This window comes from Zootoca vivipara, chromosome 3, assembly GCF_963506605.1.
Source record: "Zootoca vivipara chromosome 3, rZooViv1.1, whole genome shotgun sequence".
Taxonomy (NCBI): Eukaryota; Metazoa; Chordata; class Lepidosauria; order Squamata; family Lacertidae; genus Zootoca; species Zootoca vivipara.
The window spans coordinates 10667533-10739290 of NC_083278.1; the positions used below are offsets into that span (position 1 = coordinate 10667533).

Here is a 71758-nt window from a genome sequence, read left to right on the forward strand (position 1 = left end):
TAAAGCCTACCCGTTCCCACAGCAAGGAGAGTCTAGGCCAGGCATACCACCACCCAACACATACACACTTCCCAAAAACTGTCAGATCTCTGGATTTGGCTATTATTTCACTGAGGATTCACCCACTTCCCTCTTGCTATGCCCAAGAGTCAAGCACGGAGATGAGGCAATCACAATCTCTTATGTCACTTCTCAGGGGTGAGATAACGCAAAATACATTCCCTAAAATACCCCAGACCCAGAATTTTAAAGAGATTTACAGGTTAAAAACTGATGTCAAACAAGTCAAACTTGGCTTTAATGCTTTAGGCATTCCAGACATGACTTAAAGTTGTGAGAGATAAGCTGATAAGTTTGTTTATTTTTTCCAATGGATATAAAACAAATAAAACAGTTGTAACAGAGTATCAGAAACAGAGAAAAGACCAGACCAAACAAATATCTAGGAGTGTCAAACAAGGACATTTGTCCATGAAGGCAACAATTGTTCTTATGTAACTAAAATACATTGGTATTATGTGTAATTCGAAATTCATAGTTTTGAGAAATAGATGTTTTGTTTGCTGCTTGAAATAGAACATAAAAAGGTGGGGGTGGACTTGTATATGAAATTTGATAAAGAAGATAGCATAACTTTGAAAGTTTGGTCTCTGCATGCATACATACATACATACACGTTTGTGTCTTTCATGACACATACAAATAGTTATACATGCATACATGTGTGTGCCTTTCAAGGCACAAACAGTTCCACACAAACGCACAGGTGTCTTTCGAGGCACACACAAGTTATACACACATGCACATTGTCTTTCAAGACACACACAAAGAGTTATACAGTACATGCATACATGGCACAAAGAGTTATACAGTACACAAACACACATGTCTTTCAAGGCACACACAAGTAACCTATACACAAACACACGGGTGTCTTTCAAGACACACGCAAATAATTATACATCTACACACACGTGTGTCTTTCATGGCACACTGAAATAGTTGTACACAAGTGCACATGTAACTTTCCAAGACACACACCGGTATATACAAAATAAAATGAATTCCTTCCAGTAGCACCTTAGAAGCCAACTAAGTTTGTTATTGGTATGAGCTTTCGCGTGCATGCACACTTCTTCAGATGCACACTAAAGCTCATACCAATAACAAACTTAGTTGGTCTCTAACGTGCTACTGGAAGGATTTTTTTTTTACTGTATTTTGTTTCGACTGCGGCTGACCAACACAGCTACCTACCTGTAACTAGTGTTATATATATACACACACAGAAAAAGAGAGAGATGGATATATATTGTTGACATCCCTCTATCTTGAAAGGCATATAAACATAAACTCTTGTCAGGACACCCTTTTCCCTCTTACCTTTCCCCACCCCACATGATGCCCGCAGCGCCCCCCCCCCCGCGTCTCTTCCTGGCAGCATCCCCAACGGACGTGCGGCGGTGGGGCAGCCTCCCTCCCTCTCCCGCCCCCCACCCCTCCCTCCTGGGGCTGCGCTGCCCGGCGGCCTACCCGCCCCCCGCGGGGACGAGCCATCTCCCCGCCACGCAACGGTCAGGCTCCGGGTTCGACGACGACGATGCCGCCTCCGCCGCCGCCGCCCTAGGCGCCCACTGACCTGGCCGCTCAGCGCCATCTTCCAGCGGGGCGGGAGGGCAACGCCGAGAGCAGCCCGGGCGGGAGAGTCGGGGCCGGAGGAGGAGAGGGGCAGGCCCGGCGGGAGGAGGCGGAGCGACGGTGCCTCGGAGCAAACGAGAGAGAGAGAGGAATCCGGGTGGGGAAGGTGTTGAGGGGAGCACCGCGGAGGGAGGAGGGAGACCAGGCCCCTCGCGGCCCTCTGAAGTATTTTCGCGCGTGTTTTAAATCCACCCCTTATCTAGTCTAGTTTTAACTCGACGCGTGTCAGGGGCGCCGACCTGAACAGAATGATAGGCAGGCAGGTTAAGCCCCGCCCCCCGCAGGCTTGGTCACGTGCCACGGCACACGCGCGCCATTTGAATGGCAGCGTCCATCAACCTGGGGGCGGGGCGGGGCAGCCCCTTTAATTATTATTTTTTGGGGGGAGGAAGACGCCCTAGGAGTTGACCCCTATCAGTGTCGGATTTATGTATAAGCTAAGCAAGCTAGAGCTTAGGGCCCTACTCTCTTGGGGACGCCCCAAAAAAATGTAATTTCAGGTCTTCTCTCTTCCAAGTTAGGGAACCTTTCCAAATACATGTGTGTGGAAGGTTGTGTGAAAGGTCATGTATTTAAGCTCGGGGTAGCCGAACACAGACAGAAATTCAAATTCATGCGGATGTGCACAGGCGTATCCAAAAAAATTCCAGATACCTGGTCCTAGACTACCATAACTGCAACATGGCACTGACTTAAGTACAGTAATGCTCAGTTTGGGAGAATATGGAATACAGTATATGTGAGATAGCCTAGTGCCTTAGCTGGGGCGATCGGAACGGAAACTTCAACTTTCTGTATGCAACACACATGTCCTGCCAGCGATACCCTTAAATTAAAACGGAACAAACAGTAACAGGGGCTGTCGTGGTGTCTTTGATGGGCCCAGTGCCCTACAGTTCCTGCATGACTAAGGCCAGCCTTCACTCAATATTAAGCACTGTCTTTCTTGCAACACATTAGTGGTGGGCTTAGAATATTAATAGTCAAATTGGCACAACCACTCCTTAGTGTTAAGGAGGAAGCCAGACTCTGAATTCTTCTCCCTGGCACTGATTTAACCATCACAGCTCATTTATTGTATCTACAGTCAGTGATCCTGGTTGTGGGGTGGACTGAAATGGCAGCCAGGCAACCGGCCGTTCAATTTCCCTGAGATCTCACAGCTCAAGGCAGGAAGGTGTAGAAGGGACAGGCCCCATGGTCTCTCTGTCCAGGCTACAATTAACAACCCCAAACATGGTTAGTGAGAAGATTTGCTAAAACTTAGACTTTTGAGCCTCTGCCTGAGGGCTGCTCTGGACACTGAACAACAATTGCCCAAGAGACTCACGCCAGATACTTCTTGCAGTTTTAGAATCAGGTGGGGACATAGAAATGTGGATACCTTTCCTGAGAGGCGACTTGCAAAACTGCTGGAAAAAGTGCATTTGTGAATGGTTTTACCTGCCTGCCTCTTTTTTTAGTGCTTTCTGTGAGAACTAGGCCTCCAAAGGGCATGTTTCATTCTAATGCCAAAACAAGCAAATGTTGTGCTCTTTTAATCCTGAAAGAAAAGGAGGGGGAAAGTACACTAGAACAGTTGGGCAGCCAGCTTCTGAAATAAACTGGAGAGGTGAAATTCCTGAGTCAACCTGCTGGCAAACTAGTGATTTCTCTTGCTCCTTGATACGCTCTGAACAGAGTTGTTTGGAAGTAAAAGGAGGATTTAATTGCGCTAATTGTGATATTTTGTCACCAGCTTTAGTATTTTATGACCAGGTCTTACTTCCCGGCATTCAAAAGGCTTGTGAGCTAAAACTTCACACCTCCAAAGGAGGTTTACCCTTATAATGGATCTGAGATGTCCATGGAGTATAAAAAGAGGAACTTTATTACCAGTATTGCCTTATATATTATGTGCTTATTAATATTTAATTGTTGTCCTTAGACTTAAATACATTGATCTGCAAATAAGCAATCTGTAGTTTGTCAAATGTTTTCTGCTGCAGATTACCCTAAAATGTTAGATTGAATTATTTATGTGAAGCTGACCTTGAAATAAATCCATACTGTGATAGATGAAACACGAATGCTTCAGACATGGAAAATTGTTTGTTGAAACCATAGTGAAATTCACTTGCAATGGGACCACTTTGCTTGATTAACTTCCATGCCACAAAGATGTGGTATTCTAGTTTTAACAATGCCAATTTACAGGCCTTCAGCATAATGGGAATTCCCAGAATCTTTCAGCTTTTCAAAGAGAGAGAGAAAACTTGAAAAGTATTGCTTTTCACCCCTGCAGCATGTCACTGCTTTATAAAAATGGAAGTGACTCTGAATCAGCTGGTACCACTGGGTTTGGAAAGGGTTTTCTTCCCTTTTGCATGGGGACTAAATAATATGCAACTACCACCAATCAGGAAGCAGGTGGTGCTGTGCGTTAAACCACAGACCCTAGGGCTTGCCGATCAGAAGGTCTGCGGTTTGAATCCCTGCAACGGGGTGAGCTCCCGTTGCCCGGTCCCAGCTCCTGCCAACCTAGCAGTTCGAAAGCATGTCAAAGTGCAAGTAGATAAATAGGTACTGCTCCAGCGGGAAGGTACCGGTAAATGGCATTTCCGTGCGCTGCTCTGGTTTCGCCAGAAGCAGCTTAGTCATGCTGGCCACATGACCCGGAAAAACTGTCTGGGGACAAACGCTGGCTCCCTCGGCCAGTAAAGCGAGATGAGCGCTGCAACCCCAGAGTCGTCCGCGAGTGGACTTAATGGTCAGGGGTCCCTTTACCTTTACCACTGATCAAGGCAGTGAAAACATTTTGGGATGTTCACACTACTGCACTTCCAATCAGTGCACATCTTGTAACTTCCTGCTGAAATCCAGTAACTTTTTAACCCACAAATGTTCCAGGTTATTTTTGTCCCACTCTTGTTGCACTCTGGACAGCATTGGTTTTCAAAAACGTACTGTGGCTGTGAAGTCCTCCTGTGACTACAGCTGTATGACAGAGAGCTATATCTCAGACAAGGAATTGCAGAGGGATCTTGATAAGTGCAACGTTTATATATTTTGCCACAATGGTTTTTTCTCAGTGTGCAGTATTCTGAATATAATAAATATAGCAGAGGCTTAAAATTAGAAAAGTGTGATTGAAATGGCATGTATACTTGTAGGCACTGTGATAATTTCTAGAATTTGATACACATTTTTGTTGTGGTATGAGGATTCAGGACAGCACAAATCATATAAGCAAAACAGATGAACTTGAAAGCATCAGCACATAACACAATCCAAACTTGCTTCATTTTTCATAGTCTCCAGATTCATATTCTGCCTCTTCCTCGTCTTCAGCAGAATCAAAATCATCTCCATAATCTGTGCCATCGCTTGTGCTCCAGCTGCCAGGAATGTTCTGAAAACTTAATGATGAGCCTGCAGAATAAGGGACATATAGTGTTAACAATTAAGCTGGTGATTGGGGAGTAGCCATAGATTGCCCCTCTTTTGCCTAGGGCCACTTCATATTTGGGGAGAGGGAGAAAATGAGAGGGGGGGGAATTGCGCATCAAACAAAAATATTGTAAGTTAATCAGACATTGGAAATACATCAACTACATTAACATAGGAGTTCAGTTTTCAAATGTCGCGCTGCCACATCCTGCGGCAAAGCACCACATCTTAATTTCACGCCACTGACCAAAGATTACAAGAAGCCATTATGTCCACTGAGACATAGATTCCCTATCTAAAACATACTGGTTTGAAATGAACAATTTGGGTTACTATTAGCAAAATCAGGCAACCACCACTGAAAGTTTGATCTTTTTTTGTCCTTCCGCCAGCAGGCTTTTCGGGAACTTATTGTTTTTAATAAAAGGGCTGGTGCCATGCTGTTTATACTGTTATTAGATATACATTTCTATCAATGTTTAATTTTTTCTTAATAATTGGTTTTTTCCCTATGTTTTTAGTTTTTCTTATTTTTATCTGTGAACCACCCTGAGTCATGGAAAATGGACTAATAATAATAATAATAATAATAATAATAATAATACAGTGATTTACCATCAATAACTTTGAGCCTTGCAGATGAATAGGCAAGCCCATATTTGTTTTTTGTTTGGCATATGTAGAGACCTTCATCTGATTTCTTGATCCCTTGAATTTGTAACCATCCAGACACACTGTACTTCCGAGGTCCACCTCTTGCCTGAGAAAATGAAAGCCAAATCTATATAAATAAAAATGTAAAGATGACCATGGCTCTAATCGAAAAACTCCGATCGCTTTGAAACTCGGACACAACGTTGGCACACCGTACACGAGTGTTTTTATATACCTAGATTATATAGATGTCTCACCTGTGACAAGTTAGAACACGATTTCTAACTTAAAACATCACCTGGATAACATCTGCTGGATGTCAAAGCAGCACAGCTGAGGATGTCTCAGCTGCAGCCATTGGCTGCAGGCTGTCTGTGACATCACAATAACATGGCATTGCCCAGCCAGCTCAGCTCAGCATAGCCCAGCCAGGGGAGCAGGCCCACCGCAAGACGCACATGGGGTGTGAGGGTGGGAGAGAGAGAGGAGTTGGGGTGATGGGTGCTATCATGCGGGAGGAAGGTGACGTCATGCAGCGGGAGGACCAGAGAGAGGGGTGTCGGGACGTCATGCGGCTGGGGTGAGGAACGGGGGTCCTGAGTGGAGGTGGGCCGTGCCTTTGGAAATGCTGAATGGGTCGGGCCAGGGTTTCAGCATGGAGGTGGGTGATACGCATGGGTGGGGGAGTCTGAAGGTGGGGGGGGGACGGGGGCACTCTCCACTTTGTTTCCATTTAACAGACTGAGCCACAGCAATGCGTGCCCGGGAACAGCTAGTAACAAATAAATGAAGGCCAAATAATAGCATGAAATCTTCACCATGTATCTTCCACTGACGTCAGTGAAATGTACATCATTGAGATTTTGATTGCCACGTTATATATGTTCTACGGTCATGTATGGAGCAACTGCTTTTGCAATGTTCCTCAGCACGGCAAAGAGGAGAGCAAAGAGGACAAGCAAGTTGTTGGTTTGCTTTTTAAAAACCAACCTGAACAATTTGCTCATCCCAAACTCCAGGTCATTTATGGACAAGTTAAAAATCACTGCTCCCAAACCAATCCTCTGATGTCTTTTCCCAGCCTTGAAAGGTGAGGAATTCTAGATGTCTTCTTCAGCCGCCATTTTGTTGTAGGGAGAGGTCTGTGTCTCCTGATGAGTTTACCACAAAGAAAAGGTGATTATATCGCCTTACCTACTTTAAACTGTATACCTGTATTGAAATATGAGCATCATCTCCTGGCAGAAACATCTTATTTCCTTTCTTCTTCCACTCAAGGTGCGGCATGGGATATGCAGATACCTCACAACCGAAGATGACGTCATTCCCTGTGAAATTCTGGGTGTCTCGCGGTGGCAAAGAAATAACAGGAGCTGGAAGAGACACGATTGAGAGGATCATGCTCAAGAGTCACCTTAAACAGCTTTCACAACACACGCTAATTCTAGTCATCTGTTCATTGTATTTACTTGTTTAATAAAATTTATACACTGCTTGATTGTAACAAACAAACAACTCAAATAGGTTTTCTTACGGCAAGCATTATGTGTTAGGCCACCGCCCTATAGCAGCCAATTTGTGACAGGCACCCACAGCACTCACTCAGTGTACCCGATGGCCCCCAAAGGTTGGCAACTCCTGGCGACTCATTAGTGAAGTCACAAAGCTTTGCTGTTTTTCATAAAAGTTTAGATGAATCTCCACGTGAGCATGTCCCAACAGTGAAAGCAAGGAGGGGAGAAAGTGTGATTGGTCATAAAATTGCCTGTGTGCATGGTTTGGGAATTGTATCAGGTTTTTTTTTAATTTTTTTTTTTTTTGAGACCAGGGTTTACAGCTGTGTTGTTTGTAGACTGTGTCATCTCTGATGGTGAGAATTAGGAGTACACGTGTGACAGATGGAACTGTGCTAACCGAGAATGGTCTCATGTTTGCACTTCTGTAAAACCAAGGCCGGGTCAAAGTGCTGATCTATTAGGCCTAATAAGAGCCAGTTTTGGCCACTTACAGATTTTAATCCCAAAGGAGTTGGAGAAATAACTTTCCCTATGAATGGCTGAATGAAAACGGCTTAATATTTAAAAAAAAATAAAATCTCTATGCGGTGTGAAGACTAAAAACAAACAATATGTCAACAAAATCTTTATAAACAAGTACAAAAACACAACTGAAAACCAATTAAACACCAATATAACAAAGCACATATAACAAAGCAGTTTGAAAGCACATCAAAATGCAAGTAGATAAATAGAAACCGCTATAGCGGGAAGGTAAACGGCGTTTCCATGTGCTGCTCTGGTCTGCCAGAAACGGCTTTGTCATGCTGGCCACATGACCTGGAAGCTATACGTCGGCTCCCTCGGCCAATAATGCGAGATGAGCGCGCAACCCCAGAGTCGGTTACGACTGGACCTAATGGTCAGGGGTCCCTTTACCTTTACCTTTATAACAAAGCACATAAAAGCATTAAACAGAAAATCAGAGGATTCAAACATGTAAGACTGGGTCCTAGCATATGGGTCAGCAAACGCCTGGTCATCTCAAGGTGTCTGAAGCAACTGGTGGTTGCTGATTCATATTTGGCACAGGGAAAACCCTTCCACCGTGTTGGGGCAACAGCAGGAAATGACAATTTTCTGGGGACTGCATCCTATGATATTATGAAGGGTGCCAGGAGTATAATTTCCCCAGGTGTTATAGGGGGAAAGCAGTCGTTCAAGTAACCTGGTCCCAAGCTGATCAGGGCTTTTTAATTTTAACAGACAGACCTTGAGCAGGGCACCATAGCCAATCTGCAGCAAGTGCAGTTCCCACAGCATGGGGAATGAACAATAAATAATTGCCCTGTCCTTTTCTAAGCAACTCCTAAAAGCATTTCATCCTCACAATAACCTCTTGCAGAGGGAAAGTGACTTTCCCAAGTACTGAAGCTGGAGTTCTCCCTCCCACCTGTGGCCAAGAAGACTGCAATCCTGAGTACTGTAGATTTGGGCAGTTCAAATCCCATAGACTTCCACAAGATTAAAGCAGGTTGCTGCATTTAGGATTGCAGCTCAGCAGCTAGTCAGTGCTACACTGGCATTTTTTATTTTAAAAAAAACACATTTTAAGCATTGTTTTTGTTCTTGTTACCACTGCTGCACACAGTGAAGCCGAACACCGCATCTGCTTACAAGAATGCTTGGATTTACACCACCACCTCTTTTATTCCAAATGGAAGCTGTTAATTTTGAACCCAGCATGAAGGACAGTTATAACTGTGAACCATGTGAGTTGCTGCCAGTTCATTTGGGCACTAAATTCTGTTTTATAACTTTCATTTTGATCAAGCTATTAAAGTCATTTTGCTTTGGGGGGGGGGAGAGCACCTTTTAAAAATGTAATTACAATGCAGTTTTCCATTTCACATTCAGATTAAATTTGTGAAATACTAGACCACGTAGAATTTTTGTCATTTGTCTGAAGGATGTTGATGTGGTTTTCAATTGTGTGTTTTCAAAAATAAATAAATACCGTAGTATGTCATATATATATACACAGAGAGAGAGAGAGGGAGGGAGGGAGGGAGGGAGAGAGAGAGAGAGAGAGAGAGAGAGAGAGAGAGAGAGAGAGAGAGAGAGAGAGAGAGAGAGAGAGAGAGCGCTACTAGAGGGAGGGAGGGAGAGAGCCACTAGAGGGAGTAGGGAGTGGATCTAATCCTTTGAACACATTAAATGAGCAACCACTGTAATAAAGATTGGGGCTTTCAAAGATGCAGAATTGCAAAAGCATATCTGTTGTTGAAATCCTGTATTTCTCTACTCAGAAGTCCCCCAAATTGAGAACAAAATAGGGAACAGATTTGACTTTTGAGAAAGAGCTAGAAGTTCCATTCTCTTCATCTGGGGCATGAAGGGGTGCCTCTGTCTCTGGAGATCTTAAGTGGGTGCAGCGGATGTGATATTTGCAGAACCGCGGTGCTATTTGCTTCCACCTGTGCTCTCAATGGATCTCTCATTTCAGAGGAAATCAAGGCTAAGCCACGGAACCACTGCCCCAGGAATTCCTCACTAGTCGGGGAAGTGGGGAGAGCAGAGCAACACTATCTCGCCTGACTTCTAGGAATGTCAAACAGACTGCCTCTTAAAATCTTCAATAGCAATAGCCCCCTCCTTGCATTGTATGCATGAAGCAGGCTTGCACGATTAAAAGGAAGAGGGAGAATCCATTGTGGCCCCCCCTCCCTGCAGATCGTGTAAACATCATTGCGTGTAAACTTCAGAAGAGGGAGAGTCCACATCTGTAAAGCTCTGCACACACGGGCTTTGTCACAAAGTGGAACCCCAGTGTGGCACAAGATAGGGTGCAGGTAGCTTCCTCCAGTTGTTTGGGACTACAACTCCCATCTGGCCCAGCCTGCACAGTCAATCTTCAGGGATGATGGGAGTTGTATTCCACAACACCTGGAAGGTACCATGTCGGTTACTTCCAAACTAGGCCATATCAATCAGCAGTGATCATAGGAAGTAAGACCTATTGCAGATACTGTATTAAGATTTGCACAGATTGAAGAGGCTGGAAGCATGAGAACTTTGGTCCCAATTACCAACTGTTTTAACTACACACATTCATTACCTGCTGCCCTCGTCTCCCTCCCATTTCCCCTATGGTCTGTTACCTATGGACTTGTTCATAAATTACACGCAACACAAGTACAAGTAATTGTGCGACTGTGCACTTGTTGATTTGCACACACAGGCACACAAACTGTACACTCGTTGAATGTTACATGTGAATAATTATGAGAGCATGTTCCTTAATTATTTGTGTGCACAGGTTCACAGATTGCAAACTAGTTGAATGTGGCATGTGACCACCCCTTATTTTAGATCGGAAGCTCCCCGAGGACAGGGATCCAGGGGCGGAGGAAGGGGGGGAGGTCCGCCCCAGGTGTCACCACTGAGGGGGGTGACAAAATGCCAGGCGGCACTCACCATGGGGCCGCCTGGGAGTGATGCAGTAGCTTGGGCGCCTGCAGACTCCATGCGGCCCCAACTGTCTGCCCACCGCCTCTCCCTCAGCTGTAGGGTGGCTGAGAGGGAGGAGGCAGGCAGACTCCTCGGAGGCCCCACAGAGTGTCCTGCCCAGGATCACCCCATCCCGTGGGGATTGCCCCACCCCTGGGCACAGGGCACATGCGCCACCCCAGACGTGCCACCCCAGTGCTCTGCCACTGCAGCGATCTATTTTCCCTTTGAAATTCTCAGATTACATACATTGATGACATTCCTCTGAGCATGTGCATGCCCACGCTCAAACACACGCATGACCATACTTCAGATATTTACCCCTACATTTCTCTGTTTTATTGGCCCATGGAATCCTAAAAGTGTTTTCTGATATACATACAACATTGTCCTACACAGGTCAAGGAACAGGAGAAGATCAGTTCAACCCAGCAAGGGCCTGTGAAATTATACGAGGTTTTGGCAAATGCTGTCAAAATTCACTGCATCTGCAATACTACCACTTTAAAGAAAAAGGGACCCCTGACCATTAGGTCCAGTCGTGACCGACTCTGGGGTTGCGCGGTCATCTCACATTATTGGCCGAGGGAGCCGGCATATAGCTTCCAGGTCATGTGGCCAGCATGACAAAGCCGCTTCTGGCAAACCAGAGCAGCACATGGAAACGCCGTTTACCTTCCCGCTATAGCGGTTCCTATTTATCTACTTGCATTTTGATGTGCTTTCGAACTGTTAGGTTGGCAGGAGCTGGGACCAAGCAACGGGAGCTCACCCTGTCACAGGGATTCGAACCGCCGACCTTCTGATCAGCAAGCCCTAGGCTCAGTGGTTTAACCACAGCGCCACTTTACAGGCGCAATTTATGTCACCTCTAGGCTGGCCTGAGATCCCTGTGCTTTTCGTATGGAGAGCTCTGACCACTGCGCCTGCAGAATGGCACAGACGATGCCACTATTGCCAAAACATTTCGCTGACATTGCCCGTCAATACTCCTGGGTGCCTTTGTATGAACAGGGTGCCTGGGGGTTATCACTGTGTGCATAGTGTCACATGCGACTGCTATAGATCACTGGCACGTTTTGAAGAATGCAGAAAATCACATATGGGAAAAATCTTACATAAATTCAACTTGGCTCCATTTCGGAACTGCATGCCATTTGGACCTCACTGCAAAGGCTGTGCTAAATCTCTTGGAATCCTGTAAAGCGATGATGCTAATTGCAGAAGAATGAATCATTTACACATCAGGCTATAAAGCTGCCAGGAGGCTGAGAACTAATCTCTCCATTTGGTTATCTTTTTCCGTTAGGCTTTTTCACATGCAGTGAAGCTGCATGCAAAGGTTTGTTCTTCAGTATAAAAAGAAAGGTGACCTTGCATGTGATTTATTTAAATCTGCATAAGACTGCAAGGGATTGGGGGAATCTGAGGCTTTAAACATTATATATATTGTTTCAGCTTGACATAGAGTGGCTATTTAGATCTTTCATATCAATGTTGCTGTCTTGTTAGTTTCAACTTTATATACTAAGATTGGACTTAGCTGTTTTATGTTGATTTTTAGCTATTAAATAAAGAGCATCTTTTTCCATACTTTTACCCATATTCCTATAGTCTTCAATCCTGCCTTTCATTCATGTGTAGTGGTAAAAGGACTCTGTTATTGCCCACTTACAAATCTGCAAGCAATTTGTCTTCTTCAGCTTCACAGTTTCACACTCCCCTCTGATCAACAGGTTGTCAATTCCCATGTGAATTCTACAATGTTAATCTCACAGGCTACGTTGACAATCCCGGAGCACGTTCACATGCTTTAACAAAAGCTTTGTGGACTCTGCATCCAATGTTTTGTAGCCTCAGAAGAAACTTTGAATGGGACTTCTCATTGTTACTGTCTGTTATCTTAAGAGGAACTTTATCTGATGAAATGTGAATAAGGGGGGAACTGGATGCTAGGTGGGGTATATTTTCTCATTCTAGGGTCACATAATATCACATTTGTGCCTATGTCCTTAGGGAACCCAAATCTACAATTGAGTAAGTCCCAATAAAGTCAATAGGTTTTACTTCTTGCATTGTCAGGCTGCAATCCCATATATCCTTACCTGGACGTAAACACCACCGAACAAAGTGGGACTCACTTTAGCATAGGATTCCTCATCTAAACTCCAAAAAGATAACAAATTGCTCATCTGCTCACCTCCAAAAGAGTGGTTTCCGAGCCTCTCTGTTGCATCCCTAGACTCTGCTGCCAAATATCATCACCACTAGTAAATCTCATCTTCCCTCAGGTACGTACTTTAGACTCTGCTTTGCCTTTCCTTACCTGATTTGCATGGTCCTTTGTGCTTTATGCTAGCATTTATCCCCTTTCCTGCATAAGCCGCATGGAACTGGCAAATGTTCTCATAGGTCTTCCCTTCAGGTCCACATACAGTCTCCTGCAGCTTGCAGACACATTGTGGCTCAGGGATTTCTCCAGACTTGATGTCACGGACATCCAGTCGGCACTCCAGGTTGTCCCCGCATTGCCCATAAAAATGGCTGCCTTCGTCCAAGTCACAGATCTGCCCCTCCACATTCCCGCATTCGGGGCAGCAGCCGCATGAGTCCGACACGGTCCCTGCTTGGCAGGCTGTAGGCACGGGGCAGAGTTCCAGGTTGCATATTCCACAGCTGTCCCCTTCCCTTAGCAATCTCAGCCATCCTCTGTGGTACCAGGCGGGGAAGGACTGAGAAAGTTGCATCAGGGCTACCAGGAAAACTGTAGCCACCAGGGGTTTCATCTTGAGAATGTAATCAACAAGAAGCAAAGACCTTTTGGAGGGAAGCCAGAAGAACGGGGGGAGAAGAGGAGGAGGTGGAGGAGAGAGAGAGAGAGAGAGAGAGAGAGGGAAAGAAAGCATGTCACAGTCACATTCCACTTTTCGGTTTGGAATATGAATCTGGAGCGAAGGCTAGAGGCTTTAAAAGAGAAATTAGCACCAGATCACAGCTTCCCCATATCAATAACAGTCGAGAGTAAATGCCAAGTTTCTTTAGCACAGTTTTGGAAAGCAGTTACTGCTACCCCACAAGAAAAACGACAACAACCCTCTTCTCCTTTACTCGTGAACCTGACGTGTGCTTTTTACATTGTCGCTGTATGCATTTCTTTCACCATGCCTCAATCCCCCAGCAAAAGGTGACATAAATTAGTAACTGCGTTGCAAACACATTAAGTCATAAAAACCAAACAAGGATATGCACAGCACTTGTTCATTTCTATAACTTCAGCCAAAAAGAAACCAGAAAAGGAGAATTCTGCCCTCGCCGACAGGTTTTGATCAAATCTGTTGCTCCACAATAGCAAAAAATAAATTGGAAGTATTTATAAAAGCGTTCCTCCTTTCTTCACCTCTCTTAAATTTTATCATGCGAGTGACACTCGCTACCACTGTATTTTCCTTATAATCGTCTTCGCCAACCTTCAGTGTATACATTTGCCGCTTGGAGCAGTTGCTGTTCTCTTGCCTTTATCAACATATTATCCACCAAGTCTATTATTTCCCCGTCTTACAACTTGTTCTGTCTCTTATTTGTAGATATGTGTGCACTGACTCGGGCCCCCTTTTGCAGCTCACCCCATGAAGTTGGAGAGAGTTAAACTGGGATCTGTTGCTGGGCTTTTTTATATACATATATGACCAAGATCCTGCTTAGTCCCAGAAAGTAAAGACACTTGTCTAAGCCCAGCTGTATGCTATGAACTTTGCTGCATATGTCGGGGCTCCTCCAGAGGTCCCTTTTTATTGCACATTCATGATTATTTGTGGTCAAAATGCTATTGGAGCCAGCCCTTCTTCACATTCTCCTTGTACAAGAGGTCCGGAGGGTGGCAGCGTGAGAACGGGGCCTTCTCTGTAGTGGCCCCATGTTTGTGGAATGCTCTCTCCTGGAGGCTCGCTTGGCGCCTTCATTACATATCTTTAGGCACCAGGCAGAATTGTTTCTCCTCAACCAGGCATTTCGCTGGTTAACATTCTATGGTCTTTTAAGTGTTCGTAGGAAGCGGGTTATTGGTTTCTTATTATTTTCATGCATTTTATGTTCTCATTTTGTATTTTTATGTTGTGAACCGCCCTATGATCTTTGGATGAAGGGCAGTATACAAATTTAATTAATAATAATAATAATAATAATAATAGAATAAGTGACCAACTGCAATATGCTTCTTCCTCACTCTTGCTCCCATCTACTGCTTTCCCCCTCAAAACTGTAGCCTCATTTTCATTTAAAAAAGTGAAACATATGATTGCCACTGAGGAGCAGGCTCTGCCTCCATCTTCTCCAGATTGCAGTCTGTTGACTTGATTTCATAGAACTTAGTGGGTCCTACTAAAATCTTACCAAGTCCCATGTCCCATAAAGGGTAAAGGTAAAGGGGCCCCTGACCATCAGGTCCAGTCATGTCCGACTCTGGGGTTGCGGCGCTCATCTCGCTCTATAGGCCGAGGGAGCCGGCATTTGTCCGCAGGCAGCTTCCAGGTCATGTGGCCAGCATGAAAAGTTGCTTCTGGTGAACCAGAGCAGCACACGAAAATGCCGTTTACCTTCCCGCCAAAGCGGTCCCTATTTATCTACTTGCACTTTGATATGCTTTCGAACTGCTAGGTGGGCAGGAGCTGGGACCGAGCAACGGGAGCTCACCCCGTTGCAGGGATTCGAACTGCCAACCTTCTGCTCAGCAAGCCCTAGACTCTGTGGTTTAACCCACAGTGCTACCATGTCCCATAGAACACCCTTTTGTATTAATATTAACCCCCAGAGGGGCTCATCTGGAGCCATCATTAAATATCGTTACTCGCCAGGCAAAAACTTTCCTCTATAACCAGGCCTTCAGCCTCTAACTTTCTATGACCTTTCAGAAGTGGATGGGATGTTTTCTAAGGTATTTCTCTTGCCTCTCAATTTTAATGCATCTACGTGGAGTTTATAGTCTGCTTGTTTTGGTTGTAAGTTGCTTTGGGTTGCCCTGGGCAAGATAAAGGGGCTGATAAATTTATTAAATAAAATAAGTAACTCGGATTGGTCTCGTTTTTAGGCTCAGCTCTCACTGGGATGGTCACTGCAGCTCGTCCACACTTCCTCCCCCTTTTAGGGCCAAATCAGAGCAAACGTCAATGAGGTACCGTATTTTTCCCTGTATACGCCCCCATGTATAAGATGACCCCTATTTTTTTAACCCCAAATTAAGAAATTAAGTTGTTTAGCTTGGGGGGGGGGGGAGGTCACTTCCACCAATCTCTCACCCGCCTGCCTGCCACTGCCAATAACACACCTCACCGCAGCCCCCAATTGTCTGCCCACTCTCCGCCACCAACAGCCCACCCACCTACTTGCCACAGCCACCAATCGCCTGCCCAATTGCCACAGCCAATCGCCAGCAGGCCTTGCCACACCCACCAATCACCCACCCAATCACCGCTGCGAACCTCCTGCTTACTGCTGCCATGAATCACACGTCCCCCCCCTCTGCATTCACTATCCATGTATGAGACAACACCCAATTTTTGCTTAATTTTTTTTTTTAGCAAAAAGCATCATCTTATACACGGGAAAATACGGTATTCTGTGGGTTGACATTTGCTCTGATTCAGCAGTAAAGAGCGGGTTTTCCTGGAGAAAGTGATGGAACAAATGAAAACATAGTGTTAAGTGGAAAACCTCTCAGACGCTTGCTTCCTACAAGTAAAGTGTGGACGAGCCCTTTGTTGAGCATTCATCTTGATTTGTTTACAAAACATGTAAATTGTTCATTCTTTCATTCCACAATTTACAATGTTTTTCCTAATTTTTTTGCTGTTTTTCCTAAATTTTTTGCAGTGTTCATTGTACACACTGCAAAAAGTCTGTTTCCTATTTTTAAAAAGTGAATCTGTTGTGTTAGGGTAACTGGGCACAAACCTAAAGGTCATAGATTCATAGAGTTGGAAGAGACCACAAGGGCCATCCAGTCCAACCCCCTGCCAAGCAGGAAACACCATCAAAGCATTCCTGACAGATGGCTGTCAAGCCTCCGCTTAAAGGCCTCCAAAGAAGGAGACTCCACCACACTCCTTGGCAGCAAATTCCACTGTCAAACAGCTCTTACTGTCAGGAAGTTCTTCCTAATGTTTAGGTGGAATCTTCTTTCTTGTAGCTTGAATCCACTACTCCGTGTCTGCTTCTCTGGAGCAGCAGAAAACAATTTTTCATCCTCTTCTATGAGACATCCTTTTATATATTTGAACATGGCTATCATATCACCCCTTAACCTTCTCTTCTCCAGGCTAAACATACCCAGCTCCCTAAGCCGTTCCTCATAAGGCATCGTTTCCAGGCCTTTGACCATTTTGGTTGCCCTCCTTTGGACACGTTCCAACCTAGTTCTACTATGTTGAATCCCTCATGCAAAATATTGACAGCCTGGAAGCACTTTCTTGATCCTTTGTTGCTCTAGATCAGGAGGTGATCATGTTGCTCTCTAATTTTGTTTCAGGGCCTATTACAGAACCCCCCTCTAGTTGATTGACAGCTATCCGTTTGAACGGTTAGGTATCAATTGTTGTTGAACACCTTTGAAATGTTTCCATTTGTCTGGAAGGCGGAAGAGCAGAATTATAGTTCTCTCTTTTTAATATTATGTAGAAAACAATTAAAATATATAGGATGGATTATTAAAATATGTAAAATTTATAATTTAATTATAAGATTGCAGAGCTTTATAGTCTAATAGCTCTGGTGTATTTTGCATAACAGTGAACAATTGCTTCCTTAAAGCACACAGTAGAATCATTTACTTGATGCTGGAGAATAAGTTAATTATGGATCCCTTGGCTTTGACTAATGGTTTTAATAATCACATTACTGTAGAATTAACTTATACTTTACCATGCTTATAGCACTAATGATGAGAATTATAAAATTTATGTATCTTCAAAGTAAGATTGGCATGAAGAAGCTGCCTGCAAATACAGCAGCTCCTCGGAGAACATTTAATGGGTATCCAATCACTTCTGATTCTTCTCCCACTTATCCTCACTACTCATTTACAATTTTCTTCTGCTTCCAAGACTGCTCAGCAATTACCATTTTATGAGCTGAAGTGTGGATGGTCTTCCTGGGCAGAGTATATTAAAAAAACAACAACCCTGACCTAGAACCAAAGCAAGCAATCCCGGCAATGTCACAAATTCGCACCATGCACACTGGACACGACACTGACCTTTCTTACGACAAATTCTGGGGGAAAGGAAGAGAGCCCTGATCTCTGTTGCTCAGGGGTGCTGACTGTATCAGCTTTCCACATCTTTTTCTGGATAAACTGGATCTCTTGTATGCCTGACTGCAGATGCTGGTGCTACCGGTAGGGGTGGTTAAGAAATTATATTTGTTTTTCAAGCTGAATCTGTGAAACTCGTGCTTTCTGAAAGAGTACGCTAACTGCCCTTTGAAATTCACGCTGATGTGAATTTTGTGATGCGGTCCTCCAAGCAACGTTTACAAAAACAAAACTAAAACCACGTATTAGGGGAAAGTGCAAATAACGTACGTGTCCAGAACACTGTGCAGAATACACTGGCAATAAAATAACACCAGTGTGGAAGGGGTCTCTGGTCAGATCCTGCTTTCATCAAGCCCAGTGTTACCAGCTCTGTGGCGGTGGTTCTCCAGTGGTTCCTGGCAGAGGAAGGGAGGTCTCTCTTTCCCATCACCTGCTTTCTATTTCTATTTCTTCTAAATTTGTATTTAAACAAATTTAAACCCTAACCCTATACCCGCAGGTCTCAAGCCAGTTCACAAGATAACTTCACAATATAAAAACACAAAATACATAACCACTCTGCTCGGCCCCGGGTGCTGACATCCCATGCTACGCCACTGGTGCTAGACAACCCATGCTACGCCACTGGTGCTAGAATGCCTGCCTCTTGAGGGGGGGAAAAATTATGGTAGCGGTGGAAGCGGTGGGGCAAGAGAGGCACCGCCTCTTCTTTTGCTGCCTGAGGCGGGTGCTTCCCACCGTCTCATCAGTGGACCAACTCTGTGGCCAGTTATTGAAGCTGCATATCTCACCCTAGCTTCAGTTTTGGTACTTCTTTCGTTACTGTCTAATCCCTACTCCTATTTGACATGAACTCAGGAAGTGCTTCAGTGGAAGGTTTTTCTTTTCCTTTCTCTCTCCCCCCCCCCCCCGCCCCCCCGGTCTGCAATCAACAACACCTGACACCAATTTGTACTTCAAAGACTCCCCCCCCCTTGCCCCACCAGAATACAATTTCATTAGTCATATGCCAAGCATTACCATGCCATGGAGAATAATGCAACAGAACTCAGCACTTAACATCATACTGTCACGTGACCGAAAGGCAGGAAATTAATAAAAACACAATTTCCTAAAAATTGACTTAAAGGCACCACCGCTCTAGAGGAACAGGGCTTCACAAATGGTCTGGTGGGGAAGCATCACTTGTTATTGGAAGCAACGTGAAGTGACTTTTATTGGAGATATATGTTGTTTCCCCCTCTAAAGAAGGTTGTCACAAGAGATTCCAGTTATGTGGCAATTCCTGTCCAGGAAACTAGAGAACTAGAGAACTAGACTGTCAAGTCCAGAGTAATGTAACTATCCAATTACACTCTGGGGCACTGGAGACCAGGGTGGGTTTTTTTTTTTTGCTTAAATACTAAAACACTACAAGTGCAGAAGCATAATAGAATGAAAAGGACCAGTCAGTCAAAATCAGTTCCCCGAAGACTGACTGAGTAGAAAGGAACAGTCTATTACTGGTATTTAAAGAAAATTTAAAATCAGAAAAGAAGGAAGGAAAGGTGCTCCCAGATTGTTACTAGATTTGGGTGGGATACAATTGCAAAAGCTTGATGTTGGAAAGACCCTGATGTTGGGAAGGATTGAGGGCACTAGGAGAAGGGGACGACAGAGGACGAGATGGTTGGACAGTGTTCTCGAAGCTACAAACATGAGTCTGACCAAACTGCGGGAGGCAGTGGAAGACAGGAGTGCCTGGTGTGCTATGGATGGTCCATGGGGTCACGAAGAGTCAGACATGACTAAACAACTAAGCAACAACAACATATATAGGGTGGCTACATTCTGCATGGACTTTGCATACTGCATGGACTTTTCAAAAATTACTTTGATAAAATACATATTTTGTTATGTGCAAATGGCTTTAGGAGTGCCTGGTGTGCTATGGTCCATGGTGTCACGAAGAGTCGGACACGACTAAACGGCTAAACAACAACAACACAATTGCATGCTAACAAATTCAAGTTTCGTAGTTATAGTTGGTTGGAAGTCTTGCGCAATAAACCTGCTCCCTGCAAAATGAACTGTAAACTATTCAATGTCACCCAGCATCTCCACCAAGAAACCAGGTTGAATGATCAATAAATGCATACCAATCAACTGCCCTGGAAAAAAAGGGGACACCCCGTTTTACTCGCGAGAGGACAGTGGCCAAAATTGCTGCTGCAATATTTTGTGATTTCAGGCTGCACTTTTGGGGGGCATGGCACTTTTGGGGGGCGGTGGCTGCGATCCCAGCCAGTGTTAACAGGAAAGGAGCTGGGAAACCAACAGTCTCTCATGAAATAAAGGTTTTTGAGAGAATGTTTACTGAGACCTTTTGTGGCCACCAAACAAAGTACTGGTGGGCACACTGGCACCTGTGGGAATCACACTGGTCACCTCTTAACTTTGTATTGTTCTATAAGTATTGATCTGATGTGTAGAGATCTTTCCCATTCTAATTAATTCAAGAGGGTTCTGGAAGCTTCTCTATGTGAAAGAAACAAGCAGGAGGTTCATGGTGTTTGGGCTATTCCTTCAGAGAAGCTTACAGCTGGTTTAACGGGTTCTGTTATGTCTTTCTGTGAAGCATAGACAAACTCGGCCCTCCAGATGTTTTGGGACTACAACTCCCATCATCCCTGACCACTGGTCCTGTTAGCTAGGAATGATGGGAGTTGTAGGCCCAAAACATCTGCAGGGCCGGGTTTGCCTATGCCTGGTCAAGGTCATGCCCTATAATAACAGGGCAGAAGGAGCCTGGGTTTCACTTTCTCTTTCTATCACTTTTCCTTCTGGTGTGGTGTTCTGTAGATAGCATGCCTGGTGTTGAGGTTTAGACTTATTATAAGTTCTTGTAAGTGTAAGTTAAGTCTGCTGCAACTGGATTTCTTATGGACAGTGCCAAATCCTGAATGTATTGGATTTGTGACCATGATGCTCATTTGCCCTCAGTAGCAGTAAAGCTCTGCTGGATGAAATACAATTGCCTCTGGTCTATTTTTGGGGAATCCTGCAACGTGCTTGAGTTTTTACTCTGCTAACCATACATTGGAATCTACTCTGGATCAATATTGAGTAGGATTTCAATGACACACCTACCTTTTAAAGAGGAGTGCCACCCAACCCAGAACTGGTATTTCCACAGCTATCTGGTCTTATGAGCCTTATGCACAACATACACACAAACAAACAAACAAACAATGCATTGTATTTGTCTTATCTAGACTGAGTTTCCGTTTATTCACCCTCATCCTTAGCCATAACTTGTTTTAGCCATAGCAATCCCCACCGCCACCAGGCAACCGCTGCTACACCTCGATCTGATTAAAAAGAAGGCCCAAACAGCCTCTGTATCATCAACATATTGGTGACACCACATATCTTCAGAAAAATTCATCCAGTGGTTTCATGTCTTAGGGCAAAGCTACAGAAGATCCACTATTGATTCAGCCAACCTTCTAACAGTTTGACTTCACCCCCAAATGCACACTCTTCCATTATCTCCTGAGACAGAGCCTGGATCCAACCAGTGGGGGCTGAGAGAGATTTCAGTCTTTTGCCAATATGCTATTTCCCAGATTCTAAATCACACGCACACTTCCAAGCCTCTGTTTCCTCTGCTAGGCAGGGAGGTGGGAAGATGAAGGCACCTGTGCTGTGATCAGGGAAATGACACAAAGGAAAGGGTTAAATGCTCTGTTTCTCAGTGCTGCTGTTCTAGTCAAATCCAGAAGACCACGAGGCTGTAAAAATAAATACACAGAGAGTCAATAATGGATTTCCAGCATAACATGTAGTTTGACCCCTAGATCACCTCCTCGTCAATATTTCAAAGCTTCCGTGTGTTTGCTCTGACAGTCCCAAAAAGGCAGACCTGAGAATTTGGAGTCACTACATAAAGTCATTTTCTTTGGCAGCCTTGATATTAGTCAGCGGGGCCCCTAGCTATGTCCAATTTACTCAAACGTCTTCATAGTCAAGATATGCATGGCAGGTTTCATTTCAAATAATGTAATTCTAGCCCATGGTAGTGCAAATATTCATTTTTATTATTGGGATCGTGTCTATTTTGGCAATGTTAACCATACATCAGAAGCCTCAAAAGTAAAAAAGTCCAATGCAATTCAAAGTCTTATTACTTACCTGACCATTTAAAAAAACCAGCCCATCGGTCATAAATAAAAACAGGAAGTGTTCCTTCCAGCTTCACATGATTGATATTTCACAGTGCGCTAGTTTGAAGAGAGCAATTGTTTCCATCCAGACAGCTGTTTTGGTACAATTGTCTTTAATTATAATGCAGACATGTGGTGGCAGGCCTGGAAAGTGGGGTTTGGTAGGGGGAGTTTGGGGCCAGGGCCGGTGCATCCATTTAGGTGGACTAGGCGGTCGCCTAGGGCGCCGAAATGGAGGGGGCGCTGGCAGCAGGAGATCTCCGCCGCTTTGGCTGAGCAGGCGGAGGCGGCACAGCCCTCTGGCAAGGCCAAGCACGACGGGGAGCCAGAGAGTGCGACGGGAAGCTGTAGGGCGCGGCATGACGGGCGGGAACGGCGAACTCGCGGTCCGCCGGGCTGTGCTAAGTGCGGCTCTGGAGCTCTGCACTGCTGAGGGACCTGCTGAGGCTCAGCCAGAGTGGAGCAGCGGCGGCAGCCGTTGGCGGGGCTGGCTGCTGCTGCCACCCGTTGCTGAGGCGGCTCCATCCCGCCGCCACTGGTTGCCGCCTGCCTAGCGGCGGTGCCCACTCCTTATGTACCCGCTTGGAGGGCATTCTGGGTGAGCCGGGAAAGGGCCCTCTGCCGCCCCAGCAGCAGCAGCAGGAGGGCCACTACCCCCCATTACCGAGAAGGCCCTCTGCCTGGTTCCCTGTAACTTGGCTTCTCGCAACGAGGGAACCGCCAGAAGGCCCTTGGCACTGGACCTCAGTGTCCGGGCAGAGCGATGGAGGTGGAGACGCTCCTTTAGGTATACTGGACCGAGGCCATTTAGGGCTTTAAAGGTCAGCACCAACACTTTGAATTGTGCTCGGAAATGTACTGGGAGCCAATGCAGGTCTTTCAAGACCGGTGTTATATGGTCTTGGCGGCTGCTCCCAGTCACCAGTCTAGCTGCCGCATTCTGGATTAGTTGTAGTTTTCGGGTCACCTTCAAAGGTAGCCCCACATAGAGTGCATTGCAGTAGGGAGAGATAACTAGAGCATGCACCACTCTGGCGAGACAGTCTGCAGGCAGGTAGGGTCTCAGCCTGCGTACCAGATGGAGCTGATAGACAGCTGCCCTGGATACAGAATATACTGTATTGAGAAAGTATCTTCTTCCGCCCCATTCCCAACAGCTGTAAAATATATAAGATTCCTGTGCAAGAGGCAGAACTCGTGCAGCAAACAGCTCAGAAGTAATTCTACCTTATCAAGGCATATGTGATTTTTGTGAAATATAGCTTTGGGGTTCTTTTCATGCTGTCATGTTTAATTCTGTAAGGAAGTGTCTGATGAATCTGCTACCAGCCCAGTAAAAGGCTGCCTGTGTAGCGCCATTGGCTATGAAAAATGCATGAACTTCATGTCAACAGATGGGAACATTTACATACACCACTATGTTTTGAAACAGTAATATAAACCACATGGAGAGTAAAAACACAATGCATGGATTGAAGCCTTTCATGTCAATTCACATTAAAATCAAGCTTTCTCAAGTGCCAATTGACATTTGTTTAGGACCAGAAAAGTGAGTTTGTTGCTTGCTCTGGGATGAGAACTAACAAGTCCATGAACACAGAAATGGGTGAATCGGTCAATTTCAATTTCTCTCTGTTTCTCATTTTTCCCAATCTTATATTCACTTCTACACATTTCCACAGCAGTTTTCAACTTTTTTTTAAAAAAAAAGTCCTCATGAAAATTCCTTTTAGTACAAATGTCTCTGCACATTTTCACAAAGCAATTCCCTCCAATGTATCATATTTTTGTACAGTGGGACCTCGGTTTATGAACACCTCGGTTTATGAATTTTCAGTTTATGAACGCCGCGGACCCATCTGGAACGGATTAATTCACTTTCCATTACTTTTAATGGGAAAGTTCGCTTCAGTTTATGAACGCTTCAGTTTATGAACAGACTTCCGGAACCAATTACACCCATGTTTCAGTTTATGAACGCTTCAGTTTAAGTACTCCGCAGACCCGTCTGGAACGGATTAATCTACTTTCCATTACTTTCAATGGGAAAGTTCGCTTCAGTTTATGAACGGTTACTCCGCGGACCGTCTGGAACGGATTAATCCACTTTCCATTACTTTCAATGGGAAAGTTCGCTTCAGTTTATGAACGCTTCAGTTTATGAACAGACTTCCGGAACCAATTGTGTTCATAAACCGAGGTACCACTGTATGTTATAATGTGTTTCTGTGCACATTAGTTGGAGAACTGCATTGCAAAATTCAAAACAGTGTCAATTTTTAGGAATGGCTGCATTGTTCACGCACTGTTTCAGAGTGCCCACTCCTTCTCTTTCACTGTTTAGGAAGCAGGGATGCAGAACATTCACCTTCCCTTGCTTACCTGGGGGGGGGGGTACCTTATCCTTGCAGTCCCAGTTGTAGCAGTGGAGGGGAAGTTCTAGGTAGGTGTTTGCCTACCCAGAAGAATTTAAGGAACCACAAAAGTTAGCAACCTAACCTTCCTGCATTTGTTGTTGGCATGAGCTGCTTGCTGTCTCTTTTATTGGCTCTCTTTTATTGAGAGCCAGTGTGGTGTAGTGGTTAAGAGCGGTAGACTCGTAATCTGGTGAACCGGGTTCACGTCTCTGCTCCTCCACATGCAGCTTCTGGGTGACCTTGGGCTAGTCACACTTCTTTGAAGTCTCTCAGCTCCACTCGCCTCACAGAGTGTTTGTTGTGGGAGAGGAAGGGAAAGGAGATTGTTAGCCGCTTTGAGACTCCTTAGGGTAGTGGTAAAGCGGGATATCAAATCCAAACTCTTCTTCTTCTTCTTCTTCTTCTTCTTCTTCTTCTTCTTCTTCTTCTTCTTCTTCTTCTTCTTCTTCTTCTTCTTCTTCTTCACTAGGGTTTTTTTTTTGTCCAGTCTCCTTTTCTCACACCATTATACCTCTCCTGTCTATGGAGTCAACACATCAGATGTCATTGTTGACATCATCTCCTAAGAATAACCTCAAGATGCTTATTAATCATAACAGTGGTTCTGCTTCTTCATGACAAGGCCATGCACTGTTTAGTGCATTTTATGATGCCATCATTTTATGATGAATCTGACCTTCTTCAACTTGGCCGTCTTCATTCTTTCGATGGCTTGCCTTCCTGTACTTCCAGCTCTGGCACTGTGTGCTATAAAGTTCCGGGGGGGGGGGAGTAGAACACGGGGGCTGGTCGTTCACATTTTTAAAAGCATCTGCTTCAGAATTAATGAACTATCCACATCCTGGTCTCCTCCGCCAACACCCCTCATTTAAGGAGCTTTGCATCGCAAGGCCTAGGCATGTCTACTCAGCAGTAAGCCCCAAGGATGTTAATGGGATTTACTCCCAGGTAAGCATGTATATTCTTCTTCTTCTTCTGTCTTGAGCAGAGTGCTCCCTTTTTGCACCAATGTTGTTTCAGCAAGACCTCATATTCTCGCCAGTCTCATCTGACCTTAGTTAGGTCCCTCATCGTAGGAAGCTGCCTTACACTGAGCAAAACTGGCTGAGGCTGATGGACTTTGGAGTTTACCAACATCCGGAGAGCAGCTAGGTTGGGAAAGGCTACTCTTGACAGTAACAATAAGCCAAGAGTTTGAACATACAAAGAGATTTACTTTGGGGGAAAAGAGGCATTTTATTTTGGCTTAAAATAAATTATAGTCATACCTCGGTTTAAGTACACCTCGGTTTGAGTACTTTCAGTTTAAGTACTCCGCGGACCTGTCTGGAACGGATTAATCCACTTTCCATTACTTTCAATGGGAAAGTTTGCTTCAGGTTAAGTACGCTTCAGGTTAAGTGCGGACTTCCGGAACCAATTACACTCATACTTCGGGTTAAGTACGCTTCAGGTTGAGTACTCCGTGGACCCGTCTGGAACAGATTAATCCACTTTCCATTACTTTCAATGGGAAAGTTCGCTTCAGGTTAAGTACGCTTCAGTTTAAGTAAAGACTTCCGGAACCAATTGTGTTTGTAAACCGAGGTATCACTGTATATAAAGAGCAAATATCATTTTTGTAGCTTTTTAAAAATTTAATTTTAAACCACACCATTAACTTTATTACAGTTTATAGAGGATATTTTAAAATGTCAAAAAGTACAGGCCTACATTTCATTACTAGAATTTCACTCTTTCCATTGTTCTTCTCTGCTGGGGTGTTTCCGTTTTGTTTTGCTTCTCCCTGAAATATAATACTTGATCAAATGTTATGATTTATGAATATGTGGTTTTGATCCTTCACAATACACTGCGGGGAAATGGTTCAATAAAAAGTTATTAAAGAAAAATCCATAATGTTTCATATGTTGTGCTCCCATCATAGAGCAAGAGACCTGAAGGACTACAATCAATCACATGGTAAGCGCCTCTGAGATGAACTTGCCATTCAGCATATGTAACCAACACCAGCCTGCATCAGCCAAAACCCAACGATGCAAACTGTCGTCTCCACTAAATGAATGGGGAAGCCCTTGTGGGCAACAGAGTTCTATCTGTGGATCTATGTAAACCTTTGACCTCAGGTAATGCATTCCATTCTTTTACCTTGAGAGGATGTGTTGTTATTTACTTGGGGTCTACTGCACATACTGTTTATTTTGATATTATTGATTGAATCCTAATTGGTTAGACACAAGGTTAACTGGTAAAAATAAAAATAAAAATCCTTGACCCAACTGACATGCCTACATTGTGCGAACGATAAATGTAGCACAGAGTTTTGAGTTTTATAAATGCCATTATAGGGACCCAGGTGGAGCTGTGGGTTAAACCACAAAGTCTAGGGCTTGCTAATCAGAAGGTCGGCGGTTCGAATCCCTGCAACGGGGTGAGCTCCCGTGGCTCGGTCCCAGCTCCTGCCCACCTAGCAGTTCGAAAGCACATCAAAGTGCAAGTAGATAAATAGGGACTGCCCCGGCGGGGAGGTAAATGGCATTTCTGTGCGCTGCTCTGGTTCGCCAGAAGCAGCTTTGTCATGCTATCCACATGACCCGGAAGCTGTCTGTGGACAAACGCCGGCTCCCTCGGCCTATAGAGCGAGATGAGCGCCGCAACCCCAGAGTCAGACACGACTGGACCTGATGGTCAGGGGCCCCTTTACCTTTTTAAAATGCCATTATGGAGTGTCAGCAGAACTCCAACGATGACCTTACTGGGTCAAAATGGTATGTCTTCATAAGAGATGTTCTGAGGCCATTTATTGGAATTCATCATCATGGAGGGCCATAACTAGATGAGAGTCTATTTGTACGCTTAACAATTATGTCAATAACTTTAAAAAGTAATAGCAGCCCCCTCTGATCTGATTCATGACCTTTTTTAAAGGAAGAAAAATGACCCCCCCACCCCTGCTATTTTCATTGTAAAAAAGTGCTTCCATTGGGGCAAATGAGATTTTTTTTCTTTCAATGCAAGTACCAGGCATGGGGAGGACTGAGCTAGTTTGGGACTGTAAAATGAGGCAAGGCCCCTTTCTCAACACCAGAGCCCCAATCTAGATTGAGTACCCCATGCCTGCTATTTATTTTTTAAGTAATTCACAGAATAGCTGGTTGCATGAACCCTGATTAGTTTGTTAGCCCTGTTTCTGTCTCCTTTCAAGACTTTCCCCAAAGCAGAGTTTCAACATAAGGCAAAAAAGGAAGAAAGAGATATTTCCCTGTTGAAGGACAGAACTTGTTGACTGCCTTTGCTGTAGCAGAAGATGCTGTCTCAATTCTAGTGTTGAAGTAAGATTCAGTTGCCCAGTTAGCTTCTATACATGCAATGGGGATGAGGGTGCCATTTTGTCCTTCACCTCAGGTGGCAAAATGTCTTCAGTTAGCACTGTGTGAGCCATAGGCATCTCACTAATTTTTCAAACCAACATAGTCAGTCTTCCCCCAAACCCACTTTTTTTTACTTTCCATTTTCGGAGATGTATAAAATTCCTATTTACCTCAAAATAGCTTTCATTTTGAATAGATGTGGGATGTATTTTTTAAAAGGTGATTACCTTACCTGAGATCAGCAGGAAGCAATTCTCAGGTAGGCAGCATCCTGCACCCAAGTGACTGAAAACAACTAGCGGAAAAACCTCTTTGGTAGGGCTTAGCTATGTTGACAGTGTAAAACAGCTGCACAACCTCGAAGCACAAGGCCTATTCATCTTAGCAATGGCTTCAAGAATAGGCTTGTCCTTTTTGGATTCCACTTGCTTTAGCTCCACAGTCATATTCATGTGCTGCTCTGTACAAGATTTGGCTTTTGATACAATCAATGTTGGGTTTGGGCCACATTCTTGATATGTGTCCTTAGTCACACCCATAACAATTCGCAGTGACTGGGAGCCAACATAGGCAAGACGTTTTTCACCACCACACGCCAAAATGGTCGTATTATTGCTAAAAGAATAAGTAATAAACCCAATAAAACAAATTGACTACCAAAAAACACAGAGGGAAGAGCAATCTTGAGTAGTGTTCGATGTTGCTTGGATTTTGAATTGTGAAATAGCTGACAACCCTGCGTGTTTTGTTCCTCAAAAGAAACCGAATTTTGTCCTTTGGTTTCATGGTCGAACCACTGTAGGCGAGATTATCGATGGCACTGAAGTTTATCTTTTGATTGTAGCTGGTGACAGATGTGGAAAAGATATTGGGGACATCTTCCGTTTCTCTGGTAACCTCATTTGTAGAAGCCTAAAATAAGAAAAAGTTACAAATACACATTTGGGCCATATCACTATTTCATAACCAACGCACCAAAACCAAGTAAGTACAAGAAAATACAACTGCAGAGGGCAGAAGTTCACTGTGATTCTGCTGCCAACATACCATTAGTCTGGGATGTTAGAAGAATAAATAAATCCCTGGAAGTCTTTAGCAAAATTCTTGTTTACTGACACTAGACCCTGAGGGACCAAAATTTAATATCCTGTCTAGGAACTTGGTGAACACACCCTTTGATGGCTTACAGGTGCTGTTGTTATTTGAAGTAAGTTTCTAGCCCCAATACAAAATTATTTCCCCTCACTACTGCAGTGCCAACACTCAGAGAAACCATGCCACCATCTAGGAGCTATTGTATTTTCCCGTGTATAACACACACACACACACACACACACACACACACACAACCGTGTATAAGATGCCCCCTATTTGGGGGGACTCTGATTTAAGAAAATGGAGGGAGATATCCCAGAGTTTTTTTTGGGGGGGGGGGTTGCCCAGAGTTGTTGAGCTTTAGGGGAGGTGCAGAAAACCACTAACGCCGACAATCGCTCACATCACAGAAGCAAACAAGCATCTGGCCGCTCGCAAATAAGCAAACAGCAGCTGGCAATCGCATGCACAATTGCCGCTGTCGCAGCCAATCCACAGCAGCCCTTGCCGAAGCTAAAAATCACCCACCAAATCGCGCTGACAAGCTGCAGCTCGCAGCTGCAACCAATCACCGCCCCCCATACAATATCCGTGTACAAGACCCTTGTTTTTTAAGATTATTTTAAAGTTAAAAAAACCCAAAAACACCCCTAGTCTTATACACGGAAAAAGTACGGTAATTTGCAACTAGATCAATGGGTTGTGTTATGTACTGAGCTGAATCCTAGAACAATAGGATTCAGAATCAGCGGGAGCTACCCAATCCAACTCCAGGTGGAAGTGAATCCGCAACCTGATTGGCCTGCTGGAGCAGCCAATCAGGCGGCTGGCAGAAGTGAATCTGCTACCTGATTGGCCTGTAGGAGCAGCCAATCAGGCTGCAGGCAGAAGTCAATCCACAATATAATTGGCCCACAGGTGTAGCCCTGAAGTAGCCAATCACGCAAGGCCCATTGTGTAAATAATGTATATAAGCAGATGGTTTTGGGAAAAGAGCCATTCGTCTTCTCTTCTTCTCCTTGATGAATATGAGCTGAATAAAGAGCATGAAATTCACTCTCGACTCCGAGTATATTTCACTGGCGACGAAGGTGGGATGGCGTTCTGCGCTGTGAAGGTCTGGAACTCCTCTGACGTGAATGCGGTTCCATTGTTGTTTTGTAAGAGACGGTAGCGACATCTCTAGGTGCAAGGAGAGCCCGGGCGATTTCAAACGTCTCCTCTCCACAGATGCTGAAGAATGTCGCCCTCTTCATGGCATCGTTGGTGACTTCTTTCGCTTGCAGGAGGAAGTTGAAACGGGCGGCGTACCCTTCCCAGTCTCCTGATGCTGGTTTGAATGGCAAGTGGTTCAGTGGCGCCAGACCAGACAGCCCCGGCACAGCCAGCAGCCTCGGAACACGAGCCAGAACCAGAACCCCTGACCAAGGAACACCCCAGGCCACAACGCACACGGAGGCGGCCAGCAGACCTTGGGGACTACGAATGCAACTTCCCGGGCAGGACTGGAACTTAGAGGGGAGGGGTGTTATGTACTGAGCTGAATCCTAGAACAATAGGATTCAGAATCAGCGGGAGCTACCCAATCCAACTCCAGGTGGAAGTGAATCCGCAACCTGATTGGCCTGCTGGAGCAGCCAATCAGGCGGCTGGCAGAAGTGAATCTGCTACCTGATTGGCCTGTAGGAGCAGCCAATCAGGCTGCAGGCAGAAGTCAATCCACAATATAATTGGCCCACAGGTGTAGCCCTGAAGTAGCCAATCACGCAAGGCCCATTGTGTAAATAATGTATATAAGCAGATGGTTTTGGGGAAAGAGCCATTCGTCTTCTCTTCTTCTCCTTGATGAATATGAGCTGAATAAAGAGCATGAAATTCACTCTCGACTCCGAGTATATTTCAGGTTGTTATTGCTCTGCTAGGATTCTGTGAATGACAACAGCTAAATACCAGTTTTAGGACAGGCCTGAGATCAAACCCTGGCATCCATGGGCAGCTGGCAGGACCTCCTCAGCACCCACCATTGTTGCCCTGGTTTATCTCTAGTGTAGGCTGGTACTCCAAGCAGCAGTGGGCAGCTGGATCTGGCTGTCACATTAATTTCCCACAATGCACCCAAAGGAAACACTTCACCAGGGGCAATATGGGAAATAAAGCAGTGGCTGGACCCATCATCCTGTTGCTTCTTGCAGCATCGTCACCTCCAGGCAAAGCCACCAGCAGAGAAGAAAGCCCACCAGAAGATGTCCCCCACCAAACCTAGACTTAGAATAGATACAATTTTTAAAATCCTTGGTATGAAAATAATTCACCCTCCTCCTGCCCTGTTCTTTCAGAGGCTGCTTGTTTCCGTGGAGGAAGGTGACGCTATCAGATTTTGCTTTCATGGAACTGCACAAGTCTGAATCCAGCCTTCTCCACTCTCATAGATCTCCCCTTTTGTTTTAACACCTGCATCAGTCAAAACTACTACACATTATATTTTCAGCGAAAATGGTCGTTCATTAGGAGGATCTGACTGAACATCCAGACACGATCTCATTCACAGTCTATGGCACTTTAACTTTTTCACTGCTGAAAACGGATAGCTCTATCTGCTGCTCTTCCCATTGCAAATCTAAACTATGCAATAGGCATTCTGTTGGTCTTTAAATGCACCTTGCCAGGTAATTTAATAAACTTGAAAACATTTCATCTTTTGATGATCTGTAGTTTGCTCTGAACGCAATATCTGCTTCGGCTCCCTGTTTTCCTATTATTATTATTATTATTATTATTATTATTATTATTATTATTTCTTATACCTTGCCATTTTTCTACCCTAAGCAAATTCATCTTCTTTTTGGTTCTTATTTGCTTTCATTACCCATCTTTCCTTTTGAGACTTGTGCCTGTTTATGTCTTTCTTTGTCCAGTTGTCACACCAACTCAATTTCCAGCTGAAAACTTGGCTTGGTAATGCTTTCCCTGAAGCATAACTTCCCCACTTCTATACATCCTGCTCCCCAACACCTCCCCCCTTATTCCTTCCTAACAGAAGGCTGCTGGCTTTATTATTGTTCATATGCGATTGTACTGGGGATGCCTATTATTTTTGATATTAATTGATATATAATGCTTGATAGCTTATTTGGCCATTTAAGATGTTACAGGGTTGATGCTATCCAAATGATTCATTTGTAGCATTATGTTTTGAAATGTGTTCAGTTTCTGTTAATTGGTTCTCATGGGAAACTTACAGATTCTTGCTTCACACAATTAACTCAAGGCAGTGTCAATTTACTCTTGGCAGAAAGCCAAGGTCTGCCTGGCCTGGCAACAGCGCTCTGATTGGTTAATGACCAGCACTGAACTCTGTTATCTAGGAATGCTAGCTCAGTTGTTCCTTGTTGGGTGTTAGGAGTAAGAGTGCTGCGTATGGTTGGAGAGAGAGAGACAGAGAGGATTTATTTTGCTTTGCTTTGTATGCAGAAACTCTGCTGCTTTTATTTTCTTTTAATAAATCCTGTAAATAGTTATTCTGCGTCTAGCCGACTAGTCATTTCCACCTCAACTAGCTTCTGCACTGTGCAGGAAAACTCTGCTACGTTTGGGCTAAAGCCACTAGAGCTATGCCTGACACTTCAAAATTCTAAGAAAATGATCTAGTGATTGAATGTTGCAATGATGCTGCATATTTCTTGTGTTGTGAGCTGCTTTGGGTATATTTATAGGGGAAAGTGGCCTACAAGCTAAATAAATAGATCTTTCTGTTTACCTTTTGTGATGCGATATAGTGAGCTACTGCATATTCTACCAAGGCACCAAATATGAAGGTGAAACAGATGCCCAGGTACACATCAATGGCTTTTATGAAACCGTTGGTCTTCGTCACAGCGTTTCGTGAGCCCATCATCAGAGTTGTCATGGACAGCACAGTTGTTACTCCTGCAGGGTGGGAGGGAGTAAGGAACACTTTAATCAAAATAAAAGCACAGGGCTGGCCAAAGATGGGGGGGGTCCCCCTCTCACATTTCACATATCGAATCCGACTAGCCTTAACAACTGAATCCTACTTCAACAATGTTGATGGGACAGTATCCTTCCAACACACCTGGAGGCAGCAGGCTAGCTGCTCTGGCTTCCAAGCGGCACTCTAGAGGAATGACTTTGTGGCTACTGCCAAGTAAAGGCACCTATACCTTACCTTAGCATGAGAGCAGAAGAACTGGGGAGCAGTGAAGTCTCACTGTTTTCTTTCTGAGTCCACATGCATTTGCTCATTCTTGCTAAGCCATGGTGCTCTATCACTGAGCTATGGCCTTTCCTCAAACAGGTAGGTAGCCGTGTTGGTCTGCCATAGTCGAAACAAAATGAAAAAAATTCCTTCTAGTAGCACCTTAGAGACCAACTTAGTTTGTCATTGGTATGAGCTTTCGTGTGCATGCACACTTCTTCAGATAGCTCATACCAATAACAAACTAAGTTGGTCTCTAAGGTGCTACTGGAAGGATTTTTTTGTTTTGTTTTGTTTCCATTTTCCTCAGTTTAGGAAACAGTTTAGTTTGATGGCTGGCTGCAATAAAATTCAAAGTCTCAAAGCACATTCAGAGTTAATTCGTATTTTCTATCTGACAGTATTTGATAGATGCTGTTCAAATTAGCATTTGACAGGTGACAGTGGTTAACATGTCAAATGTTTGTGATGATTTATCTCAGCTTCAGAAACTTGGGTACCACAACATTTCAGTTTTTACATTCAACACAGCTTGTACCACTGCATAAACAACAGGTGCCTGTGTTCTCTTGCTCTCTCTCCCATCCACTGCATGAAGTATCCTGCTTCAGAGAATAGCTCACCAATACATGTTCTTGCTGGAACGGAATCCAGAGTGATCCAGAAAGAAACCCAAGACAATATGACAAGGAGGGTGGATGGGACATACGTCTCCAGAATGAAATACAGGATATTTCTCTTGAGTTCAAACTGCAACACTAGTCTTGGGTAATTGCCTAGTGAGAGAAAGGAAACACATCCTACAATGAAAAGAAATCATCCACAGAGAGAAGGCAATCCTACGCCAAGTTTTATTCAATGGATGCAAATTTTTGACGTAGTGGAAAAGAGAGCCATCATATTACTGGCCAGAAGACATGCCTGGCATCAGAAGTCAGTCCCTTTCAACTCTACAAATCTATGATTCTATAGTTCTATGATCACATCTCCAAAGCTCTCAAAATCAGAGAAAGGTTCATAGGTGGACCTGGACCAGGCATCCCCAAACTGCGACCCTCCAGATGTTTTGGCCTACAACTCCCATGATCCCTAGCTAACAGGACCAGCGGTCGGGGAAGATGGGAATTGTAGTCTAAAACATCTGGAGGGCCAAAGTTTGGGGATGCCTGACCTAGACCACTCAGAACAGCTAATGTTTGTGAGCCATATTTGCTTCACATCTCTGCTTATTCAGCTTTCGTTACCTGTTTCCTGGTGAGACATTGTTACAAGGCTGTAATAATGCTCCACTGTGTACTGAGAAAGTCGCAGGTTCTCAAGGCCGTGGACCGAATCGTTTCCCCTCAACCAAGTGTACAGTACATCGTTTTCATCATATCCCCCTGCAGGCAATATATTAAAAAAAGCATCAAGAGGTAACTGGACAACCAATTGAGTAAGTAGCTGAATGTTTTGCCCCTGTGTCCTGCACTGGACTCTTGAACTCCCACTGGAGTTCTTGATTTCCAGAGCCCCTTTTAATGCTCTCCCTTCAGCACTACTAGAGGACAAATATCATGACATCCATCCCAGCTGAACAAAGATTATGTCCATGCAACTCTAATGAGATTGAATCCATTGAGCATGTTCTTCTGTACTGCCCATTGTACCGTGATACCTGAAGAGAGCTAATTTTACCGTTATTAAGGAAATTACCTGGCTGCTCAGAGGAATCTTATGTTAAATACCTTCTTGCCAATAAAGATCTGGATATCATCAGGCCTGTTGTGAAATTCTGTTTTATAGCAACGAGGACAAGACAGGCTGCGTGACAGTGATGGCTGGAGAAGGAGTACTGATTTTCATTTCCGGAATACAGATTTTAGCTGAAGGAGTGTTGTTTTTAATGTAAATAAGTTTAGAGGGAAATTTTAATTACATCCGCTTCTTTATGCGGTTGTGGCATATGTTGTTGTTAACTTTGCTGTCTGGTCTTTGACCGCAATAAAGACTGATTGATTGATCGATTGTGTACACAGCATATATTCAAAGCACATCTTACACATAGAATCCTGGGGACCATCGTTTGTTAAAGGTGGTGGAAACTCAAGGAGTGTGGTGGAGTCTCCTTCTTTGGAGGTCTTTAAGCAGAGGCTTGACAGGCATATGTCAAGAATGCTTTGATGGTGTTTCCTGCTTGGCAGGGGGTTGGACTGGATGGCCCCTGTGGTCCCTTCCAACTCTATGATTCTATGATTCTATGAAACTGTTGCTCTGTGAGGCATTAACTACCGTTCCCAGGATTCTTGAGGATGGAGGAATGTGCGTTTTCATTTATAACAATACAGGCAAAACATACATACAAACTGATATAAAACAATCAAAGCATTCCAAAGACCATATTGAGAGAGAGAGAATTATATAGCTGAACTGTGCATCTTAATTCCGCACTTTGGAAATGCCAAACATATACGATCGAGCCAGGAGACATGGTGCCTATTTGATGGATGTCATAGGGTCTCCTGGGTTTGACCTCTCGGTCAATCATCCAGCAGACAAGTTGGTTGATATCGTAAGCCAAACCTCTTACACCTGTAATTGATGGAGTTGTGTCCTACTTTGAACCCTACAATGGTGTCATGAGTGGTCTTTGGTTAGCAATGCCTGGCTGGGCAGTGGGCCACAGCACCTGGGCATGCAACATCTGAAGGGGACACAGCTTCCCCTCTCTACTCTCAGCATTACAAGACTGGTTTATTTGAGTCTATCCCCCATTGTTGACAATGGAAAGGAAGCTTTGGCTGAGCGAGGTCTCTTGTAAGTAAAGATTGCCATTTCATCAGCAGCATGGTTGTAAGTTCAGCCCAACAGAAATTACGAGCCATTTCCCCCTATGAACGGAAGGTACTGCAAATACAAAGAGTTATACAACTCTCCTAAAATCAGATTGCTTTCATAAACAAGCCGATAACGTTTTCGTCGACCCAGCTATTTAATTAAAGATCTGCCATGCAGCAAAAATGGAAACACTAATATTTACCAGTTTGCCTTCACAGCAAAGAGCGAGAAATTGTGTTTCCCACTAGAAACAAATGACGGGAATCTTGCAACAGATATTACACAGAATGTGCTGATTCCCCAGGTACAAATCATCCAAATATGACTTTTTCAAAGTTTGCGCCCAGTTTGTAATAATAACTGCTGTTACTAAGGGAAACTTTATAATAAATGACTGATTGTTCTTAATTCATCTGGCATATATTTAAATAGCATTAATTCCAGGCATTTATCCTAATGACATCTCTAGTTGGCAATGTGCATGTAATTTCATAAGAATAATATGGCACAGGAGCTTGACATAGGGCCCAATTATTCTCTTTCTCTCTCTTTTAAGGCTAAACCCAGCTACATTTTAAAACAAGAGGCTAATCATTATTATTTCAGTTTCTGTGCATTGTAATAAAGTTAATCATGGCAAACTAATACGATTTTAATGTGAAAATAATAGGCGCTTCCATAGGAACTCCACTCAAGTAGCTGGCAAGTAAAACCTGGTCTTAAAATAATGAGATTTGAGACATTACTTGAATGGGTAACCAGGATGAGGAAAGAGTCTTCAAGATGTTCATTCCTCGCATGAACCCAAATTGTTCAGGTTCTTCTTGCCCCCATGAGTGGCAAAAGCCCGTGACTCCTTAAATCAGGAATTCACAGTAGCATGTCACACACAAGAGAGCCGTTTGTGTGCCCTGATAAATAAATCTATTCAATAAGTAAAGCTTATCATGTCCACCGACAGGAGGCTGCTTTATCCAATAGACCCGACCTTTTAGCAACTGCTAAATCTTATTCAAATGTGATGATGGAACACTCCCTCCCCCCCCCCCCCGGAAGGGTCTTTCCTTAAGGAAACTGAGGAGAGATTTATGCAATTTCTGAAGTAGTGAAGACACCATGGGTTTAAAACACATGACAAGGTGACCTGATTCGCTACTGCATGATCAGCTCCAAGTTTGATGGCTCCCCTCCCTGGCCAAGTCTCCTCTGGTGGGCCTTCTCCTATGCTGGTGGACCTCCTGAAACTTATGGGACATTTGGGAACAGTGACAGCACCAATTAGCACTACAACCCACATATGTAGCACTGCAGGATATTAAAATGTTGGTCCAAGTAATCAGTGGTGGACTTGGGACACTATGGTGCCCTGTGCAAGGCCAAAATTTGGTTTCCCCCTCCCCTGGTCCTTGTGCTGCTGCCTTCCCAAAGGCAGGTAGGGAGACACCAGGCTTTGGGCTCTGGCAAGGTCCTACAGCCCTCCTACCTCCTTCCCAAATCTGGGCAAGCACTAACTCAAAGGCTTTGAGAAGGACCCTGTCAGAGCCCTCACACCTCCCTTCCAAAGCCCAGCACCTCGCATACTGGACCCTGAGATGGCGCTCCCTCGGCTCAATGCCCAGTGCGCAAGCACAGCACTCACACAGCTCTAAATCCACCCATTTTAAGGATCAAGAAAGGGGGCCAATCCTTCCAAGATGCTGGGGCCCACGTAGCTGCCTTAGGGTGCTGTGTGGATGCACCAGCTCGTAACTATTGACTCCAGATCCATAGCTGCCAAGTCTCCCGTATTCCCCGGGAAACCCGTTTTTCCAGCTGTTCCCAGCCGGAAAAACTGATTTTTTTGTTTTTTCCTGGTTTATTCTGGCGTGGCGGCCATTTTGGAACTGGGCGGAGCATGCTCAGAAGCGCCTTTTGATGCTGCTTTGCCCAGTTCCAAAATGGCTGCAGCGCGACTTCTGGTGCGGCAGCCATTTTGGAACAGGGCAGAGCAGCATCAAAAGTCGCTTCTGAGCATGCTCCGCCCAGTTCCAAAATGGCGGCAGCGCTACTTCCGGCCTGCTACTTCCGGTCCAGTCCCTTATTTCTCAGGCCGGAACTTGGCAGGTATGTCCAGATCACAAACTTATAGCATCTTTGCTTGCTTTTCATAGGCTGGGATCCAGACACTGCATATGTCCTTATGCTCGCAGAGCAGCTTCTCAGCTCCTTCCTGTCAGCAGCAGCTTCCTGCAGCCCCAACCCCAGAGCAAAACATCTGAGCCTCAAGAGCAGGCATCCCCAAACTCCGGTCCTCCAGATGTTTTGGCCTACAACTCCCATGATCCCTAGCTAACAGGACCAGTGGTCAGGGATGATGGGAATTGTAGTCCAAAACATCTGGAGAGCTGAAGTTTGAGGGTGCCTGCTCAAGAGGCTGCTGCAAATAACATAATGCCTCTTCCTCAGTATCTGTGTGAAAGTGCTTTCCACTTACACATGAGAGTTTGGACCATAGGTAACTGGGTGGTTGGTGGCAGTAAGCTCTATATCAGGCATCCCCAAACTTCAGCACTCCAGATGTTTTGGACTACAATTCCCATCTTCCCCGACCACTGGTCTTGTTAGCTAGGGATCATGGGAGTTGTAGGCCAAAACATCTGGAGGGCCGCAGTTTGGGGATGCCTGCTCTAGATGGATTTCCCAAATAAAAAATGAGATGAAAATGAAAAGTGAGATCAGCTCTCCGTTCATATTTGTTGGTGAGAGAAATGACACTCTTGAACAAGCCTGTCGGCTTGAAAGCAGAATGTCTAGAAAAGTCAGTGGGTCAAGTAAGGTCCTTCTGAATGCCAGGATGGGCATGTGAAGCCCATGTTGACCCCACAGTGATTTTTTTGGACCTTTCCTCTGCGTTCTTTAGTTATTTGCTCAATAGCCTGGACTTTCCCCTCGTCAATTCTACAACAAGCCATAGTGGTCATTGACTGCGCTTCCTGATCGTAAATTTACACAACCAGATTTCTGGAAACAACAAAGGGTGCTTTTTACCCTGGTTAAACCCACCATTCAACCTGAGGTAGCAAAGAGGTCAAGTTCTTATAGGAAAGCTTGCATCGTATGCTCCCATGCATTCCTTGATTCAGTTCTCGCTAGCGGCAATGGAAGTGTCTAAACAAGTGCAGTTCAGCCCTATGTATGCTACTCAGATGTAAATCCTATGGAGATGAATGTGGCTTGCTCCCTAGTGACTAGTAAGTATGCTTAGAATTCCATATTTAATAAATGTACTGTGAAAATGCAACTTTTCAGAGTTGCAGGAAAGACACACAGAGAGAATGCAACTGGAGGCCTACTTAAATGCAAAATAATTGTATTCCATACGGTAAAGTGGCCTAGCTATTGGAAATGAGACCATGGCTACAGCTTGTGTAGGGTGGCAATCATCCACCCTACACAAATTGGCTAAATTGGCTTGCTCTGTTAATAAGTGACAGAGCAGAGAGAAAAGGCAAGTTCAAACGATTCGGAGCAAATTTGCCTCGCCTGTTTTGTGTACTGCGTGGCAGCCTCGTGTTTTTAAAAGAATCCCATCCCATGTAGGGCAAGGGAAGAGACACTGTATGGTCTGTCCATAAAATCTTGCACATGTATTTCCAAAACTGTCCCAGGGGGGAAGAAGATAGACATTGTAAAAGGTCGGTAGGGAAGCTGTGCCCTGTTCTTGGGCTCCATTTCCCATCAACCTGAACCAGCATGGCCAATAATTACAGAGGATGGGAGCTGTTGCCCAGAAGCAACTGGAGGACCACAGGTTCCCCCAATTCAGTATTTTTTAAGGGAACGTCTACAGTTCTTTGGTAGAGCAAATGCATTGCATGCAAGAGGTCCCAAGTTCATTTCCTGGCGTCTTCAGGGAGGGCTGTGAAAGACGCTGTTGAAGCCTTGGGTAATTGCTGTTAGTCAGTGTAGACCAGGAATGGGCAACTTTTTATGGTTGGGGAGATCTAGAAGGAGTTGCGAAAGTAAGCTTAAGGAAGAGCCATAGCTCAGTGAACAAGATTTTGCATGTCTTCCAGAATGCTCCAGATTCAGCCTCAAGCTTCTCCAGTTAAATAAGGATCAGGACTGTGGGAAAACTCCTGCCTGAAGTCATGTTGGCACTGGGCCCTTCCAGACTGGTGGGTTGTCTTTTGTGGGTGTATTCTACAGCATGAAATTGATGAAATATAGGGATGGATTTATACTGGGTCATCCACACATTCCACTTTATTAGTTTTTCTGAGATGCTTCCCCGGTGTTATTGCATTACAGTCATACCTCGGTTTAAGTACGCTTCAGTCTGAGTACTTTCAGTTTAAGTACTCCGCGGACCCATCTGGAACGGATTAATCCACTTTCCATTACTTTCAATGGGAAAGTTCGCTTCAGGTTAAGTACTCTTCAGGTTAAGTACAGACTTCCGGAACCAATTGTGTACTTAAACCGAGGTACCACTGTCTTGCCATCTTGAGGGGGGACAATCTTGCATTATAGTGCAATAAACGTGAATGGGTTGAAACTCAGAACATCTGTGATATGAAAAAATTACAGTATTTCAGCAGGAAGCTACTGGGCATGCACTGCTTGAAAATGAAGCTATATGACCGCCCAGAAACTTTTTCAAGGAAGACCAAGTAAAATTGTTTATGTATGCAACCACAGCTGCCAGGATGTTATTTGCCCAGAGGTGGAAAGAGGACACTGTCCCAACAAAGGAAGAATGGCAAGTAAAGTTGATGGACTATGTATGCAGAAAAGGCAAAACTTACGGGAAGATTAAGAAATCAAGAAGAAAAAACTTTCAACAAAGAATAGGGGAGATATGGGGATTATTTATTTAAAAAAAATATTGTAAACAATTAAACACAATAGAAGGATTAATTTAAAATCTAACAGTTAAAATCTAACTTTGGAAGAAATATGAAGAGTAAGAAACAAAAGGGCCTAAGGAAGAGATGCAGTTTAGCAAATGCTTGTAAAGAGAACCAAGGAAGGGGAGTAGGGAAGTCTAAACAACTACAACTATGTATGTAATTGTATTAATGATTATTGGTGGCAATTTGAAAAACTGAAAACTGAAATGTATTAAAAGAAACTTTTTCAAGTACAAACAATATTGGGAGCAGTATCGTGCCCCAATATCATGAGTACAAATTATAAGGATTTCGGCAAAGGTCAATTGCTAGCCTAGAGGCAATGCAGAAATATTTAAAAAGTAAAAAAGTAAAGCTATTTTATTATTAGTTGCCACAAAGACACCTTCCATAGGCCAGATAAAAATGTCTAGCATCTACAAATGCCAAGTGTTCTGCACCTACAGATTTATTTATTTTCATTCTTCTGGTTTGAAAATATATATTGTGACTTTTCACATCAGCCAATTTAAAATTAATATGATCATGTATATTGGAAGATTAGGCACAGCTGTTTACTTTTTGAAATGGCTCTACATTTGAAAGGGGCAAGTGGAAACTTTCAAGAGCTGCAAGATAGAAATGAAATGTTTGAACTGGTCACCTAAATATGAAGAAACAAATTCAAGAGCAGTCGGGGGGGGGGGGAATAGTTTCATCTTCTTGTAGAATGTAATACTTACAGCTTTCCATCTGCAGTTTACATGTCTGCGTATCCAGGGGATATTTTGACAGGTCCATGTTACATGCAACTGTGGTAGTGATTCTGCAAAAAGAGAAAGCGCTGTGAAGGCGTTGACGAGGAACGGCCTGTATTTTCCATAGCAGTCCACAGATGGAAATGTTTCTGCTTCGAAGAATAAATAACTGTTAAAACTAGCACTTATGGAAACAGGATAATATAAGACAGCCTTTGTGAACTTGGTGCTCCCCAGATGTTTCAACCTCCCTTGAGCCCCAGTCAGCAAGTCCAAAACATCTGGAGAGAACTAGGATTGCAAAGGGTGCTGCAAGGCTATGAGACATAATTTGCCTTGGCGTCCTCTGCTAGGCCAAAATAAAAATAATAATAATAATAATAATAATAATAATAATAATAATAATAATAATAATTTATTATTTATACCCCGCCCATCTGGCCGGGTTCCCCCAGCCACTCTGGGCGGCTTCCAAAAAAACAGAAATTCTAAAATACAGAAATCCATCAAATGTACAAAAATATGTTGATCAGCAGAACAGAACAGAATTTGGGCCAGGTTATGCCAGTTTGAGCTGAGTATTCGTGCGGTGGCCATCATTCTGCAAAGCTCATTCTCTCCTTTATATAAGAAACAAGTGACTACTAAATATTGTAGGATGTGGACTCAAATTCACCCACATCAAGTGCTACTCCTGGATACATAAAAAGTTAAATTGCAAAAAAGAAAAGAGAAGGGAGAAAAAGCTGTATATTTTTAACAGCGTTTGATGTGGTTACTTTTTAAATAATGCATAATAGCTATAGCGTAGGGACGCGGGTGGCGCTGTGGGTTAAACTACAGAGCCTAGGGCTTGCTGATCAGAAGGTTGGTGCTTCGAATCCCCGTGATGGGGTGAGCTCCCGTTGCTCGGTCCCAGCTCCTGCCAACCTAGCAGTTCGAAAGCATGTCAAAATGCAAGTAGATAAATAGGAACCGCTACAGCAGGAAGGTAAACGGCGTTTCCATGTGCTGCTCTGGTTTGCCAGAAGCGGCTTTGTCATGCAGGCCACATGACCTGGAAGCTATACGCTGGCTCCCTCGGCCAATAATGCGAGATGAGCGCGCAACCCCAGAGTCGGTCACGACTGGACCTAATGGTCAGGGGTCCCTTTACCTTTACCTTTAATAGGTATAGCAATCTTATCAACACAGGCCCAACAATAACTATTTTAAACAGAGTAAACAATGGTTTTGATAGTCACTTAGCATGCAGAACCAGAATGGCATATTCGCCCGAAATGTAGCCAGCGAGCAACAGGTGATTTGGGAAGGTGGACAGAGAGCCATCTCAACATTCTCCTTCCTCCCTAAATGGCAACTCTGAGAAGAGCAGTAATACTTAGCAATTATATAACACTCAAAACACTTAACAGGTATGTATAGTCATGCTTTAATCCTTACAACAACAGCCCCTCTCCTGTTCTAGTTTACTATCAAGCCCAGGGCTGCCCAACCCTTTGCATGCAGGCACCTTTAGAAATCTAAGAAACTGTCACAAAACACCCATTTCAAGGAAGAAAAGGTGATGAGTGTTTGAAGAAAGGAAGATACAGCTGTAGAAAGAGTGGAATAATGAAACAATGAATTATGATGAAATATGCAACTGAGAAAACTATTTCCCCAGATATTCCCGACCCTCAGAATCTAATGGTGTCTCTTGGGCCTTGAATTCCTGACTGTTGCGCCCGTCTGCAATCCAAAGGGTCACAAAACAGTAGGAGCACAAGCGAGACTTACCGCAAGGCATACAAGACAGTGCCGTTAGAGAACAGCCGTATAAGCCGGTTCTCTGCTGTGACCTCATGCAAGAAAGACTTCTTAGACTCTACAATATAGGTGTCAGGAACCCACAGGTATTTCACCAGCCGAGCATCCAGGGTGAAACTTTGGTTCCCCTGAAAAACCAGGCGAGGATCTGTCCAGCGTTGTCGCAAATATATTGTCGCCGTGTAGTCCTGGAAAAGAAGGCAGACCATGAGCAGGCATTCAGGACTTTGCTGCATGCAAAAAGAAAACACTCTAAGTTAGAGAGACTTTTGACAGGTGGAGTTCAACTGCTCTGAGCACATACGGGTATGTCTTAAAATATGAGAAACAGGGTATTTATTGAATGTAGTCCCTCTGTCCTATAGGCATTTCTGAAATTTGCTCATCTTGATCCTTTTAGTTCTCCGCACTGCTCTGTAACTCAGTACATTTTTGCTGTTTTACAGTTAATTGATGATAATTATTATTATTATTATTATTATTATTATTATTATTATTATTATTTATTTGTACCCTGCCCATCTGGCTGGGTTTCCCCAGCCACTCTGGGCGGCTCCCAACAGAATATTAAAAACACAATAAAACATCAAACATTAAAAGCTTTCCTAAACAGGGCTGCCTTCAGATGTCTTCTAAAAGTCAGATAGTTGTTTATTTCCTGGGCATCTGATGGGAGGGCGTTCCAGAGGGCAGGCGCCACTACCGAGAAGACCCTCTTCCTGGTTCCCGGCAACCTTACAGGGAGGGAACAGCCAGAAGGCCCTTGGCGCTGGACCTCAGGGTCTGGGCTGAACGATGGGAGTGGAGACACTCCTTCAGGTATACTAGGCTGAGGCCGTTTAGGGATTTAAAGGTCCAGTCTTCAAACTATTCAGACCCAGGATCTACCTTTAACCCAAACATCCATCCATCTGGGGACCCGTTTCTTAATCTTTTACCATACATTTGCATGGTGGGAGTGTTCCTGTTGCAACCCAGCTTGATTGAGGCCACAACCCACCCACCCATAGTTCCTTAGCATAGCTTAAGTAGTTTAAATCCGCATCCGTTGCAGGTATGGCACTGTAGGTGTATCTCTCGCCTGCCGCATTTGAACATCAGCCTTGTCCTCAGGTAATCATGGCAGGCAAAGTAGGATTCATTGCTCTCTGCATTCAGAATACCTTGTTTCACTCTACTTCAGTGCTGGGCGAGAGGATTCCTTTTGTGTTGAGTGTATAGACTTTAACAGGCTTTGGAATGAAAGCTGTTAACCAAAAAAAAGTCACCCCGAGACTTCATGTATATCATTTCTAGCTTTCAAATTTTATTCTCATGCTGTTGGGGGGGGGGGAGAAACTTCTCCACCTAAATGATTGAGATGGTGCACCATTATGCATTTCAAAGCAGTGAATTATTAATCTCAGCAATGAAGGTGAAAACCCCCGGGTCATTTGTAGTTCAATTATTTATCTAGCAAAAGAGTACACCTCTATAATGTTCTGCGTGAGACCTGGAAATGTGAGTGCTATAGTGATGAGAAAGACTACTGTATGAAGATAATGTTTGTTGATTAATAGCTTTGGGATACCTAGAAAGTTAGCTTCATGAAAGATTGGCTCAGCCTTTCAAAGACTTCCTATGGGTTCCAAAACTCAGTAGGCGGCAACTTTCAACGGAGTCCTGCATTTAAAGGGATACTAAAAAAAGCTACGGCGTTCTGTGTGCATAGACCAATGACTTCGGACACCTATTTGTCATTCTCATCTCAGAGGTGCCTTATTTTCAAAAGATGCCTGCAGTGTCTCAAGTCTGGGCTTCTCTGTTTGTTTGTTTATTTGAGCACCTCTCTGGATGCAGTACTAAGCACACAATGAGAACCACTGGACACAATGGAAAGAGTTCCAGGAGAATCTGGATTGCAAAGTATCAGGAATTGCAATCCCGCCCACCCCCCTGTCCCCGGAGCTGCAATACTCCCCGGATCTGCCTTAATTCCTTTTATTTCCCCCCCCCCCTTCCAGGATTGTTTGTTTACCATATCACCCTCAGAAATGCTGGAAATGGTGGCAACGTCAAGGCTCATGGCTATCACCACAGGCTCTCCTGGGAAAGGAAAGGAGAGGAAAGCTTAAATTGCAGAATCAGTCTAGGTGGTACCAAGCTAAGGGTACCAATAGTCTGATGACAGCAGCCCTGATGAGCAGGGCTAGGCGATATCTGGTTTTCAACATCGCGATATATCACCAGCTAAACATTGTGATATACTGATACATCACGATGTCTGAAATAAGGAGGCAAAGGTACACTCTGACCATTAAAACATTGCTGATGTGGTGGACATGCCCAGAGGTGCAAAAGTATTGGGATATGATACGTACATATAGAAATTCAAAAGTTAATAAAAACACCTTTCTCTAAAAAAGCAGAATCTTACCTCCTGGGCATGTTAAGTATTGATATACCACACGATAGAACTAATATATTTCTATATGCGACGACAGCCGCCAGAATGTTAATTGCCAAAAATAGGAAAGGAACCCTTATACCAACAAAAGGAGAATGGATAAACAAATTATGTGAACACCTGGAACTGGCGAAACTTACCGACATAATACGACAAAAACCAAAAGACAGTTTTAAAAAACAATGGGGATGTTTAAACGATTATTTAAAGAAAACAGACAAGGGGACTAAAACATGGCTATGCCTGCAATAACCTTGTAAGGAGGAGAAGTTTACAAAGATTACAAGTGTCAGATAGGCTTAAAGGTTGGATATATATTAAAATATTATTTGACAGGAGGATAAAGATGTAATATGAATTACTGTGCTGAAAGCGGTGGAAGTTTTATGTTTTGAGATGAATTTTTTTGTGTGGACCTTAACCCAATTTTACTTGAACTTTTTTCTTTCCTTTTTCTTTTTTTCTATTCTTTTTCTCTCATGTCTTTCTTCTTCTCTTTATACTGTTCTTTTCCTTTTCCATTCTTTTCCTTTTCTTGATGTTTCGTAACTTTGATTTTCAATTGTTCAAAGTTAAGCAACGAAATATGTAAAAAGTCTATATGAATGTACTTGGATTGATTTGAAGATGCTTTGTACTGTTTTAATGAATTTTGGAATAAAAGACTAATAAAAATTTAAAAAATAAATAAAAATAAATAAAACATTGCTGATGAAGAATTGTCAAAACAGGGCCTTGTCCTGGGATTTTTTTTTACTGGAATTTATTTTTATTTGCCTATCATACTGGAATTGATTCCTATTTGAATTCATCATTACATAAATAAAACCTTTTGAAAATTTACTTGAAATTCATCTTCCTCTTGGCTCGAGTTCTTGCAATTTACTATTTATTTCTGGACTTCACCAAGAACTCCAATTTCTACAGTGAAATAACCGGTAAGGATGAAGCTATGTTGGGGCGTTGGCTGGCTTCGCGGTTTTTCCTGCATCGTGATTTTGGCCAGCGCCTGCTCTTGTGATTCGTTGCCTCTTCCGGGAGGCAGGGGAGAACTGAGCTGGAAGAGTTAACTGGAGCTGCAGGAATCGAGAGACGTGTGGGCCGGTTTTATGGTTTTCCCAACATTGTGATTTTTGCATAACGCACACACACACACCCATCATGATTCGTGATATATTGCCATGTCAAAAATTATGAAACTGATATCACGATATGCACTTCAAACCGGTTTTGGATTATATGCTGATATATCGCCCAGCCCTAAACATGAGCTTATTGCATTGCTATGACTCAGTCCCCACTCTGGAAGATAGTTTTGAATGCATTCCTAAACAGGCCGTGACAGAAAGCATGAATGTGGACAAAATTCCTGTTGACCTGGAAAGAGTGGCATTTTCAGACATATTATCATGATGAGCTTACGCATTAAGAATACAGTCATACTGAACCTCGGTTTAAGTACACTTCGGTTTGAGTACTCCATGGACCCATCTGAAACGGATTAATCCACTTTCCATTACTTTCAATGGGAAAGTTCGCTTCAGGTTAAGTACGCTTCAGGTTAAGTACAGACTTCCGGAACCAATTGTGTACTTAAACCGAGGTACCACTGTATAGCCCTCTGAGGCTGTAATTCTATTCTATACATCCTTACCTGGGAGTAAATCCCATTAACATCCTTGGGGCTTACTGCTGAGTAGACATGCCTAGGCCTTGCGATGCAAAGCTCCTTAAATGAGGGGTGTTGGCGGAGGAGACCAGGATGTGGATAGTTCATTAATTCTGAAGCAGATGCTTTTAAAAATGTGAACGACCAGCCCCCGTGTTCTACTCCCCCCCCCCCCCCCGGAACTTTATAGCACACAGTGCCAGAGCTGAAAGTACAGGAAGGCAAGCCATCGAAAGAATGAAGGCGGCCAAGTTGAAGAAGGTCAGATTCATCATAAAATGATGGCATCATGAAATGCACTAAACAGTGCATGGCCTTGTCATGAAGAAGCAGAACCACTGTTATGATTAATAAGCATCTTGAGGTTATTCTTAGGAGATGATGTCAACAATGACATCTGATGTGTTGACTCCATAGACAGGAGAGGTATAATGGTGTGAGAAAAGGAGACTGGACAAAAAAAACCCTAGGAAGAAGAAGAAGAAGAAGAAGAAGAAGAAGAAGAAGAAGAAGAAGAAGAAGAAGAAGAAGAAGAAGAAGAAGAAGAAGAGGAGGAGGAGGAGGAGGAGGAGTTTGGATTTGATATCCCGCTTTATCACTACCCGAAGGAGTCTCAAAGCGGCTAACAATCTCCTTTTCCCCTCCTCCCCCACAACAAACACTCTGTGAGGTGAGGGGGGCTGAGAGACTTCAGAGAAGTGTGACTAGCCCAAGGTCACCCAGCAGCTGCATGTGGAGGAGCGGAGACGCGAACCCGGTTCCCCAGATTACGATTCTACTACTCTTAACCACTACACCACACTGGCTCCCTATATTAGTTATAATATAGACTTCTTCCTGTTTACTCACTTAGAACTTAGAAAGTATTTGCTTATGCCCAGACATAACCAGGCAATTCCTCTATTTTTCTTTGTCGTAAGATGTTTGGAGAACTTTGGGTGACAATCAACTAATAAGCTTAATACATAAAAAAAACTAAAATATATACTAGCCCTTTCAATGTTGCCCCATCAGGTGGGAGTTATTCCATCTGCTGCCTTGACCACCATTCGGGTGAAGTAATCACTATAATTGCTTATCTGTCTGTAAAGATATCTATATTCTTACACTTTAAAATTATGGTGCTTTTTTAATTTTTAATTTTTTTATTTGGTTCAGTTCTTCTATTTCTCCCATTCCAGCTCTTTTTATCTGCTGCATTGAAAGATTGTTTAAAGGGCCATTAGGCTGTAGTTATTTACAGACATATACCTGGCAGAAAGTGCCATTAAACTCAATGGAGCTTACATAGCAACCCAAAGCACAGGGATTTGCTGTGCTTATTACCTGCCAGTGATATGGCAGCATAAAAACCACTGCATCTCAAATGTTTTGTTAGCTTTTTCTGAATTCTTGGGATAAGGTGGGATATTAAAATTACTGCATAAATAAGTCCGGTCCTGACATTTCAAACTGCTTACTGTACATTGCTCTACAGCTGCTAAGGTCATATTTATTATTGCTAGGTTAAGAGGTGTCTACTATTAAGAGTACGCAAAGTACAGAAAATGTTTGGCAATAATAATAATACACTAAAACTAAAACTTCCTCAACACTGGAATTAGGTTACAGGTAGGTAGCCATGTTGGTCTGATGTAGTAGAAACAAAAAATAAATAAAAAATCCTTCCAGTAGCACCTCTTAGAGACCAACTAAGTTCGTCATAGGTATGACAACTGAGTGCTCCCTGGAAGGACAGATCCTGAAGCTGAGGCTCCAATACTTTGGCCACCTCATGAGAAGAGAAAACTCCCTGGAAAAGACCCTGATGTTGGGAAAGATTGAGGGCACAAGGAGAAGGGGACGACAGAGGACGAGATGGTTGGACAGTGTTCTCGAAGCCACCAACATGAGTCTGACCAAACTGCGGGAGGCAGTGGAAGACAGGAATGCCTGGCGTGCTCTGGTCCATGGGGTCATGAAGAACCAGACACGACTAAATGACTAAACAACAACAACAACAACAACAACAACCAAGAGCATTGATGGCACTGCCCAAGCTATTTCCTGGACACAGCTTTTAAAGAGGATGGCAAGGATTGGACAAGAGGTCTCTTGCATCACAGTGGCATCACAATGGCTCTGAGGTGCTTTTTGGCCCTGAGATCACAAACTCAATGGGGAATATGATCTCCTCTCCAGCCTCTCAGTTGTGAGTGAGCTAGGCAGAGGGCAGGACTATATCACCACCATTTCAACAGGTTTCAGGGAGCAGAACAACAGGATGGCAAAACAGAATCTAACATGCTGGAATTTCTTCAAGTGCTTTGACAGAAATAAAAGGTATGTTCAGGATCAAACCAACTCTCACTCTAAAGGGAGAAAATTGGCATCATAGCTGGAGGGATGTCTGCATGCAAATTACATTTAAAGGGCATGCCTTTCCCCAAAGAATCCTGGGAACAGCAGTTTACCTCTCACAGAGCTACAGTTCCCAGCACCCTTAACAAACTAAAAGTCCCAGGATTCAGAGGGGAGAGTTATGGGTTTTAAATATACTTTAAACATTAAGTTAATAAAATGGAATGGGAATAGGCAAGGGTCTCTAAGTTCATCTTAAACAGGGGCACAAAGACAAAATTTATAAAGACCAATAAATTACATATTTCCTCTCTGCAAGGCTGAAAGACTTTGGCAAGTCCTACATAACTATAAAAGATGCTGATGATGTCATACCACCAAATTTTGGCCTGAGATATTTGTTGTATCCCTGGGTGAGGTTCCCAAATCCAGGGAGGGATGTTCTTGTGACTCGGCTATCTGACGTGTCAGCTTTAGGACCCAAGGTGCACTTTCTGAAAACGAAAAGTAAGAAATGTTGAATGTGGCAGTGTGGCTACTCAGCCATCCGATATACAGCTGCAGCCTGGCTTGCCTCATCAGCTCCAATACTCGCAAACCAAACAGAATCTTCAGACTGCATTTATACAGCATTTAAATACTAAACGCCTGCTTGTGAGAAGGTAGTCGGTGTCTAATTGTCACTGGATTAAAAGCAAGGGCTTGCCTACTCTCCCCCATTCCTCAGATGAAAATGGGGACGTTTTTCACTCCCCACCAACAGACCCCCACTTGACAGGATATAATTATCAGCCAAGGATAATTTTACAGCGCAAAGCGGGGTGGGGGAACCAAAAGAAGAAGAAGAGTTTGGATTTGATATCCCGCTTTATCACTACCCAAAGGAGTCTCAAAGCGGCTAACATTCTCCTTTCCCTTCCTCCCCCACAACAAACACTCTGTGAGGTGAGTGAGGCTGAGAGACTTCAACAAGTGTGACTAGCCCAAGGTCACCCAGCAGCTGCATGTGGAGGAGCGGGGAAGCGAACCCAGTTCACCAGATTACGAGTCTACTGCTCTTAACCACTACACCACACTGGCTCACTGACACTAAATGCTTGAATATTTTGGACAAGAAGTATGAGATAATCTGCTAAGTATGAGCCAAAGGACGAGCCCTTCCCTGTGTCTGATATAAACCACCAGCCACTTTCTGCCTCACCTCTAAAGGCTTAGAACATGGGCACAGAGCCATGTGGCAGGATTTTTTCGCTATTTTAAAAAAAAAGGCGTGTGGAACTCTGAACTTTTTTTCTGTGGCTGCTCCAGATAATTGCTAAACAACAAAAAAGTGGCTATTATCGTATAATCAACAGGTATCAGGTAAGGAAAGCTATAAATTTCACTGGAATAGAACTGCAGTGGCCAAATTACTGGCTAGTGTTGCTACAACTGGCAGAAAAGCCATTAAGCGGTCTGCCAAGACCCACAGCAATTTTCAAGTGGTCCATGGTATGGAGGGGGGAAACCTCCATGCAATCGCATCTTAATTGCATAGCTCTTGCTGTTTGCTGAAGACAAGCCTCTTTATCCTGGACTTTAACAGTTAAATTATTTTGTTTTGTGAGACCCACCAGGAGGGGGGAGTCCGCAGCAAAGTCAGTACGCTTTCTGTGCGGTTCCATACGGGATTCCAGCTATGATTTCCACCCCAATTAGAGTTTTGGGGGGAAATCTGAGATGGGGAAAATGAATTGAAATGGCATTGGTTTGCTGCTGCATCTGGGCAAGACGTTATTGGAATAAGTTAATTGGGGAACATGTGGATGGGGTACAAATTAATACAATAATTTATTCGGGGTGGTTGGGAAGTGAAATTAATTGGCTTGCCTTCTGTGAAATATACATTCTAGTAATTATTTTCTAAATTTTCATCTCTCTCTCTCTCTCTCTCTATATATATATATGCATATGCAAATATGTATCTTTTTGGCTATTCAGCATATCCTCTTTTTAAAAAAGATTTGGACAGTTTAGAAAGCCTTTCTAAATTCCTGTCTCAGATTTTTACATCATGCAATAGCCCCAGAAAACTATCCGAATGCTTTTATACTAGAGAACCTTTTCATCCCCAGCCCCTAGCCCTAGAAACCAAGTCTTATTTTCTTGCATAAACAGATTAGCTGTGCGGCAGATATTCTTAAATATTTCAGCTTACCCTTCACACAAAAGAAAAAGGCAGACATGGATGGAGAAGTAGCAACTGCAACACATTTGTGAAGATTATTTTCACCAATGGCTGAGATGGCTCACTTGTCAATGATCTGCAAAGTAAAGCAGGTAAGTATTTCACCTATATAAGCAGGGATGAATCAATCAGTATATTTTCATATCAGCATCGCATGTGATCACTCACATATCTGTTTCAGCCCATTTCTGCACCAACCAGCAATTTTTTAAAGCCCACACAAAAGTTCACATTTAAATGTGTATTTAAAAATTTATTTTAAATTCATCATCATCTTTTTTAAAAAAAACCAACAACAACAAATAACGAAGTGCCTAAAACTACATCAGGCCATTTAGGAGATGCGAAAGAGAGAAAGTAACCAAACTTTGGCCCACACATTAGCTCTGGAGGTGAAATTCAGGTCAAGTCAATAGGTGTTGGAATTCCAAAAGCTCAGATTCCTCAAGCAAACCTCTAGGTGCCCAACTTTGTCTCATAAAACAAACCACCCTAAAAAAATTAATACACACACACACGGTTTCAAAAACAAACAAACACCCTGTTTGCAACCATACATTAAGGTGTTGAGCATTGTAAGGAGACCCATCACAGAGCTACAATTCCCAACAAACTACAATTCCCAGGATTCTTTGGGGAAAGCCGTGACTATTAAAGTGATATAAGAGTGCTTTACATGTATGGAATGGATGCTGATGGCATCTATCTGCCTTGAGAGACAATGGAGTGCACCTCCAGGGGTGAAGAAGTCAAAACACTGTGCTAGCAGTTCCCTGGGGTGCAAGCCTGGGCAGTGTGTATGGAGGTCCTGGGCTGCCCAGATGACAAGCCCCCTCCCCCTCGACCTCATGGTCCAAAGGAAAGCAGAGCAATACATTTGGCACCAGCTTGGCTGCAGGAGTTGCAGAAAGGAAGTGTAAAAATAATGCCATCCACTCAGTCTCGATTTGTGTAGGGTTGATTCCTCAGCCCAGGGGTCAGCAAACTATTTCAGCAGGGGACCGGCCCACTGTCCCTTAGACCTTGTGGGGGGGCGAACTATTTTTTTTGGGGGGGGGAACGAATTCCTATGCCCCACAAATAACCCAAAGATGCATTTTAAATAAACACACACATTCTGCTCATGTAAAAACACCAGGCAGGCCCTACAAATAACCCAGAGGTGCATTTTAAATAAAAGGACACATTCTACTCATGTAAAAACACGCTGATTCCTGGACTGGATTTAGAAGGTGATTGGGCCGGATCCAGCCCCTGGGACCTTAGTTTGCCTACCCATGCCTTACTTAGCCTATTCTTCTCCTGAACGGATGTAACACCTGTCCAAACAGAGGAACATAATATGTCTCACTAAATAGGCTTATAGTACTTATTCAATACTTGGAAGCAAGTATTGGTGTTGCCATAACTGCATTGCTTCATTCTGATGGGTATGGTTGTTTGGAACAGAAGTGGGACTGTACATACTATATTTTGAAGTGCTTCGATTGACTTTTCTGGGAGTGGGCATGCCGCTGGCTTCAAAGACTGAAGTTACACAGGCCTGTGCTCACCAAAGCATGAACCAGCGGGGGTGGGGTGGGGGCAGTTAGCTTTCATCTAATGCCACCATTCTGTGCTGCCCACTGTATTATTGCTCACCAAAGCCAAACAATGGAACGGCTCTTGAGTTCCTTAGAAGCTCAAGACTTCTTCCATAAGACACACTTGCCTGAGAGACGCCCTTGCCCTTGCAAAGTCATTGAGAGCATATTGAACGTGTTTTAAGTTCATGTCGGATGCAGGTTTGTTGTTCAGTAAAGACATGGGCTGAAGCTAAGCAGTGTCTGGGTGTATGATTGTCTGGCAATCCTATACAGTATATGCCAACTTGGGATTCATGATGGGAGAATCTGACATCAGATCTCCTTCTCCAACACTGGACACCCAATCTATCTTAAGGCCCTGGAACTCCATTCTAGGGGCCATTGGATTGCAGTCTAAGGCTGCTTCCAGATTGCTGTTATTTTGTGGGTGGGAATCAACTGCATACTGGCAAATTCAGGGTGTGCATTTGAAGGGGTATCTGACAACCTGGACCCATGCCAGTATAGATTCAGGTCCCACCTCTGGAACAGAAACTGCTGTGCCCATTCCAGTGGACAATCTCCACCAAGGTGTGACCCTCCAGACAGGACCGTCTTAAGACCATCCAGCGCCCTGGCGCTAAGGTCCCTCCAGCGCCCCCCTCCAGAGCCCCTCCAAGGACCCGGGAATGCCAAGCGGACCGCGGCAGCAGCGGGAGGCCACCTCCAAGGACTCCGCACTGTGCCTCCTTCTCGTTTCCCCAGCGCTGGGTTCCCTTCAGTCAAGCTTCACCACCAGCGCACGCACCGCGGGACCAGCAAGAGCTGCTTGGGCGCTGTGCGCGCGCTGGTGGCAAAGCTCGACTGAGCGGAACCCAGCGCTGGGGAAACGAGAAGGAGGCGCAGCGCGGAGTCCTCGGAGAAGGAGAGAGACGCGGCGCAGCCTCTCAGCTAGTGGAGCGCAGTCCTGGCCAGGTCGCCGGAAGCCTGCCCTCACTTAGCGCCCTTCTAGCGCCCTCCAGCGCCCGGCGCCGTGGTTCTCCACACCACTAGCCTCTATGGCTAGGATGGGCCTGCCTCCAGATTCTTTAGGAGCTCTCAATCAGTTGCATTCGGAACCAAGAGTCGTGGTATCCTTCTGAGCCAGCCAGAGGTGGCGGCTAGAAGCATGGTGTTACATTGGCTTTGTTCCCAACTCGGTGGAGAGACTGAATAAGATTTCTTCTCCACCCCGTGGAACTTGTTCTTCAGGATTCTATAAAGCTGAGGTGAATCCCCTGCTCTACCTGAAAGACCACCTGATTTTAGGCTGTATTTTTCTATTCCTGTATATTGCTTTTATATTGTACGTGGTGAATTTTGGGGAAAATATCAAGCGCTTTCTTTAAAGAAAATAAAATGTTTCGCCTTGAGAAATCACTGGGAGCAGTTGTGCAAAGAAAAAAGAAAAACACCACTGCGTTTCATTGTCATCAATACACCTGTGTGGAGACGTCCTGTGAAATGAGTCTGCTGGACATCATTTTACAGACGGATCATTAACGGAGATGACCTCACTGCTTTCAGTTCTGGTCAAGTCTTTAAAAATTACACCTTAACCTTAAACCAGGAGTCAGCAACCTTTTTCAGCCGTGGGCCAGTCCACCGCCCCTCAGACCATGTGGTGGCCCAGACTATATATTGAAAGGGGGGGGTGAACGAATTCCTAGGCCCCACAAATAACCCAGAGATGCATTTTAAAGAAAAGCACACATTCTACTCATATAAAAACACCAGGCAGGCCCCACAAATAACCCAGAGATGCATTTTAAAGAAAAGGACACATTCTACTCATGTAAAAAATGACCATCCACGGGCCAGATTGAGAAGGCGATTGAGCCGCATCTGGCCCCCGGGCCTTAGTTTGCCTACTCCTGCCTTAACCATGAGTCAATGCCAACTGAACTCTAGTCATCTCTCTCTCGTGTGCCCTCTACCTCACATCCTCTGCAAATCAGGGGATCTGTGGCAGTGAAAAATTATGCACAGATGGGAGAACCATCGTGAAAAATACCAGCCTATCCATCTCTAGCCATGATGAATCTGTAGTAATAAAAATGTGATCTCATCTTGAATCAAGGCATAGATGACAAAGATTCCTCATTTGGCCAGCATTAGACACCAGGAACAGAATCAGAGCTCAGTGCCGAAACATCTGAAGACAGACAACGTTAACCCAGTCACCTTTACCTCCATTGCCACATTGGGTTTTCCTGCCCTGTGTCTCTTCCATGATCCCGGCTGCACCCTTCCCATTCAGCTAACAACAATAAGGAACTACTACGACACACTTTAGTAAAAATTTAATTCAGAACATTGTGCCCATGGAAAGCCCTTCAAGAAATGGGCATTAAGCTGCCTTCCATGGTATAACTTGCTCTCTGCGCCAACCCCACCCCCTGCAAAAAAGGTATGCCTCTATTAAACTACCAAAGAAAATATAAGGAGGAGGAGGAAAGAGGATTGTCAGCCTTTACTTACATTTAGTATATAATTCGTCACAAAATGACCAGTGCTGGCTCCTGGTTTTGTTGGCACGAAACCAAAGTGGCAGACGCTAACAGTTAAAGCCTGTGCGTGCAAATAAGTGACAGTTAAAAGCTGTATAAGTCGACCCACTTGTCCAGGTGTTACATAAGCCGAGTTCCCTCAATGAAAGTCTGAGAGACTCACCGTCGGGAGTCAACGTTCATTCAGCTGCAACTAATTCAGTCAATGCTGCCTGAGATCAATCATGCCGTGCGTCTCTTCTGGTGCTGTGATTTTTTCACTCAGTCAAGTAAACGTGTTTTCTCAGCTGACCTCCGCAGGTAGAAATTCCCTCTCCTCCCAAGGGACACAAACTGCAGGTAAATAATCCTGTGGGCTTTCCCAGGACTTTACCTGTAACATGATTTGCATGGCCCGTCCCCCCTCAGCCGTTGTCCCAACCCAACCCATGCCATCATTTATATGTTCCAGCATTTTCAGTGAGACCATTTTTCCCCAGTTAGATCATCACAAACTGTACCTTACTGCATGCTCACAGATTTAAGTTCCATTCCGGGGCATGGAAATGGCCCTTCTCTCTCTCATTCTCTCATACACACACATTCTCTCTCTCTCTCTCTCTCTCTCTCTCTCTCTCTCTCTCTCTCTCTCTCTCTCTCTCTCTCTCTCACACACACACACACACACACACACAATATATATATATATGAAAAACTGGTAGAGATGTAATGAAATATGTGGCTGATTAATCAAAACAACATGGTTCCCACCAGGATGCAGGCCCCAGAGAATAAGGGACTTAAGTGAAAAAAGATATAAATGCAGTCTTTTGTCCCAAATAAATATTTATGTCTTCTCATTAATGATTTTTAATTCTTTCTTTCTTTTTCTGTGCATTCATCCTCACTTGATTTCAACAAGCTGAATTTTATTGTTTCGTAACCTGGATGCCAGACCATAAGTGCAACCAATTAATCAATTAATCAGTTAATAAGTTGCCTCTCAAAATAATTTACTTAATTTTATAAACACTTTAAAAATCACAACCTATATCAATCGCATCATTACAGCACACTCTCTTTTGGAGTGGGGTTTACATTAAATGTACAATTTCTAAAGAAAGAATGACTTGCTTTGAAAAAAAATACAATGACTTACAATTCCTATATAACACAATCACCCACAGTGATCCATTGAGCTGATCTACCGATTTGTGGTGTACATCATCTTTGTTTTATGAATATAGGTCTATTGTTGAATGCCTACCACAGTATATATATATTTTGGTTTACACATTTTATTATTTATAATATCGGAGATATAATAGAAATCTGCCTCTCATCTGTACTGTACTATCACATCCCATGCAACCATTCACTTTCATTTGGTATTAGAGGTTTGCATCCAGCCAGCTGACTAGAAGATTTCAACCCTCCCTTTGCTTGCTTGCTTGCTTGCTAACTAGCTACTCATTCAGACAACTGTTTTCCCTCCCCTCCTTCATTCATGCTGTCTTCCCCTTCCGTCCTCTTCTTGGTGGTGACCTTTCACTGTCACAAGTGCAGCACAACCGAAGAGGAACCTGATGTCTCTGGTGCAGTTTCCTCTCCACCCATCATTCTCCAGCAGGCTGGCCACTATTGCCTACCGGAAGGGAGAGGGAGAGGTGGCGAGGAAGCTGGTGTGGTGTGAAGGCACCAGCGGAGCCAGCCTGGCCCTCCTGCTGGCGTGTTTGCCCTGCAACAGCCTCCCTGCTGCCTCATCCCTCTCAGTGAGCAACAGTGACCCACCTGCTGGGATGCTCGGCCTCACCCAGCTAGCCAATTCAGCTTTCATCCATTGTTTCCATATTAAAACCACACACAAACACACACACACACAAAATCCACATGCGGACCAAGAGTGAATGAGCACATTAACATCTTGCCTTTTGCATTGGGAGACAGACCCACCCCCAGTTCAATCTATCTCTCAGGAGTTAGTTTACAGGAAATCTACCAGAAAAAGAGCCATGCTTTCTATGGCTGGCTGTGCTTAAGTAATTAAACCCTTTATAGGCAATAAGTTGGAACACGGGGTGGTCAAAAGTGCTCTTTTCCCATTTGCATGGAAAATGGCAGTATTACTAGACTTGTTGGTAGCATGTTAAGTTCCTGGGGAATTCAGTCTAATACACCAGCATTTGTCACATTCTGGGGACTTGGGACCTCCTCCTGAACTTACCCCACCTCACTTCCCAAACAAACGGAGGGATGGCTCCAGGTTTGGACAAAGACTCTGGGGGAAGTGTCCTCCCATGTGGGCCTTGCCTTGCACCGTACATACTGAAAATATGTCAGGGAGGGGCACAAGAAAGTTAAGGACCTTGCATTGGAGAAGGAGAAGCTGGAACAACTAATCAAGGGTGCTTCATTGTTTCTGTTTTGGGGTCAGATTCAATCACATAGCAGCAAATTCAGGTTGTGTCCATAGCTTTTGAAAAGGGAAGGATTGGTTCATGTTACCGGCTGACAAGATGAACATGGAGTGAAAATGTTTTGGAGCTTCAAAACAATTGACTTGGGGGTGAAAGCTAGGGAACTTAGACATGACCTAAGTCAAATATTTTGTCTTGAATCTTAGTTGAAACTCATTGTTTAAGAAATGATGACATGCAGATGATAAATCTGGACTTTAGACAGTTCATTATTTTAGAGTGGTGATCCAAGACTTTTTAAAACCAAAAGATGATTGCTGCTGACCTATATGAGTTTAAGAGGATATACCGAGGGGATATAAGAGTCAGTTCAAAGAAAACATAATCATGCCATTTCTTCCCTCCTTTGGGATAAATGCATAATGATCCTTTGGGTAAGTCATTTTAAAGGAAGGCGTGCTTAGAAGGCTTACTTAGAAATCTCCTGAAATGCACTTATTAATACAACCACTTTTGTGCTTTTTGTCTATCTTCTATGTTCTCATACCATAGCTTGTCATCTTCTAACTGTTGTTTGGCTTTTTTAAAGTAAACTTTAAAGTAAACTATTTAAAAAAACCTTTCTCAGGAAATTGAGTTCATATTTAATGTTTGGATGATACCTGTCAGACATTGTGCAGGTGTACATTTTTTATAATTCATTTCATACATTCTGGTTAACACAAGCAACTCGGGCTTTGCTCAGCTACTGGGGTATGTGAACTTTATAGGCAGATTCTTACTGATCACACTGCAATGCTGATTTTGACCTACAAAGCCCTACGTGCCTTGGAACCATGTTATTTGAAAAACCACATTCTCCCATACAAACCTACCCAGGTTCCTTGGGAGAGACCCTTCCGCCTGTATTGCCAACATGTTTGGTGGGAACTCCAGAGATCAGGGCCTTCTCAGTGGCTACTCCCAAGCTCTGGAACTCCATGCTAAGGGAGACAGACCTTGGTAGCATAGCTGCCAAGTTCTCCCTTTTTTAAAGGGAAATTCCATTATGCTGAATAGGCTTCCTCGCGAGAAAAGGGAAAACTTGGCAGCTATGCTTGGTAGGCTGATCTCTGATGACATTCCAAAGGCAGGGTGCCACCCATGAAAAGACCCTATCTCAGGACACCACTTTCCTCAGCTTCAACTGCCAACGGACAAAGAAGGGTCCCTGAGGAAAATCTTAGTTTCTAGACAGGTTCATCCAGGAACAAATGGACCTCGATTGAGATCTGTGCTCCCTGGATTCTGTGAATTACAAATCAGAAATTGTTGGTAAGAAGCAATGGACAGTCAGCGGCAGAGTAAGCCACTCGGGAGAGACGTGTGGCTCGGGCGCACTGCAGGCCCTGTGGTGAGTGCCACCCAGCATTTTGTCACACACACCCCAGTGGTGACTCCCGGGGCAAACCGCACCCACCACACACACCCTTCCTCCACCCCTATGACCAGTCTTCTAGTTCAGGGGTGGTCAACTTCCAAGAGACTGCGATCTACTCACAGAGTTAAAAAGAAGCAGTGATCTACCCCATTTGGGGGGGGTTCGGGTTGTTGAGCTTTTTTTAGGGAGGAAAACCCGTTTTTTAGGGGTTCAGGTCAAAGTTGTTGAGCTTTGAGGGGAGCCAGTGATCTACCAGTGATCTACCACAGACGTCTAGTGATCTACCGGTAGATCACGATCTACCTGTTGGCATAGCTGCCAAGTTATCCCTTATTTTAAGGGATTTTCCCTTATGCTGAATAGGCTTCCTCGCGAGAAAAGGGAAAACTTGGCAGCTATGCCTGTTGGACATGCCTGTTCTAGTTATTATAAATGGTAACATTATGTAACAAGGCCGTATGTGGGATATGTAGTTCAAATAAGGACCAGAGAGCTGTCTTAGGTTGATGGGGATTTCTCTGCCAGTAAAATGAGAGGATATAAAATCCAAACGTAACAGTCTTGGTGTAATATTACAGCATCTTGCTGTCCCCACCCCCGTATCACAACAGGGGGCAAAACTGCCAGCTCAGAACGTGTTGATCAATTAGTTGGAAGCACACTGTTTATTTTCTCCAACTACACTTTGTCCCGCAAGAGCACTTTCCTCCTAGAACACAAGCTACTCCCACACTTTCGGCTACAGGCTGCAGTGAAACTCAGCCTCTTGCCAACATCCATCAGTTGTCTGGGTTCTTCTATTGTTTTCCCTTGTGAGCATAGTCAGTGCATCCCAGCGTAAAACCAGTTCAAGCCAGATGACGGTATACAGCTGAAATTCAAATTGAGATACGGGGTACTGATAGCTTCTCTGAAACCTTGCAGGATGTTTTGAAGGCTTCAGAGGAGTCCGTGTGATGTTTATTCTTTGCAAGTAAAAGCCAGACGTGCCAGACTATGTACTACATGCAGTTGTGCCATTCTTGTTCTCAGTGGGGATTTTAAGGGAAAGTTGCCAGGGGGAAGCGGGAATCTTTGGGGGCATGGCAGAGGTTGCTCAATCCCTTCCCTGCTGGGGAAGAAATAAAGACCTTGTTTTCGATCCCCCACCTGCAGCCCCAGTATTCAGTTATTTATGTCCTGGTGACCTAAGTAACAAGGACTTGAAGGCTTGACTTTACCAGCTTTTCGTACACCTGTATGGAATATTCATGCTGGCATGTGATCTGGATATGGAACAACTGATTGGTTCAAAATTGGGAAAGGAGTACGACAAGGCTGTATATTGTCTCCCTGCTTATTTAACTTATATGCAGAATTCATCATGTGAAAGGCTGGACTAGATGAATCCCAAGCCGGAATTAAGATTGCCAGAAGAAATATCAACAACCTCAGATATTTTTATTTATAATGGTTTTATCTTATTCGTAGATTTTTAATTTTAAAATTGAATTTTAACATTGTATTATTCTGTTGTTTTAACTGAATTGTTTCTTTTATATTTGTGTTGATATTATTTGTTGTTAGCCGCCCTGAGCCCGGTCTTGACTGGGAAGGGCGGGGTATAAATAAAAATTATTATTATTATTATTATTATTATTATTATTATTATTATTATATGCAGATGACACAACCTTGATGGCAGAAAGTGAGGGGGAATTAAAGAACCTCTTAATGAGGGTGAAAGAGGAGAGCGCAAAATATGGTCTGAAGCTCAACATAAAAAAAAACTAAGTCCCATCACCTCCTGGCAAATAGAAGGGGAAGAAATGGAGGCAGTAAGAGATTTAACTTTCTTGGGCTCCATGATCACTGCAGATGGTGACAGCAGTCACGAAATTAAAAGACGCCTGCTTCTTGGGAGAAAAGCAATGACAAACCTAGACAGCATCTTTAAAAGTAGAGACATCACCATGCCGACAAAGGTCCATATAGTTAAAGCTATGGTTTTCCCAGTAGTGATGTATGGAAGTGAGAACAGGACCATAAAGAAGGCTGATCGCTGAAGAATTGATGCTTTTGAATTATGGTGCTGGAGGAGACTCTTGAGAGTCCCATGGACACCCAAGATGGACATGTCATAGTGGAGAGTTTTGACTAAACATTATCCACCTAGAGAAGGAACTGGCAAGCCACTCCAGTATCCCTGCTGAGAAAACTCCATGGACAGACAACAGGCATATAAAAGAATGTGTGTAATCCATAGCAAATCAGTAAAACTTTACAGAGCACTCTGTGTGTCTGTGTGTGTGTGTGTGTGTGTGTGTGTGTGTAGACAATTGTTCTTCTCACTCAACAGGCCAGCCACAGCAAGAGCGGCAAACAGAAATAAGCAAAATCTGACAGTTACAAGAAAAAAACCCAAGCAAAAGACAGTAATAAGAGTCCAGTATTTCATAGGGTGAAGCAACATTGGCAGACACACGGTGTACCATTTCTCACAAAACATGTCTCTCTTGATTTCAAGAATTTCTTAAAGGGAGTGTGCAAGAAGGTTACATTTTTTAAAAAAAGAAAGAATTACTAATGAGATTGCAAAACTTTAATTATAGGGTGCTTTAAATGCTTCCGAAGATTACATATGGTGATTTTTCTATGTAGCAGATGTTTCAGGAGAATAAATTAAGTGGGAAAATACAATCCATATCAGTTTTTCTTTGAAATGGAAGAAGCTTAGATATACTGTATTTGCATTTGTCAAAATGACAGCTGAAAGTTCCACTTTCTGGCAATAATGGTATCTGCATTGTCAGCCTTGCTGAGCAAGTGTTAATGACGTATAGGGTGAGCAGAGCAGATTCCTTCCTTTAGGTAGCATCACCTTCCTGTGTACAAATATGTGTGAGGCATTAACCTTAAGTGAATTCAGACCAGTGTTTGCCTTATCTTAGTGGTATCAGTTGCTCCAGGAACATAAGCCATGAGTCTTTCTTTGGCGATCACTCATAGCCAAGCAAGATTGACTTCCATAAACATGCTTTTAACAGTGAGTCCGTAAGTGACTGTGGAGGCCAATTCTGGATCCACACATCCTTCCACAGTGGGGACATATGTTTCCAGCCGGGAATTGATCACGATGAGTGTTTTCCAAGCGTGCCTTCCTCTTAGCACATTTCTCCCTTTTGTTCTGAGTTTGAGCATCTTCAAAGCCCATGGCACCTTTGGTAAAGGCTGTTCTCCAACTGGAGCGCTCGCAGGCCAGTGTTCCCCAGTTGTTGGTGTTTATACTACATTTTTTTAGATTTGCCTTGAGAGAGTCTTTAAACCTCTTTTGTTGACCACCAGCATTATGCTTTCTATTTTTAAGTTTGGAAGTTGCTTTGGAAGGTGATAATTAGGCATCCACACAACATGACCAGTCAACAAAGTTGATGTTGAAGAATGATTGCTTCGACACTGGTGATCTTTGCTTCTTCCTGTACACTGGCATTAGTTTGCCTGCCTTCCCAAGGGATGTGTAGAATTTTTCAGAGACACAGTTGATGGAATCTTTCAAGGAGTTGGAGTGTTTATAAGTGGTCCACATCTCACAAGCATACGGTAAGATCAATAGGACATGGGTAAGATTATATTAGAGGGGTTTACAATGCAATGATGCTGAATTTTGTATTTTCTGGCTCAGAAATACAAAACTTGGCAGCTGGTAATGCTCACCTCAAATACTAGACCCTGTGAGGTGGTTGGCTTTTCCTTGTAGTGCCCAGCACCTACATATTGCCCTGTAAGAAGATTCCCCTGCAAGGTGAGTCACATCAGGATCAGCCCATTCAGACAGTAGACCAAAGCAGCTGCCTCGGGTGGTGGAATTTGTGGGGTGGTGTCCCCATGGGCACCTTACCAGACCCTGCTGTCACCATGTGTCCATAGCTGCCAAGTCTCCCATATTCCCCGGGAAACCCCCGTTTTCCCAGCTGTCCCCAGCCGAAAAAATGGATTTATTTGTTTTTTCCCGGTTTATTCTGGCGCGGCGACCATTTTGGAACTGGGCAGAGCATGCTCAGAAGCGACTTTTGATGCTGCTTTGCCCAGTTCCAAAATGGCTGCAGCGCGACTTCTGGTGCGGCGGCCATTTTGGAACAGGGCAGAGCAGCATCAAAAGTAGCTTCTGAGCATGCTCTGCCCAGTTCCAAAATGGCGGCAGCGCTACTTCCGGTCCAGTCCCTTATTTCTCAGACTGGAACTTGGCAGCTATGCATGTGACCCCAGTAAGCGAGGGTTTGGAGAGACATGCTAGGGTTTGGGATGGGACTTGGGGAAACTGTTCTTCAATTATTTGGTTCCTAGATCACATGGGTGGGGAACTGAAAACATGGGGGACAATTATGGACCTCGATAGCTATCTGAATTCCTGGGATTCTCCCTAAGCAATGCTCTATTCCCCAGGACACACCCATCAGCAGCCATGTTCTGGACTCTCCTCAAGTGATTTTCTGTCCTTCAACTGCCTCTTGCTTGCTCAGATAACGAATGGAGAAGTAGAGTGTAGGAACCTCTGATTTTCCATGGCTCAATGTAGCTTACTATACAATGTTCTTCCCACAGTTGTCTCTGGCCCTCCTCTATCTGACTGGTTTCATGCTGCCCCATGGCACTTGCGCTGTGAGGTTTTGCTGTCTCTTGACCTCCTATGCTGTTCAACATCAACACAAAATCACTGGGAAAGGAATGTACCCTAACAGTACTTCATATTATCTGACTCATTTCCCAGAATGTTCCCCCGGCAACATTCACCCAAGGGAATCATAGTGGGGAAAACATTTGGCAATAGTTAAGCATAATTTGGCTTTTATTACCCAAGAAACTCTGTCAACAATGTTCTCTAAATTACTTGAGGCACTATGAGTAACAAAGGACCAATATGGTCTAGTGACACGGACAGGCTTGAATTTGGGAAATCTGAGTTCAAGAATGATGTCCGTCATGGACTAACAGTGAAAGTGACCTACTGAAAGTGACCTACTCCACATAGTTGTTGTGGTGCCTATCAGGGCTGCTGGAAGTTGTCTCTGACCTAGTGTTGAGGTAGACCTAGTGTTGAGTACCTCAGGGGGACTTCATAGCCACTATGATAATCATGTTGAATTATGGTGCTGGAGGAGACTCTTGAGAGTCCCATGGACTGCAAGAAGATCAAACCTATCCATTCTGAAGGAAATCAGCCCTGAGTGCTCAATGGAAGGACAGATCCTGAAGTTGAGGCTCCAATACTTTGGCCACCTCATGAGAAGAAAATATTCCCTGGAAAAGACCCTGATGTTGGGAAAGATTGAGGGCACTGGGAGAAGGGGACGACAGAGGACGAGATGGTTGGACAGTGTTCTCGAAGCTACCAACATGAGTTTGACCAAACTGCGGGAGGCAGTGCAAGACAGGAGTGCCTGGCGTGCTCTGGTCCATGGGGTCATGAAGAGTCGGACACAACTAAACGATTAAACAACAACAACATGATAATCATGGAACGATCAGTCAATTCAAGCCTACTGGAAGAGGAAGGTCTTCACTTCACCATGCTGAAAATGGTTACCATTGGGACTGAAGCTTAGAGACAGATAATGTCTCCATGAAAGAAGGAATGACCTTGACTGCCCTGAAGGCATATGTCATGAGACCACTCATTTAGCAACCATCACTGGATCCTGATTATTTTGCCTACTTTTGCCTCGCCATCAACATTCCTTTTTGGGGAAAGGGGTGCAAGCAGGTCCAGAGATTTCTAGATAACACAGATTAGTTTGGCCCATTTCAGCCCAGCTTCCAGCCTGTGTTTGTGACAGAAGCTGTTTTGGACGTCCTCCTGAATGACCCAAGGGAACCTGAGAGGAATGCGTCCCTGTTGATTCTCTTGAACCTTTCCGTGGCTTTTTGTACCACCAACATGGTATGCTTTGGGGTTGTCTGATGCGTTTAGGAAGCCCACAAGGAGGCCACAGAAAGCAGCAGCCCTCCACAGCAATGGGTAATCTAAGGTCCTATTTACCACCCATAGATAATATGCACTGATAGAGTTACCTGTTTGAAACCGGTGTTGGGAAAGGAGCATATAGATGTCTTGTGCAAAACATAAAACAAATAAGTATGTGTTATCTCCTTCCCACGTCTGTCCAAGGTAAGCAGATTATACATGCATGGTCCCTGCTTGACATTTTTCACAATAACATTGCTATGTCTGTTATAGCTGGAGATATGCCAGATCACCACATCCAGGGACATACACCCCGAGGGAAGGCTATGTGACAGCTTGAATATATCACCTAGTAAACACCATGGAAACCACAAAACACCCACACAACAACAGCACCCTTGAGCACAGAATGATCAGAAGGAAGCTTCCTTGAGTGAAAACACCATAACTGAGCTCCATTGTACTTTCTGCAGAAAGGCAACATCTCCCAAAAAAATGTTTTGGAGTGGAGTGAAGGGAAGCTAAAACCATTTTCGTCCATTCTTTCCAGTCACGTAGGCTTAATTTTGTTCACCCAAAACTTCCATTTTCATGCCAAGAGTTTATTTTCTTTTGCCTTCCAAAATAGACTTACGATGTTTCCTAGAAGCCTTTTTGTGATGCCAAGTTCTGCATCATGCATAAAAAGAACCTGCTGCCTTTTGGAGGTTGTTGGACTAGAAATCCCATCATCCCTGATGGGGGTGGTAGAGGCTGAGAGGAGTTGGAGTCCAACCACACCAGGACAACCACGGGTTCCCCATTCATAATATATACTGTACCAATAGCAAGTTCAGGTGTTAAGTTATGATGGCTACAGACAAGAGAAACCAAAGGAGTAAATGCTTGGGGGGAAATTCAAGAATTGAAGAAGTACAAAGGGAGGGGGGAATGAAGGCAGGACATAACAACTCAAAAACAACTTGTTGAGAGGACAGAGCATGTTTATTTGTCACAGGATGCTGAATGTCAGTCTCTGTGTGGGGTAAGGAGGAACAACAACTGGATATTCTAAAAGAAGGCATGGCTGCCACATCGCAACTTTTCCGCTCCCAATAATTTTTATTTATTTCATTTGTGAATCACTTCACATGAGGCATCCCGAAGTGATATATAACACATAAGTAGGCCTACAGTTGATGTGTGTGTGTGTGTGTGTGTGTGTGTGTTTAAAGTAAACATAAATGTAAAAACAGTTTTAAACAGCAGGACATACATAAAATCCATTCAATTGCAAGACAGATACCTCCTGGGATAAAGTTTTTAGAAAGCTTGTTGAAAGAGGCACTTAGCAGGTGCTGAAAAGACAACAGAGAAGGTGCCGGCCTGGTAGTTAAAGGGTGGTTAATATTTCATATTCATGTGCATAGAACCAAACCTAACAGACAAGTAATTTCATATACATAAAGGGTGCAAAGAGGGATTTTTTTTGGGGGGGGGGGGATGTTTCAAAATAAATTTCCATTCTAATTGTGTGGGGGTTTTTTTCAGGTGTGCCCAGCATCTGTTCAATGTCTGGATTGGCAAACAGTTGAGTTCTAGATGAGAGCATATTGTGCTGGTCGCTCTCTTGTCGTTGCCGTTTTTATTAACAGAGGTAATCAAATCATACCAATCTTAGACAAATTTATCAGATGTTCTTTTAACTTCCAGCCACTCTTAATTTGTACGTGAGTTTCTCTACCAGCAGAATAGTATTTCCCAAACCTTCTAGGAAACCCAGCAGTATTCTGAGGCAGGCCCTGCTTGTGGAAATTCTCATTCTCACTACAAGGAGGAAAAATTCCTGGATGCAAACCCTGAAGTCTCAAAAAACAAAACTTTGGACGTGTAAGTTCATCCACAATCATGCCCAGTGAGGTGGTTTTCCTCTTAACGTTTTCCCGGGGGAAATGAGATGTCCCTACACATACAAAAGCTAGTTCAGGTCAGAGCTGGAGGCTGGAGAAACAGGTGGAGGAAATTAAGCCCGGAGTAGCGGCAGGAGATTCTCTTTCCTTCTCTTTGACTTCATGACAAACAACAGCATCACCAACAGGGCGGGGAGACAAGAGCCTGAAAGGCAGAACATTGTGTAGCCTTGAAAAGCTTGTTCCCCAGCCCTGATCTAAACTAACGCATGCAGATAGACCATGTGCCAACAAGCACGTGGTACTCAGTTATCTGTGTTGGCTTATCCCAGGGGTCAGCAAACTTTTTCAGCAGGGGGCCGGTCCACTGTCCCTCAGACCTTGTGGAGGGCCGGACTATATTTGGGAGGGTGGGGAAATGAACGAATTCCTATGCCACACAAATAACCCAGAGATGCATTTTAAATAAAAGCACACATTCTACACATGTAAAAACACCAGGAGGCCCCATAAATTGTGATTTTTTGAAAAATAATAATATGATGGTGTAATTTTGAGTTTGGACCCATTGTGATGAAAATTGGGTCATGGCAAAGTCACTTTTCAATCCGCAATCTTGATTCAAAATGGTGTCTAGTACCCAAACGGCCACATTGACCCCCACTTTAATAATCCTCATGCTGGGTTTGGCTATGATATATTGAGAGGCGGCTGAACCTATTCCATAAGACAAGCATTGTCATGCCAAAGTGGCATTTCAGCCTGCCATCTTGATTCAAATGGCATCTGACATCCAAATAGTGACTCCCACTCCCACTTTGGGAACCCTCATGCCTGGTTTGGAGATGGTATCTCAAGAGGTGGTCAAATTTAAACATATGCCAAACAATGGGTGAAGTCACACACCAAGTTGACATTTTAGTCTGCCATATGGATAGCCAAACATTGACAAAGACCCCCACCGCAGAAACCCTAGTGCCAAGTTTTGTGATGATATCTTGAGAGGCAGACAAACCTATGCCAAAAGACACGTGAAGTCACACCAAAGTCATGATTTGTTCCACCATCTTGATTCAAAATGGTGCCCAGTGTCCAAATGGTGATGAGGTCTACCGCTTCCACCTCAGGAACCTTCATGCTGAGACTGGCAATGATAGCTCAGGAGGGGGCCAAACCTATGCCCCCTAAAGCAGGCCAAGTGACGTTTGAGACTACCCTCTTGATTCAAAATGGCGGCTAGCATCCACACGGGAGAAAAGAATGCTGCTGCACCTCAGGAAGCCTCATGTTGAGTTTGGCGGTGATTTATTGAGAGGCAATCAAATGGAGAAACTATTTCCTAAAATACGTTGCAGATTAAGTGCAGCAAATTATCAACGAGTTGAATGCTTGAAAGGTTTAGGGTTTGAAAACATTTGCCCCTTTGACTGAAGTCCAGTTAGTGTGACTCCAGGAGAAGAACTCCATGCAAAGGAGATGAGCCAAGCCACAGGCAGATGAGCCAAGCCATAGAGGTAACTTAAAGATCATGCTCAGTCAAGGAGAGCCATCTCTACCATCCAGAAATATGTTCCCCTTTCTTGTATCCACTCCATCTTCTCTCTTTCATGCACCCACCTATTGCACACCCCATATTTTCTCCCTCTCTCTCTCCTTCTTTCTCACCCCTCCATACATTCCCCATCTTACAATGCAGGAAGCTGCCATATAAGAAGCCAGACCATTGTCCCATATAGCTCATTGTTTTCCACACTGGCAGAAGCTCTTTGGGATCCCCTTAGCTGCAAAAACCAGGTACTGAACTTTTGACCCTCTCCATGCCAAATATGTCCTCTGCCACCCTTGTACACCTCACCTTTCCTCTTTCTGTCTCATTCCTACCCACACCCAACCTTCCTTTCCTGCCTCATTCATGCACACCCACACGTCAAATACTTAATCAGCCTGTGCACATGTCTCTCCTTTCCTCTCTCTCTCTCTCTCTCTCTCTCTCTCTCTCTCTCTCTCTCTCTCTCTCTCTCTCTCTCACACACACACACACACACACACACTGGTCACACTCCTCTTCTCCCCAAGCCTGCTGTGGGAGCCCAGGTTTGGCCATCAGGGAAGGCTTGGAGTTGGTAAGTCAGCACACACCTGGCTAAGGTGACAGGTGAATGGGAGGGAGAGCTCGGCCCAGGCTCTTCTATCTTGGCCTTCATCACTGTTCCAGGCTCAGGTAGCCAGACTCCAGGCTTAGCACAGGAGCTGACAAGACTCGTGCACGGCTAAGAAAATATGGATGCAGCCAACTCCATCATATCCTGTGTTCATCACAATCAGCACTGTTTCCGTTCTGCTACCAATCATCTGCCGGGCTGCATCTAGGGCACACAACAGCTCCTGTATTTGAGGGTCTCTGTGTCCCCACAGGAAAGGAAAGGAAAACACCACAACTGGAAGAGTCTGCATGCATTGTTTAAATGGTCAGTAGTTTCCCAACTTCTCAGTTCCTGCCTGCCTTCTGCCTTCTTCCATGCATTCCTGAAGCTTCGCCCCCTTGCCCTCCATCATTGATCAGTGGCTCGCGTTTTTTGGCAGGGCCTTTTAGCTGCATCACAAACTCAACAGGTGCAGCCTCCCCAGGCTTGGAGCTGCCTGTCGCCCAGCTGTGAAAGGTGCAGAAAAACTATCAAGGAAATGCTGGGGGTGGTGTGCAAGTAATCATTTCCCTGCTGGCCACAATAGCACCTTGCGCCACCCTCTCCAACTGCACCTTTTGCCAGGTGAGGCAGGGGGTGCCAGCGTCGGCAGAGGTTGCCAGTTTTAACCCTGCTCTTTGCGTATGGTCAACCTTGAGGAGCCAAAGAGGCTTGCAGCCTTTTATTCATAACCCACCTTCCAAAAGGTTTTAGTGACATCTGGTGGTGGGATTGGGAAACCATAGCTATTGTACGATTCTCTTTTAGGGATGTAATTTCTCCTGTCTGCTGGGGAGCTGGCAAGATTCTCAGGAAGCCTAATCAGAAAGAGGAAGAGATGGAGACTTGAACATACTGGCACTAGAGGTCAACCCTACGTGGGTGGTGCCAACAGGCACTTCCCTCCAGATGCAAAGAGCGGAGGAGGGCAACTTAATCTTCTACTCCCCACACCTTTATTGCCGTTTCATCAAGCATGTTTTTTATTTAAAGGATCTGCATCTTGAGCAGTTTGGGAGGGCTTCCCGTAAGCGAGTGGCTGTTGGCTGTGCAGACAGTGCTGCTGAAAGACCAATTATTATTATTATTATTATTATTATTATTATTATTATTATTATTAGCAACCTTGCCTATAGTTGTACCTTGGAAGCTGAACGGAATCTGTTCAGGAAGTCCATTCTACTTCCAAAACATTCAGAAACCAAAGCGCAGCTTCTAATTGGCTGCAGGAAGCTCTTGCAGCCAATCAAAAGCCATGGAAGCCCCATCGGACATTTGGGTTCCAAAGAACATTTGCAAACCGGAAAACTCACTTTCAGGTTTGCAGCATTCAGGAGCCAAAATTTCCGAGTACCAAGGTGTTTGGGATTCAAGGTACAACTATATACTCAAAGCGGCTTACTAGTTTTGTTATCGATTTCTTTACTTATTTAAGAATTTAGGAATGCCTCTACATCCATAACTTACTGCAGCGCTGTATT

General features: G+C 44.0%; 3 protein-coding genes across 8 annotated transcripts in view; all 3 read right to left on the bottom strand.

Annotated features, from left to right (window-relative positions):
* The window catches only part of RANBP17 (RAN binding protein 17), a 160567-nt gene extending 158624 nt beyond the window's left edge, over window positions 1–1943 (bottom strand). For 2 of the 4 annotated variants that reach the window (XM_035110144.2, XM_035110143.2), the window contains exon 1: window positions 1640–1941. In XM_035110144.2, coding sequence (XP_034966035.2) covers window positions 1640–1657 — 18 coding nt within the window. In that variant the 5' untranslated portion in view covers window positions 1658–1941. Of the gene's footprint in view, window positions 1–1639 lie in introns of all 4 variants that reach the window. The other 2 variants (XM_035110145.2, XM_035110147.2) reach the window with 2 other exon arrangements.
* A 2070-nt stretch (window positions 1944–4013) lies between these two features.
* Window positions 4014–13614, bottom strand: LOC118082879 (kazal-type serine protease inhibitor domain-containing protein 1). Its single transcript, XM_035110716.2, has 4 exons — window positions 13114–13614; window positions 6994–7154; window positions 5743–5887; window positions 4014–5109 (listed from the first exon to the last, which is right to left on the bottom strand). Exons 1-4 carry the CDS (start codon window positions 13571–13573, stop codon window positions 4979–4981), a joined length of 897 nt encoding a protein of 298 aa, XP_034966607.2. The 5' UTR covers window positions 13574–13614; the 3' UTR covers window positions 4014–4978.
* Window positions 13615–25682: 12068 nt separating this feature from the next.
* Window positions 25683–56780, bottom strand: GABRP (gamma-aminobutyric acid type A receptor subunit pi). Of its 3 annotated transcripts, XM_060272397.1 has the most exons (11): window positions 56612–56780; window positions 56420–56509; window positions 52305–52410; window positions 50483–50601; window positions 45670–45737; window positions 43623–43840; window positions 41829–41911; window positions 34642–34779; window positions 34021–34173; window positions 32939–33108; window positions 25683–28998 (listed from the first exon to the last, which is right to left on the bottom strand). In XM_060272397.1, the coding sequence occupies exons 3-11, from the start codon at window positions 52358–52360 to the stop codon at window positions 28702–28704; spliced, it is 1302 nt and encodes a 433-aa protein (XP_060128380.1). In that variant the 5' UTR covers window positions 52361–52410; window positions 56420–56509; window positions 56612–56780; the 3' UTR covers window positions 25683–28701. The 3 variants fall into 3 exon arrangements, with proteins under 3 accessions (XP_060128380.1, XP_060128379.1, XP_060128381.1); XM_060272396.1 differs by having other exon boundaries at window positions 56420–56780; XM_060272398.1 differs by lacking the exon at window positions 45670–45737 and having other exon boundaries at window positions 56420–56780.
* Between the last annotated feature and the right edge of the window lie 14978 nt (window positions 56781–71758).

Coding starts and splice junctions, on each gene's coding strand:
- LOC118082879 (XM_035110716.2), bottom strand. CDS start 13,573: ATGAAACCCCTGGTGGCTACAGTTTTCCTGGTAGCCCTGATGCAACTT. Junction 7,155..13,113: donor CAAAGGACCATGCAAATCAG/GTAAGGAAAGGC, acceptor TGTCTCTTCCAG/CTCCTGTTATTTCTTTGCCA. Junction 5,888..6,993: donor ATGCTCATATTTCAATACAG/GTATACAGTTTA, acceptor TCATTTTCTCAG/GCAAGAGGTGGACCTCGGAA.
- GABRP (XM_060272397.1), bottom strand. CDS start 52,360: ATGTGTTGCAGTTGCTACTTCTCCATCCATGTCTGCCTTTTTCTTTTG. Junction 43,841..45,669: donor GCATTTCTGAGGGTGATATG/GTAAACAAACAA, acceptor CTTCTTTTCCAG/GACTACACGGCGACAATATA. Junction 41,912..43,622: donor ACTGTCTTGTATGCCTTGCG/GTAAGTCTCGCT, acceptor CTCTTTTTGCAG/AATCACTACCACAGTTGCAT.